The sequence below is a fragment of the Amblyomma maculatum genome, chromosome 6 (genome assembly GCF_055883805.1).
Source record: "Amblyomma maculatum isolate TAMU_Amacu chromosome 6, ASM5588380v1, whole genome shotgun sequence".
NCBI classification, from domain to species: domain Eukaryota; kingdom Metazoa; phylum Arthropoda; class Arachnida; order Ixodida; family Ixodidae; genus Amblyomma; species Amblyomma maculatum.
Window position 1 is genome coordinate 71,648,599 of NC_139349.1, and position 72,089 is coordinate 71,720,687.

At 43.4% G+C, this 72,089-nt stretch overlaps 1 long non-coding RNA gene across 1 annotated transcript; it reads right to left on the minus strand.

Annotated features, from left to right (window-relative positions):
* Positions 1-32,062: 32,062 nt before the first annotated feature.
* LOC146186005 (uncharacterized) lies at positions 32,063-40,485 on the minus strand. The gene is made up of 5 exons (XR_014708063.1): positions 40,356-40,485; positions 38,011-38,147; positions 33,895-34,052; positions 32,841-32,981; positions 32,063-32,178 (listed from the first exon to the last, which is right to left on the minus strand). It is a non-coding gene; the product is annotated as an uncharacterized LOC146186005 (long non-coding RNA).
* Positions 40,486-72,089: the final 31,604 nt, after the last annotated feature.

The following is a 72,089-nucleotide window of genomic DNA, read 5'->3' on the forward strand; positions in this document are numbered from 1 at the left end:
GGGAGAGGGCGCGAAGCTGCTCCGTTGCAGTCGCGCACCTAGGGAATTCATGACGAGCTAGAATAGCGTATATCACGCACGTAGAACGTGCCTATACGCGTGTCGTTCAAGGTGGATGGTTGCTAGCAAGCAAGGGAGCACTTCACGAATTTCTCGGTAAACACATATTTCGTACCCTTCGCACGAAATGTGGTTTGACCCGTGACGCGTAGTCATTTGTAGGGGTTCACTGAGAACTTGGCTGAGCGGTATGAGTTGTGTTTTTTGTTAGCAAATAATATTACTTTTTACGATGTTTCTGATTTTATTGATGCTTGCATGTTAAATTACAACTCAAGTAGATTTGAAAATAACAGAAAGCACATTATGGCTCTTCTGTTTGGCTTAATTCTTCTTTCCATACCATGCTTTTTCTCCATCTTTAAGGGGTCATAACGGGGAAGAGAAGCGCACGGCATTTTAAAAATGGCAGTGCCTCGGTTTTCACGATGATCACTAGATTCCCATTTTTCTTCTCTCGGCGGCTGCGTTTCGATGGAGGCGAAACGAAGTGGCGTCCGTGTGCTGTGCGATGTCAGCGCACGTTAAAGATCCCCAGGTGGTCGAAATTACTCCGTAGCCCTCCACTACGGCTCCTCTTTCTCTCTTTCCACTTTCATTCCCACCTTCCTCCCTTCCCTTCGGCGCGGTTCGGGTGTCCACAGAGCAAGTGTGACAGTTACTGCGCCTTTCCCTTCCTGTGAACCAATTCATTCTTCTCTATTATTCGGGAAAGCAGTTCGATTGAATGCGTTGGCTTTTGTGAATAACGATGCTCAGATTAGATTTCTCGCTTGAAGCAAGGAATGAAGTTGAACCAACGGCAATTGCAACAATTGAGTTATCCTGCAATCGATGTGCTCCTTTTCAAATAGACGGAGATGTTCGCGTTAGATGCGAAGGTTTGTTTTGTGCTGGAAACTTTCGCGATTCGTGGAGCCCTCTCGAGGAGATGCCTCTTTTCATCGTCATTATCGAATGAAAAAAGCTTCCACTCCCCTTTTTTTCAACTACGCTTTATCCAGTAATGTACTGCTCTTCACCTGCTACCACAGACACTTCTCGGTTCAGTCTGCTTGCTGCAGCATGGGCGTTGCGTGTGATATGCACAATGAAGCTTACTCGTACTTTCTCGGGGCGATTTGCTTGAACCGGCGCATTACTAGACGTTTGTGGCGTTGTAAAACAAGCGGCTTCGCTGTAAAACCCGAAATAGAATGCAGAGCTAATCTTCATATTGATGCAAATTACACGCAGGCAGTCCCCGTAGAGTGGCACGTCTACACAACTACCCACAGCCGAGCCGAGTACTTTGTTGTCTCTAATAGCATTACGCTTTGTATAGGCAACGTTTTGAATTTGGCCAAGGCAACTCACCTAGTATTGGTTCTATTCGTTCGCATCTTGTGTTTTCGCTAACAACCCGTTACTACCATCAGAATGCCAGTATGGTGCTGTAGCTGTGAGAGCGTCATGTATTAGCAACTGAATATTGGTGCTTATGTTTTCAGAAAACCGTAACTCCTAAGGCGCAATGAAATTTGTAATAGAGGATTGTTTTATGAGGCCATCTTGGCAATATTAAAGAAATTAGGTTAAAAATACCCAGCGTGCGGATATTTGCTGCCCTTATTCATTAGTGTATGGTCCTATCCCTAGTGAAAAGTACCCTATAAGTCACAATAACCTCATATTCATTCTTATACTGAACTCATACGAAACTCGCACAAATCTTATACCATCTCATACAAATCTCCTTCAACATATAAGAAATATACGAGATTGTATGAGATTTGTATGAGTTTAGTATTAGAAATCTGTATGAGGTTATTGCGACTTATACGGCTTTTTTCACATAGGGATCTGTAGCAGATTTTGTCCGTTTCTTTGCTCTTCGGTTTGGTAGGAGCTCGCATCTTTAACTTTGTGATTATTATAGTGCGAGCCAAAGTGGACAACCAGATAAGGTTCGGCTAAAACCCCAGGAGATTGCCCAACTCTGATCAAAGCTATATGAGCGGTACCGGTACTGTATATACATTTGTTTAGCTCTAAGAATCTTTTCTTTATTCGTTATTTAGTGCTGCAGTTGTGCAGCATATTGAGAAATGTCCAAATGTCTAATGTCGTTCTGTTACTGCAGTGCCTAAGGGGACCAAATGACTTGTTTGTTCTGTGGGTAACCTCAAGAGTTCGGTTTGGAGTGTTTGAGATTTGTTTAATAAAGTTGTTCCAGGTGTGATTTTAAATATCAGCAACATTTAGACTTTATGGACAGCATGGGACAGCATGGGAGTCGGATCTGTATAGTTCGGACTCGCCAGAATTTTTTTCATCAGTGCCAAGGTTACAACTATACATTCAGCGTGATATGACCCATGTCTCAAGACAAAGCACTCGGCATAACAGTGTACGGGCACCGATCCCAGGCAACCGGTTATTCCGAATGGTTCGCCTCTGTTTAGAAACGCTTGGGAAAACTGTCGTTCTTATGGATGCGTTCCACGAACAGAGTGAAAAGAAAACTTGCATTTTTCAGTTGACATTGCCATCAACACAGTTTTGCTTGTCATTTTCTTACCGGACAAAAAAAAAATAGAAAGAAAGCGTGAAGCGTGATACCGGTCGATAGCCTTTTTCTTTTATTTTTTTCTCAGACCGGTTTCAAGCCCAAGACTAACCCTGCCCATGTGCACGTATAATCATTCGTACGTCAAAGTGAAGGGGTACATTGACAGGTTACCTATTTTCGCCATCAAGGTCAGCGCGTTGCTTTCCCAGGTGCAATTTTCGAAGCAGGCGAGCAATATCTGGGACGAATGTAATAACCGCCTTACGATTCCTGAACGTACAGTAGGTACTTCCTGTTTTCCAACACGATTTTGTTCGGCCAGTACTGTTCTTATACGCACCTGCAGTTCCTTACCAGCGGACGAGTGAAAGTGTTGCGTCAAGGTCACTTGGAATCACTGCAATTCACTTAACAGCGAACTTAAGTGTTTGCACATGAGTTTACTTACTGAAAATTAAAAATGCGCATTAATTGTTTTGAAATAAGCGTGTATATGCTAGAAAAAAGTTTTAACAAAAAGAGAGAGATGAAGATCAGAATTAATGTGGACGTAATATTGCCAATTCCTGTCAATTTAATAAATTGTATTACGCGTTGTCTGCATCGTCTTTAGGACCACCGTTTCACAGCTTGATGGAGAAGTAGCTTGTCATTTGTCTTTATACAACATAACATTAGGTAACAATTATTCGCAAGTGCTCTTAGACACGTGTCTAAGGAAAACTTCCTATTAGCTCTAAATTACTGGTACGGGTTCCCCAACCATTTCATACCTTTCCATTTTACCTGCTTCAATATTTTTGCCTAGTGCGTACGGTGGCCTACTATTTCTGATTTTCATGTCACCGCTTGAACCTTCAGAGAACATAGCTTAATAGAAGTAAGATTTCAGTCCCCTTAAAGCGAAAGCAGCGCAAGATGTACTCACAGATATTCGCTATTATGGCTTCAGTTACTGCTGCGTCGTTGGCGGCAGAGGAAGCCGTTGAGGTATTGATCTAGCTGTAGCCCTAAGACCTTAACTACATAGTTTGTTAAATTTAAAATAATAGTTTAAGATCAATCCAAACAAATCGCATGACTTGAATCAGAATTACAATTTCATTAAACATTTGATACATCGTCACTTGTCGCGGTCGACACACCACAAAGGGAAGGGAGTGAAAGTCCCCTCCCAACATTTAGGAGAGAGGAGAGAGGTGCTGGAAGGTGGCTGCCACACGAGAACGCGGAAATTGGGTACCGGAGACGGAGGACATTCTGACATGGGCAGAGTGATGTGCAGCCGAAGGGTGGTTGCCATGGAAATAACCAGGCATGTGGCTATTGTAGGAGGTAGACGCACACATTTCACGATGCTGCCGATGAAGAACTGGAGGGCAGCAAAAAATGAAGAAGAGTGTTAAGCCATTTCTACTCACTTTAGGAAGCGCAAAGCATTCATCTTGCGTTACATGAAAAAAAAATCCTGTTCATGACATATGGACGCAGCTAAATCGCTAATCCGATGCTGTATCAGATTTAGGTAATTCATGCGCTTAGCCGGTTTCACAGCCCTAAACATTTTTCATGCGCCGCTAAGCAACCCTATTCTTGAATGTGATTTATTGCTCTAAATGAATTATGCAGGCCTAATGAAATATAGTTTAGTTTGCATTAGAAAGAAACAAAGAATGATTGCTTTACGGGAATGCGCAATAAGCGGCCGGCCGTCGCTTGGAATTGCAACATCAAAGGAAAAGAATGCCCGTCAGGAATAATCGAGGATTCAGAAGAGTTATATAGTTTATTTAAAAGATAAACATGTAATACATGATGACAAACCTTGTCTCCAAGAAGTTCGCGAAAGCTGTGCCACAATTACGGCTTACTTCCCTTAGAACTCTACCTATTGAGGACATAAAAGGGGTTCAATTTGTCAGCTAGCTGTCGCGCATAAGCCGCCCCCCCCCCCCCTCCCCCGAGAAAAAAAAAAGAGAAACTGATTTCGAAGTGCACCTAGTGTAGAAAAAGGAACTCAAAAATGCATCAGGCTTAAAGGTAAGGTCAGGAGTTAAGCGTCAAGTCCGTGCAGCAAGTAAAAAAAGTGAAGTGCATTCTTAAAATTACTTTTTTTCGTTTTTTTTTTTTTTTTTTTTTTTTTTTTTTTTTTTTTTTTTACGCAAGCTTGCCATGAGGCACATTATAAAACCCCGTGTAAATTATTTTGCGTAAGGAGCCCCAGAAGGCTCCTGCTCCTATTGTTGTCGGTGAGCCATTTAGAGAAGTCCTCTTTCCTTGGTTATTATTTTCACCTCTAGGGAACAGTCATATGAATTGATGGCTTGATTAAGCAAGACCTCTATGGACAATAGCCTTGGAAAAATTGCAGACGATGTTTACACGTTCACTGGAAAAGCGCGTAAATAATTAGTGCGTCAGCAATTTCAGAAGGAATATAGCACTAAACATGGCTAGAACGTGCCATATCAGGCTTACATCGAGCTACCTGTATATCTTAATATACCCTCAATTTATTTGAGGAGAATGCAGAGTTTTAGTAGATTTCAAAGCATAAATGCAGCCTTTATATACTTTTGAAGCAGGCAACGCGTATTTGTCAACCCTTATTGTAGAGCACAAACCGTTCACACAATTTTTGTTTTCTCGTTGACTGCTCTGGGACGAAAAAGACTCGAATTACCAAATGTGATAGCCACTGCTTCTCTTCTTCTGTGCCTCATGGGTGTGTGATACCTTTACTGTTCACCTTCCTGCGCAGGTTTCATTTATAGACGACTATGTTTATACCCCTCCTACGCTTAAGTCATAAGTAATGTGCTTGATTTTGTATGGCTCACCATTGGTTAACCCCTTTACTCACTAATTAATTTTTGTTCTACTGGAACCCGCTGTATTCTCAATGCTGTGTACAGCGATGCAGGTTTTTGATCTGCCGACCTGTAAAACGTCACGGAAAGTGGCCTCTTCAAATTAGTGCATAGGAACAGCCGGCACCAATATCTTGCACCAACTTCTCCTTTAAACAGTTAAAAATTCTTACTTTGCGTTTCCAAATGGGTCATTCCATACGAAAAGCACCAGACTGCGCTCGACCCCATTGACCTTGTAATACAATTATGGCTATTTATTGAATGAACTAAAGTAAATACCCTTAATAACTTTGCCGAAATAAATTTCCTGGTCATGTGACAGCCCTTGTCATTTCTCAGAGGAGTGCAAAACTTTGTCTCACCAAAAAAGAAAGAAATTACGAAAAATCGAATAGTTTTATTTCGCGCTTACAAAGGTCGTACAGACAATAAATGTTACATATGATGCAAAGGTGTGCGCTAGAAACAAACCTGTGGCGGAAGGCTTTTGTGTCGTCTTAATACTTTCCACTAAGAAACACCGTTTCTACAGTTTGTTTTATTATTTTTTAGCGAAATCGGCGAGTGATACTATATCTTTGGCCGCTTATTTATAATAACAATAATAATAAAAATAATAATATTATCGTTTCAAAGGAAAGGAAAGGCGCAGTATCTGTCAGACTTGTCTCCGTGGACACCTGAACAGCTCAGTAAGGGAAGGGGGTAGGTGGGAGTGAAAGTAGAAAGAGACAAAGAGTAGGGGCCATAGCGCGAGAGCTACGAAGTATTTTCGACTACCTGGTGATTTTTAACGTGTGCTGACATCGCACAGGACACGGACGCCACTTCGTTTCGCTTCCATCGAAACGCAGCTGCCGACGGTCGGGATCGAACCCAGGTACTCCGGAACAGTAGTCGGACATCTTGACCACTGCACCACCGCGACGGATCTATCATATGCGCTGTCTCAATAAATGGTTTAGGCTATAATACAACGCAATATACTTAAAAAGTATCAACCTTAGATAAAGTTTGTTATCCCGCATTTTCGGGCATAAATTTCGTGCAGAGGCGTTCTCAGCAAAAGTACTAATTACTACTCAGTTTATAGCTAGTGCCAATACACTTTTCGCAATTTTTATTGGAGCCCTTTGTGTTTTAAGTGAGTAAAAAAGTTTTTGAAGTTGAGCTCCGCCCCTCGAGCCATGGTTGTCCCCCACTGCCACCGCACTGCAGAACACCGCCGTGGCAGAGATCACAATTATATTTTGGGTTTACGCAACCAGTGGTATGCAAGATAGCATCAAATAATTCACGGGGCCCCTTCTGTAATCTGCTTTCTCGAGTCTCCCTCCTTTCAGCCGGAGCCGACGCAATTCACTTTGCTCCCAGATATTGTAACAGGTGTGTACTTAATAGAGAAGGCGCAATACAGTGCGCATTCTAGTTGTGGACTTTATAAAAAAGGCGCAATGAAGTGCGTATTTCATACAGAACAAATGCATTTGAATACTCCGAGGATTAAATCAATACTCCGACAAACTTGCGGCCCTCAGTTCCCAGCGGCTGAGGGGCAAGTAACGACTGCGGCGGTCAGATCTGTGATGCACCGGAGGATGCTGAGAATATCTGGCCCCGGACAGGCCGCCATTAGAAACTGACCCTGTCAAGATTTAACGCTAGAACGTTAGCTAGTGACGATAGCTTAGCAGCCTCTTTCGAGGAACTAGCGGTCATCAAATAGTAATCATGAGGCTTAGTCAGATTAGGAGGCCAAATGAGGCATATATTGTATTGAAAGGCGGGCGTGTATTGTGTTTTTGAGATTTACCGGCCAGACGAGAACTAGGAGTAGGCTTAGCTGGTAACATAGATGAATTCTATAACGTTATAACGTTAATGAGAGGGGGGTAGGCATCGTAATTAAGCCTAATGAGCGGTATAAACGGAAGGGTTTACAAACTACGCGCATACATGCAGTCATAATGACCAGGCAGTCGAAAGCTTCTACGAAGACGTGGAATCGACAATGGAAAAAGTATAAACGCAGTATACTTTACTGATGGGCGACTTTAATGTTAATGTAGGCAAGAGGCAGGCTGGATACCAGGCAGTGGGTGATTACTGCAGTGGCTTAGGAATAGCAGGGGAGGATTATTAGTGGAGTTAGCAGAGCTAAATAACTTCAAATTATGATTAACAATACCGTGTCACTCTAGAGGAAATTATATGACAGATGCATCTTACTTGTACTCACCTATTTGGCTGAAACGTGGAGGTTAACGAAAATTGTTCTACTTAAGTTGAGGACTACGCAGAGAGCTATATGAAACAGAAAATGGGAGGTGTAAAGTTAAGAGATAGGAAGCGTGCAGAGCGGGTTCAAAGAAATAAAGTGAGTTGATGACATTCGATTGGAAATCAAGAAGAAATGAGTATGGGCAGGGCATGCGAGTTGAAGAGAACCTAACCCATGGTCGAAAAGGGCGACAAGTCGGACATTAAGGGAAGAAAAGCAAAGCGGGGGGCGGCAGAAAGTCATATGGGCGGAGTAGGTAAAGAAATTCGCAGGGGTCAAGTGGATGGAGCCAGCACAGGACCGGATTAATAGAAGTAATATGGAAGAGGCCATCTACCTGCAGTGGGCAAAGTCCGGCTAATGAATATGATTAATATTATATAGAAGTGGCTAAACATGTGATGCTGCTCGCGAATGTTGCAAAAACGTATAACAAAAACTGCAAAAACAGTGTTTCTTTTTGGAAAATTAATGAAATAAAACAACACCATACGTTTGCATTGCAAATTGTTTTACTGCGTGATTAAAAAACGCAAATCATGCTCGTTACAAGTAAAAGAAATATTTTCAAGCACAACAGCCTAATATTATTTTTTATTTTATTTATTTAGTTATTTTGATGAGACCAACTTTCGCACTCCTTTGAGAAATTCAAAGACTGTCACGTGTATATATATTGTGGAAGAAGGCCAGGTCGAGACGGCAAGGTGGAGACGGCAAGGTCGAGACGGCAAGGCAAGGAATGCCGTGTCTGGCGTTTATTCCGATGGACAAAACCCAAGCGCGTGCCGGAGCCGGCGCCGCGGGACGATGATGACGGTATGCAGAAGAGGAAGAAGAAGATCATGGTAAGTACAAATGAAAGAAGATCCGTGGAGGGCTCACAATATATATATAAATATATATATATATATATATATATATATATATATATATATATATATATATATATATATATAAATATATATATATATATATATATATATATATATATATATATATTATACACAGGCCATGCGTCAGCAACAGATCTAGGTACGCCACGATCTACTTAGTCTGCACCAACTTTATGAGACTGCGTTCGTAACTCTTTATGTCGCATAAAGACGCTGGAGGTTGCTTTAAAAAAGAAATAAACATAAGGCTGATAAAAAGGTAAGGCAAGTACATAAGCAAAAAATTAAAATAATGCAAAACACGCAAAAAGGTTAAAATCAAAATAAATAATAATAACGCAATAAAAGTAAATAATAAATATCAATAAATAAAAATAATAAAGACTAAGAATAAAAAACTAAGGAACAAGAACAAAAAGATAGAAAAACGCGAAAAACACCGATAGACTAAAGTAACGTAAAAGTTAACTTGTACTGATAGCAAAGAAACGAATATCGAGCTCCTTTGGAAACTAAGCCCGGAAATGATAATTTTTCGCATTACCGCTCATGAGGACGTTTAAGTGCACCCTTGTAAGCTGTTGCACTTTACTGATATAAACGATTTGCCTATTAATCCCTTCGTGCCAAGTCCTATTGGGCCTTTATGACGTCTAGACATATAAATGGCAAAAGAGCAAGGAGCTGCTCACGTTTCACGCCTCTGCTGTCTCACGCTCTGAGACGTCCGGCTCGCATCGAGAGATGGCCGGTACTTCTTGCGGAACTATAAATTATAGACATGACTAGCGGCTTTATTTCACATACCCCGTTACCGCTTCCAGCCGAAACACACAGAGCATATGATTTGTGAGCGAAGTGTGGTATTGCTTAAAAGAATGGTTCGTATCCGATCCATAAGCCCGCCTTTTTCCAACTGCGGTACCAAATGTTCAAGCTCATTCTTTCTGCCAGCGACGAGATTACTTACCGCTTGATACTGTTTTGAGTAGTCACATTTTATACAAAGTAAATAACGAGCAAGAATACACAATGCATAGAAGAACACAATTCACTCGCATTTTGGTATACCTGCAGGGCTACTGGAAGGAATATACAATTTTTGAGCTCTAAAACTGCTGCCTCCTATGCTAACGTATGCAGTTCCCGATTTATGTTCAAGTACGCGGCTTCAGGCTAATGAGAGGTATCGACTGCTCATTCTTCTGTGAAATGTTGCATTTGTGAATGTGTAGACTATCGATGGCACAAACAATGTACGCACATTTTAAAAGTCTGCCATTTTTCTGATGTGTGGAGGCAATGCTAACATCTTATCCTTATTATAATATTGTTGTTTCATGTGTTCCATACAAGTAAACAGCTGACACTAAAATATACGCGAAGTTTCGAAAACTGTACCAAGTTTTCTTATTCCTCACACTCTCACAAGTGCTTAGCGACTCTATCTTTGTGCAACTTGACAAAAGGATAGCATTGGATGCGGGCTATGCATAAACTTAAACTGCGCAAATAGTAAGACGTTAGCCACCTGGAATCTGCATTCTCATTTAAAATTGTGCCGAGTGTTTAACGGAGTCTGCTCTGAGGGCCCACTACTCAACCGGCGCAATCTAAGCTGTACGATACGTGCACATTTTTGCGATTTGCCCTCCTTAGCTGGGAAAGCTAGCCGGAGTTCTCATTGGCAACCAAGTGGTGTTGACAGAAACGCGAGAGCAGAGTTCAGAGCGTGGAATGAGGTTAAGAGAACGGGGAGGACCAAGCCAGCGGGTTGGAGCCGTGTGCTCTCTCGAACGGAACAATCGGATCGTCGGAGGTGTTTGCCGTCAACAAACAGCATTACCGGAGTCAGCAGTATCGTCAAGCGGCTGTTGACCGTTGCGATCGAAGCTATCGTAGTTAGCTCAGCAGACCACCGACGAAGCGGCGACTGGCAACTCATCGGCGACGGCAACGAGGACGCAGTTTTTTAGCAGCGTCGAGATCGAAATGGGAACAACAATTTCGTTTGTGGAACTTGCCTTTCTCTTCCTTCAATGTCATTTCTGGAGTGCAAGGGAGAATTCCTCCTTTGCTCAGCGGCCAGGATCACTTCGTTAGTTCTCAATTTAAGGAGCGTCTTGCGTCCTCTCCACGCACTCTGCTTTTCTTTTTCATATTGTGCAGGCATTTGCAGTCTTCACTTTCCTTTCATTGATCCCACAGGCTTTGTGAAATTGTTTTAGACCGGTCACTGCTGCGCATTGAACGAAAGAAAAAAGAAAGCGAGACGAGCGCAATTTCGAGTTACTAATAGAGCAAACTTTGATGAGGGTTTCCTTTCTAACGGAAAACGTTAGTTCTTGTGGACTTGACTAGTTCTACCAATATAAGTCATTGTATCAACGATAATTTCATGATATTGTTACGGGGATGTACTTAATGTGACGGCACTGCGATGGGCTGAACTGGACGCAAGACTTCGGTAGCCGTGCAGAATCCGCTCTCTCAGCGTCGTTCTCTTTTTCAACGCTTCGTCGTGCCTGCGTTCCTTGATCGTCGTCTTTGTCAGTGAGCACATCACTTTGGTCTCGCGTTTCCCGGTAACAATATATAAGATTTTCCTTGAGCATTGAGCACACCTCTTTAAATAGAACAGAACAATATCGATCATATTCAGGACGTATATAGCTGAGGGATCAGTGCCTAACATTTTATTGCCTTGTGAATGTTAGCTGAAAACTGCTTCAATTTTTTCTAGATCCCTGCAAAAGAGTTGGACCCCATCTGACGCAGTCACTCTATTACAGTTTGGCATACGTATGCAATTTCACTGGCGAGCAATTATCAGCGCTCCAATTATTCACTTAAGGCGAGGAAGAGGGCAAGCTGTATGTAGAAGCAGTGATGAAGGTAGATTTTCGCTCGATAAAATTGCAACGCAGCAAACAGGGACGGAGGGAAGCTGTTTTCCTTTCATTATGATTATACACCAATTCGCCCAATTTACTTTACTAATCAATACATTTTCACACTTACACATCTGCTGCCGTTAGGGAGAAAACAGGAGCTTGACTTCAATGTTGAAAAAAAAAAAAATGCCCAGGAGATATTTTTCCGAGGCTGAAAATACAGCCTGCTCACGGTACATTAGGCTAATAGAAAAAAAAAAAGCACATTGCAACAAGTTGCTGCTCAATTTCCTTATTGCATATATTCTTAGCTTTATGACACACTTTTAATCTGGTTCCACATAGGTTCCAGTTATAAGTCGAACTTCTAAAAAAGTTCCACTTATAAGTGGAACATTTTTCAAAGTTCCACTTAAAACCGGAACGTATATGCAACGTGATTAAGAGTAGGGTACGACATGAGACTCTTGCGCTGCCTAAGAGTGCGGCGAGCGTTCGTGTGCTCCAAAGAAGCTTCTGGCAGGGGCGGCCATCATTGGTCAAGTCTTTTTTTTCTCTATGGTGTTACTCGGTCATCCATATTCTCGATATTGCGTTTCTTGAAGCCTGCGCTTCAAGAAACGCTAAAATGCCAAAAGTGGTGGCACCACGAACACGCTTCTTTTGTGACGAGAAACTTTGAGTCGCAGAATGTCAAAAAGCAGAAGTGCAAGCATATGTGAGGCGCTAACAAAGCATTGGCCACCATTAATGCTTTTATTTCGTTTCATGCTTTGACGAGAATGATGTCACCTGCTAATAAGAAGTAAAATTACCGAATATGCAAATGTTATTAGAAACTGAACATGATGATCTGGGCATTTCTTTTTTCTATGCCTGTTTCTGTTCCCTTTCTGCTGACTACATTCTCCCAGACGAGGTAAACATATTTTGGCTTCCTTTGTGAATAGCTTGTTAGATGTACTCATGAAAAGTGGCTGCAAAACGAAGACGAACACACTAAATGACTAGAAAATCATTTTTGACTTTGCTTCTTTGCTTGCTTTTGTGGATTGTCAGCAGAGCTCGCATCATTGTCTACGCAGCATAATTTCCAACTACTCCAAACCAGGTTTCCTTGTAAGCCGCTTCAGAAGCCATTGATGGATGTTTTTGTCACGACATATTTGACGTTCATTCAGATATGCAACGTATGCTGCTCGGCACACCAATTTCGGTTGCTCCAGCACGTGGCCATCTCCTATCCGACCCGCTGAGGGTTGAGCGCCCGCTCTTGTACCCCAGCGGGAGCAGGTGCGCGGGACTGATGCTTCCCCGGCCAGCCAGGCATCGATCGAGACGCCTCGGAACGAAGGGGCTCGGCGGACTGGCAAAGGCGCCGGAGAAGGAGGGCCAACTGACCTCGAGCATATGGGCCACGCTTCGACAACAGGTCGCTGCAACCACGCCGGCTTCGCTCTGACAAGCAAACAATGGGGAAAGCATAAATGGGAATATTGAAGAGGAGATGGGCGATAACAATAAGTAATGACGGGGAAGTTAACCAGCAGAACAAAACGGCTCGCTACCCTTTACTGGAAAAGGGTGAGGAGATATAATGGCGTTGGAGAAAAAGCACGAAAGCATAAATCGGATGACAGACTAATAGCGTATCGGGCATGCCCCGCACTCTCAAGAAGCGAATAAGTGCCATGAAGGCCTCCACCGTACACGATCGCCACGATCGCTGTCCAAGAATCTTCACCTCTGTCGTTGGGTGCGATGAAAGGCTAGCGTGAGGGAAGTATAAGGAAGGGGAAGAATACAACGTGTTCATGGAAAGAATTCTATTGGCGCGGTTAAACGGCACACACGAAAGAGCCCTGGGTGAGTGCTGTTAGCAAATCATTCATTGGAGGCACCGCCACAAAATATTTCAAGGCATAACAACACATCTAATCACATATTTCAATAGGAACCAATCAGTGCCTTGTTTCATTCGTCAGTAGTCGGTTTTGACTGCTTGAAATTTCTGACAAATTTTTTCTGAGTTTCAGAAGGTTCCTTGAAGTTCAAATCATTTCTTGAACTTACAGTCACAGTAGGTATCACAAGGTGGAAAACAGTTTCAGAAAAATAATTAATACCACTATGTCTTATTATTTGTTGCTCGTTACGTCCCTTGTCCTCATTTTAGGGGAGCATGCGGTTTCATTCACTCCGTACGTTGTCGCCTCTCTGAAGTTATTTTATGCATCTCGAGGAGTACATATAATCACAACTTCTCTCTTAAACACCTTTTCAGGTTTATGTTTTCATTGCATCTTCCATGATTTGACTGTACCCGTCATCATGTTATTTTCGAGGTTTTTAAGTAAAACGTGTTCCAAAAGTGTCTACACTAAATATGCAGTAGGTGATTGTACCCATGTGGTCTATTGTAGCGTCTATAAAACGTGCTTAGCCTGTATGCGTACAATCGGGCAGATAGTCAGCGCCCGTCTGTCTTCTTCCGGTGTCTGATTTCTTCACGCTGTGCTAACTTTTTGAAAGACAAAGAACCGTATGCAGACGTGAAAAAATAGAGAGTTACATTAAAGCATATTTGTTTGATTGGAGAAAAAAAGAAAGACAGATCGCCAAGTGAAGTTAAATTCCGATTGTCAAGAGAGCTCTAAATACCAAGACAAATATATCAACCACATGCGTGGGGTAAGAGGTTTTTTCACAACAAATAAATTGTCAGTTTCTGGAAGAATTCTGATATTCTCGGAAGCTAGTCTGGGGTAGCAACAATTTTTGCCTTTAATCCGCTCTGATTTGAAAGCAAGTCGTGTGTTAGGTTTTTCCTTAAAGAAAAGAAGACGGCACTGTCGATTAGAAACGAACGGATTAAGGTTGAAGGTTAGAGTACTCGCTTTGCGCTTTCCCTCCAGTAACCGTAATTCGAAGCGTCTGTGATTTCAAACAAGCCTCGCGAAAGACTCAAAACATGGACCGAGTTACAAAATAAAATGCAGCCAAAACTTTTTTAGAAACCAGGCACATCTAAGCCAGATGAGATATTGTCATGAAATTTTTAGTTTCATTGTATACTCGATGAAGAAAAGGCATTGGAGAACCCACATAATTTTGTTTGAACAGCGGTTCTTCTGTAGCAGCCAAGACCCAAGATGTGCTAGGGTAACTCGATCGAAAATGCTAGTGCCAAGGAGTGAGTGAGGTGGGAATATTGAAATGGTTTTCAAAGATCACGAAAATATAAGACCAAATAAAGTCAGTTAATTATCAAGATAACATTGTCCATGACGTAAAAGATACTTAACTAAACTTTCTAAAGGTTACAAGCCTTCTGAAATTTAAGGGAAGGGGCGAGACGTTCTTCTAACAACTAAGAGGGCTGTGGAGGTATGTTGCAGAAATCTAGTAATAAATAAAATAAAATGAAATAAATATAATGATAGTAGGAGGAAAGAGCGCTTGTTACGAAATGTTAAGAAATTGCTTGATTTTTACTAGCTGAAGCAGCACTGCAGGGGATCAGGCCAACCGCAGTAAGTAGCACAAGGGTCGAATTTGAGCACGTGGCATTCTTAATAGAAATTACAATCTGGACATACGAAGTTTGTGTGTCATGTGCTACACGGTTACGGAAGTGCAGAGGCTTTATTTTAATGCTAAAAATTGCATCGGCGATTCTTATGCTTGGTAATCCGGAATTTGAAGGTAGCGCTTTACATCGCAAGAAACCTGGTGTCTTCTTTATTCAGGGGTGTGCGCGAGAATCATGAATCCGTTCTTTTGGCGGTGAAGTCACGCACTCACAGAGTGTACAGCGATTCAGGTTAAGCAGTGTCACTTAGCGGTCAATCAGAAATATTTTATGAAGGCGATTTATAGTGCAATTTCCAAAGCTTCCGTCTGAACAGTTAAAAACGCAATCATAAATTTTATTAAAACAATTGACAGCGCAATTAAATGCTGTGCTTTTGGATGGTTCTGGGTGCAATGTATTTGTGTTTAATTTTTGAATGCCTAAAAGCGGTAGTTCGAATCAACTGTTCTCGTTCTCTTTCTCTGCACTGCTCTACCGGATACGTTTATGAACGGAAAACAAAGTTTGAAAGGTTTAAGCTTCGCTTTTAACGGCAGTAAGCGACAGCGGGAAGTTGTCCCTCAGTATTCCTACGCTGCCGCCCGCCAAACTGTCCGAATAGTCAGTAGTGTGTTTCACCATGTATAGCGGCCCGAGGCGGGCAAGAATCTTATGCCCCAGGTTTTCATTTGCAACTTGCAATTGGATGGTCTCCCGGGGCAACTTACCTGAGTACACCTTGACCTGGGACCCTGTGCTGGGTACTTTAAAGGGACCCTGCAACACGTACACCTTGAGGATAACAGCGCGGAACAGGACGGGAGCACAAGATTAGAGGACGACACAACGAGCGCTGACTTTCAACAACCTGTGTCGTCCTCTAATCTTGTGCTCCCGTCCTGTGTTCCTCGCTGTTATCCTCAAGATGCATAACCAACATGCCCAAGCTGCTATTCTAACACGTACACGCTAGGCTTAGGTGGATACCTTAAGTCACACAGATACCAAATAAAAAAAAAAATACAGAAATCCGTGCAGTAGAACTAGAGTTATTAAGGAATAAATTTTCAAAATATAAGTAAAACAATTACAGGAATCGGTGCACTAGAACCGGAGTTATTAAGGTCCTAGTTTTTAGATTTCCCATTTCACTCGCCCAATGATGACACATGCGGTACCAATTGAAACAGCCTACCAGCACACCTCACTACAACGTCTCGTAAGATGTCTTATCAATGTTTGCCGGTCGCTGTGATACGTTTCTGCTAAAGTTGAAGAGGTATCTTCAATGGCGCCTGGCAGAAATAGAATGAGGAAAAAAGAGACGAGGAGCCGTCCTGTTCTCGCTATCCGCAGGCATCCTGAAATAGCGAGGAGCGAGTGGCAAGGGCATTGAATTTTTTTCAGCATAACTTCGGCTCTAGTAACGTTAGCTACGGTTGCTTAGCCACAGGTAGCTGTCCACGTGAATAGGTCGTGAAATCAGTGAAAGTATGATGCAAAGTGGTAACCAGCGCCTGTGTTGTTGCTTTTCGAGTCACTTGCTTTGTAATGCCTTTGTTTAAAGCAAAAATGTCGGATCCATTGACCTATTATAAAATGCAAGAACGTGACATACCAAATGTTTCCTATCGGTCAACATTTGCAGTGCATTTGCTATATATTCAATAGTCAAGCGCGCGCCTGTTGACGTCATACCCGCTGCAATTAATCACCACTGTGTGCCGACATCGTCAGAACCACGTGCTTCTCGAGCAAACTAAAATATTAAATATCGGAATATGCGCGTTAGATCCGTGGTAATAATATCGCCATAACTCAACAATTGCAACAAACAAGCAGAATAATGCGATAAAATTATGTTGCAGGACCTATTTAAATATAGAGAGTATTCAGGTGACGTCCCGAGAGCTATTTATTGGTGCAGTTTACAGCTTCAGCAGTGCAAGTGGCGATAAGGTGATTAAGTAAGCCCGAAGCATGGGACAGGACTACATGCATTAAAAATTCATCGCCGCTATAACGTATATGCGCAAGCTTCCTATAGGACGCGTTAGGGTTTTCAGGATCATTCTGTATTCCTGCGCTATCATTCGCCAGAGTGTCTTAGACAATTGTTTTGAGAAAGAGCATGGCGGGTTGATGGAAGGAGAGCTGAATTTTTGACCTTGTGTTACTCAGTGGCAGGGTAACGGCAGGTGAAATCAAATCAAATCAGTTTATTCAAACATATGCGATGCTTAGGGGCACAAACAAAAAGCTCTAGATGGGCTTGACGAGGTCTGTGCCCCCACAAGGAGGAGGAAGATGAGGAGGAAAGGCATGGAGGTTAACCCGTAACAGCAACCGGTTTGCTACCCTCCACTGGGGGAAGGGGGTGAGTGAATATAAAAGTTGTTAGAGAGGGATGGTTGAAGTTAGTACAGTCACATCACAGACATACAAGAAAAATATTGGATGTTATAATAACTCTAATGTTGCAGAAGAACGAAGCTACTAATAAAAAGAAAAACGTGCAGAAGGACAACAATGTGATGGGAATAATAAAGACAGAGTTCTAGGTCACCTGGGCTACCCTGTAGCTTTCCAGTGGCTACGCCAAGGACGACGCCGATCAAGCCAGGAACGAACGCCTAGGACCTGCGCTATAAAATAGTTAAAGATATTCGGCTATGAAATTTGAAGATAGATGCATGAAAATATAAACAAGAAGGATAAAGTGCGATGTCATGCAAATGAGCTTACAAGTTCACTACATAGAGCGTGCGTAATTGTTGTGAACACGACGAGATTCGATTTTGTTTAGAAAACCAATGTCATCTAGAAAACCCAAATTAGGTTTAGACGCCTTTCTGCTGCCTATTGAGGACTAAGGATCCTAATTATTACCGCAGTCGAATGTGAGAGGTACTTGAGTGATTTCATAAGGCATGTCTATATTGCACAAGTTTCTCGGCATATGCTGCGAAATATATGCTACGACCTCTGTTTTGTGTAAGCCCCAGTTGTCGCAATCCGATCTGTTCACTTGACCTAAACTGAACTGCAAGCCATTGGTGAACGCAGCGTTTTCAGTCGAATGGTGAGGAAGCCTTGGTCGCAGAGTTGACCTGAGAGGTAGGTCGATGGAATGCACAAATAAGTAATGATGTGTCAGCAAGATCCAGTGCTTAATTTTGTTTTTCGGGTAAGCATATTTTAGCCATTTCCAAAGGTCTAAGGCTTCGAGAAGTAAATCAGCTTGTAACTCCGAATCTGGTGACCACTGCACGCTGCTTTATCCGATTTTTCTTTACCTACGGTTCGACAGTGTGCTCAAATCTACTGAAATATAATAGTTCCCGCATATCTTTCTTTCAGTATTCATCTCTTAATATTCCTTCCTGAAGCAAAGTAACAAGTTTCCGGCTTTAAACACCGGTAAATTATCTCATTTTCAGGTAAAGAGCTTATGTCGCTCTACTTTGTTGCCGCATTTGTACCTTACATTTTACCCAGAACTTAGCTGCGACTCAAGCATCAAAAAACTCACTAAATGTATTCAACTGCCGCCTTATGTCAACCGAAAAGATACCTGCGCAGCAGCCTTCCAACAATCAATAAAAACAAAACGTGTTAAAAAACATCGAGCTGTTTCTACCACATTTATTTTCATCCAATAGCGCACAGCATATTGAAGCTACAATTGAGAAAAACATGCAGCTCTAGAAAAAATTAGTGTCTCTTAGGTGTCCCTTAAGAGGAGAGTGGCGAAAGCCTACCCTTCCTATCCTATAATTTGCCTCCCATCCATAGCGTCTTGTCGGCATTCGTTGCAGTGCTATCACAATTTCTCTGGCAAGTGTGAGTTTGGAGGGTGCAACATCGCTCCTGTCGCGTGGCGTTCCTTGGCGCGAGTTCAAGTGTGGCATTAAAGATGGCAGGGACGCATCTCGCCTCGGCCAATCAGAACGCCGCAAACGAGAGACACACTTTGTCCACGACAGTATGAACCAATAAAGGCTTTCGCCTTAATATATCATTATTTTTGTGATAAGCGCTTCTTTTATCCTTTTACATCTATCCAGTGCCGCAATAACTATACGGACAAAAAGAAATTGCGAAAAATCTAAGCGAATTTGCGCCGTTTTATTTGAAATGCACCTTGAAAAAATGAGTAAAGTTTAAAAACCCAGTGTTCATAAAGTCTGGCGTTTGCCAAAGCCTATGGCAAACGCTAGGTTTCGAAATAGGGAAGCCTGTAAAAAGCTGAGCCTTATACGGTTTCTGCACAAAGCGTTATTAGCTCACCAGTAGCAAGAGACCAGGCTTTCGTCTGAACTTCTTTTTTTGTTATCCACGACCGAACAGAACTATTTTTTTTTTTTTGCTTTCATGAAACGTTTCATACAGTGGAAAGAAAGTAATCTCAGAGGGAGCTCATCTAGGTGACGGATTTTCTTTGTAGTGCTTTCTGCTAAGAAATTGCAGCGGCCATCCCGATGACGCTGCTTGTGTCTAATGCGCGCCGTTTCTAAATCAATAACTGCCCTCAGTACTAAGCCTAACTCTGGACATCGTGTTTCTTCATCCCGTGGGGCTTGGGTTGAAGAATAACTTAAATTATTCTCCCGATGAGAGGGCTTCGTATCAATTTCGATGCTTTCATCTGTCTGCGTACATTTGTACGTCAGTAAACAAGTGTTTTGTGCAGTTCCCCGCAGTGAGGCGGCGCTCGTACTTACCAGGATTGAATGTGTAGCGTTGGTTGCTGTCAAAACCGCTGGCTCAGCGAAGCGGGTTAGCGGCTGATGGTTGAAAGCAGTGAAATAATCTATATTATTGTCACCCCGTAAAGATCACATAATGAAAATATTGAAAATGGATGATGGTGGCTGAGGCTCATAAAGCAGGTGGCAGTCAGGAAAGAGCTGACTATCGAATGATAGTCAGATTAACAGTCTTTGTAGCCGAAAGCATGTCAGACCACATACCAATAACTAATAATTATACCAAACACTGAAGCTGTATAAGACATTGCCTTTCATAATGGGCCATGGTGCTCATTCCGAATATGACGGGCCAGCACATGCATCCGACGCACATAACACGACACGCAGATGATCTCGCGTAGAAATGTGGTCGAGCCCACTAAAATAAAGAGGCCTAACTTTATTTTGCCTTAAATATGCAATATTCTAGTTTTATTGGCCTAGAAAATATAAGGAGCGCGAAAGCAAGATGAAAGAAGCTCTAGTATTAGATCAAAGAGGGGAAAATTGGCTTTGCCAGAAGAAAGATTAAGGGCGAAAAAATGAACAGGAGAATGAAGCAAGCAGGACAGAATAAAGACATTGTAATCTGGTCTCATAAATAACAGCGCAGTTTATGGTGCGCACAAGGTATAAGATGAAGCGGTACCTTTGGGTTTGTTGGGCACAGCGAGAGAAAAGTTTCTGTGACCTTCTCCAAGTCAAGAGCCGCTTTCGCAAACAAGCTTCAATAACACCAAACCTAAATCTGCGTTTTCGCTCTCCTTGACCCATTGTGCTTGTTATATGTATACAAACAAAAATGCAGTGGAACCTGTCAATGGCGGAGCTTTTATTTTTTATTATTACAGTTTTTTAAAACTTTTGCGGGTCATCCTTTTCAGTCTGTGGGGCCCCGCGGGGCAGGACGTGGCGACGGCCACACAAGAGGGCACACGCCGGCGGATACACTTTACGCGCTTATTCCCGTTCCTCAAAGCGATGGCTGACTGAAAAGAGAATTATTCAGAGGCTGCTGGGTTTACATACATCGCCGTTCGATGATAGTTTCTATTTTTAGATGCCCACTAACTCAACGGGAAATCTCTTTTTTTTTTTCTTTTGTTTCCTAAATGCCGCTTCCTTTTTGTAGACGGCTGACGGTTGAATTTGGAAAATTCCAAGAGCTGAGCTTGCGGCCGGTAGGAAGGCCGAAGGTAGACAAATGGAAAAGCGGAAGGATTCTAAACTTACTTTAGTTTTCGTGAAACAAGGCGACTGGGGAGGAGGGAGAAAGGGTAGCGGCAAGCAAATGGCCCCTGAATGCATAACGTGACGAACTAGACCATGGCTAAGGGTCGCAAATGTTGCAGGAAGCCATATGGAGGGTCTCGTTTCTTTCTCAGTTGCGAACAGTGCTGATAGGTTTGTCGCTTTTTTTTTTCACGTTCTTTGAAAAGCGCAGGACGGCAACTGCGCAGACGCAAGAAGCGAACAGCTGAATGCAGTCGGCAGTACACGCTAGCAAAAGAGCAACAATCTCTCGTTTTCCTCCAAGCCCCTTCATCTCCAGTCTCTCCAGTTTTGGCATCTTTATGCGTTGTCTAAGCATCCGCAGTTTTCAGTGCTGGTAAATGGGAAACTGATATTTTGAAAAGAAACCAGTTTCTTTGAGAGCAGCTTGCTTTAGCTTCGCACTACTTTTTACAGCGTGTTTGCTTTCCCGCAGTGAAACTTCGTTCTTTGTGTCCAGCGTACACGCGCGCTGTTAATGCTTCTTCCTTCTCCTTCCTCTTTTCTTTCGATCTCGCCGCAAGAACGTCCCCGTAGCTTTTGAGTGATGTTTCGGCGTAGTATGTTAATTATTTCCTTTTATATTTAGGTACAAAACATGGATGAATAGCACCGAAATCGGCGAGTAGCTATAGCTGCAATTTTTCTATCCCCCCCCCCCCCCCCCCCTCTCCCTCAGATTCCTTTTGCTGCAGAAAAATTGACTAAGACTGTAATGGATGGGAAGAGCTGAACTCACCGCTGCGGTTCTACTAGTGTACGAAATTATAGGCAACCGAGTAATTCACTGTCAACCCAAAAAATGAATCAAGAATCGAACTTCGCGTTTGGAACTTCGTTTGAACAATATGACAAAAAGATAGGCACAATTTGCCATAATATTTGTTTTACTTTTCCTTTCAAAATTTTTCTTCGCATTTTTCCTCAATTTTCATTTAATGTCACACGGTTCTGTTCCATTTGTTACTTGTAGCTGCATTTGTGAACTTATTTCTGTGTAGACATGAGCGAATAATTCTTTTGTTTGAAACATAAAACGGCGCGATTGAAACGAGGACGAGAAAAAACGCAAACTAACAGGACTGGCTCCACCCCTGTTCGTTTACGTTTCTTCTTTTCCTTATTCAAATCGCGCTGTATTTAATTCTGTTTCGAACATGTCGAACCAATTGACTAGCTCATACCAAAGTATTTCCAGAGCTTATTCTAAGTACCTGCCAATTAGGAATAATTTCATTAATCACTTTTATTCGAAAGGATACTGATCTCGTAGTGCCGAAAACCCGTCGGCGTATTCCAGAATTGTCGTGAAAAACTAGGCATTGTTCCCAACGGGCCAGAAAAAATATTCACGTGATTCCGTATCAAATTTTTGACGCAACTGTTCTTTGCGTAACGTTCGGGCTGGTTTCATAATATCGCGCTTCCCATTTAATAACCTGAGGTAACCAAGATGGAGGTTAGTTTGCGATAGAAAATTCTAATCGATGACATATACACCTTCAATTGATGTCATTAATCGTAAGTGCACATGTCCCCCGAGAAGTGAGGCAGACACTCCACGCCCAGCCACAGCAAGCCAACAGCGCGTGCCGCCGCCGGAGCAGACAAGAGAGGTTGGAAGGAGGCTGTCCACGTGATCTGGAGAGGAGAGGCCGCACGCTTCTCCGTCGCTGCTGCGGCGTAGCCGGGAGGGAAAATGCAAGTGAGAGCCGGTTTTGTATGCCTTCCCACAGTATTAACTGTGTGGCATCCGTAGCGGAAGTTGGAATTAGTTTGAAGAGGGCTGTCGTAGCTTGAATTTTAAGCCAATCCACTCGCATTTGCTGAAAGCGTTTGCATAGTAAATTTTTATTTTTTTCACCCGTCTTGAAAGTTATCGATGCGAAAAATAAAGTGGGGGGGGGGGAGGTATTTTAGATTGTTTATATCTGCGATTCCCCCCCCCCCCCCCGCCCCCCTCATTTTGGGCATCGTGATCGTGAAGAAGGCGGGCGCTTAGAATTGAGTGAATGCGGTGCACCTGAAAACAACGGCGAAGCATGTGTGTTTGCTCCTCGCGCTTTTTGGTCCGTGTCGTCCTTCTGTCCTTCATGTCCCCTTTTTTGCGCTATTTTCCATCATGAACGTTAACCAGCTCGCCCAACTTTCGGCATTACTTTTTGGTAAAGTTGTTTATTGCTGCAGGTCATAGGGCGATTTGCTAAAGGAATAAAAAATAAGTGGGGGGGGGGGGGGGGGAGCATTGAATGAATGAAAACAGGTTGGCTGGTCGATTGAAGCCCTGGAAAGACTGATGATGAGGCTCCCGCGTCCACGAAATATATGAAGACCGAACGTTCGTCGGGCGACCCGCAGCGGCCAGGTGGCGAATATTGGTTGGCTTCAGAGCAGGGCAAACCCGCAATAGACTAACTATCTGCCAAATTATTTTGGAATTTGCACACAAAGCACCTCTGTCAAGCTTGTAAGCGTGGAAATTAAAGCCACGTCCAGGTGACGCCACCTCCGTCACTCGAGGGCAACCCCGCTACGTAGCCTCCGAAGGAAACTCCTCTGCAAGGATAAGGGAATAAGGCCTCGAGGAAGGGTTACCGCATATACAGGGATGAGAGCACAAATGCGGTACCGGATGTGTTTCCTTCTTGCTAGAAGGAGGGTAGCGTAATCCATCGAACTGCGCCATCAAGCAAATGCTAGAGTACACAATTCCTTAAGAAACTAATAGCGGCTATCACTTTACAGAAACATATACTGCCGCTCCCGTAACGGAGAGTTGATGTAAGCATCGAATGGTTACGGGCGTAGCTCGTTGCCGACAAGGGCGGGAGTATTCTGCTGTGGCGCATAATGCGCAAATTCATCACTTTCAGCAAGATGCTCCTAACTCCCGTTTCATCATCAAGCTCCAGCGGCGGTGACGGCATTTAAATGCAGAACGATACAGAAGCGTACGCTGCCACGATACGAAGCATGCCTGACAAGAATAAAGGAGAATTAGCGCGTTACGCTGCTCCCCGATGGTGGATACATATGCCTGCTAAATGTGGAAACTCCATGAGTAACCGGCGCAGCACATCAAAGCAGAGATGGCCACCTTTCAGTTCCAGGATGACCAAACAGGTGCACTGACGTTTATTTTAGATTTTATCTCGACTTCGCTTCAAGGTGACCGTCAAAGGGAGCTAAAAGCATTTCGTGATTAATACTGGTGACGATGTGACCTATCCACAAGTCCTCAAGTAGCGTGGTCAAGATTCGGCTCAAGAAGTTTCAACAAAGGTGGTCTCCTTAACTTGAACGTGGCTCACGACGTGCCTACATTTGTGCTGCCAGTTCAGCAGCGCACATACGACACCATATTAACGTTGCATGCTCCTGCCGAAACGCTTAACAGCGGTATGTGGACTCTGAAGGTCACGTCCGCGTTTTCACTAACAACTTCAATGTCAAGCTGTCAGAGTCGATCGGACGCCACAAATGTTTCACACAAGGTCAGCTGTCTTCAGAGGCCATTTGACGATGGATTGAAGAAAAAATTGTCGGATGTCACATTGGTGCAAGCCATATAGGTCAGTTCCTATGGAGGTTGCTACGTCTCCATTTACATCGATCTCTGCGGCTTGCAACACCTCCTAACCCTCCTCCCCCCCTCCCTGCTTCCCACAGCTGTCAGTTGCTGCTTTAAATGATACTTCCTTGTAGATGATAGCACCATTTCTTCCTAAAGTGCCTTGAGCATTGTTTTTACCGAGAAGACGGTTCTGCTGCAACAGGTTGATTAATTTGCGGGCGCCGTCAGCAGGCGCGAAAGAAGTTCTCGTAACAGTGACTTTTTGCAACACCGTTAAACGAAACCAGTCTTTTTTTCTTGTTTCCGGAGTTCGAGAACGCAAGTTGTTTCACTGTTTCGGCTAAAAAGCGCCACACACGACTATTTCCAAGAGAAAGAACACCTTGAAACAGCCCGCACTTAGAAAAACAAACCACCAATCTCACATCAAACGTCACAGCGCCTACCAAAAAGAGACACACGAAAGTTCGTCAGATATAAGCTGATCTTTATACACACTGCTCAGTGCATTAACTAACAACATATCCAGGAACACCGGATTCCAGCTGTAGGCTGGAGCTACACAGCATGAGCGGCGCCAACGCAAATGAAAGCTAACAATGTTCGCAGCGTGTTTTGTATGTCACGTATTTATCAAAGTGAGACCTGAAGGCTAAAGCACATATTTGGACTCGGCCTTTCGCAGACGGTTTACAATAAAGTTTTCGCCTCGATCCACATGCCATGATGTCTCATTGCTTATCAGTCGGACATCCGTTGGACAAGTTGTTAAGGTCTCTTCCTTATATATAGGCTCCGTGCATAACTCTCCATGCAGCAGCACCTCCACTGACATGACTACTACTCCAGATGAGCTTCCTCATGAAAAATAAGGAATCGTGGGAGCGCGGAAACATTTTCACCAAGGCCAGCACACTGAAAGGGAGGCATGTCGGCCACAAGCGACGGTGCTAGACCTCGAAAGTTGCCGTCGCACCTTAGCGGGACAAATTAGTCTGCTTCCCAGAATTCGCAGCTCCAGTGCCTGACAATTTCGCAGGCGTCACCATTACTCCACCCTGAAAGAATGTCGATATTGACTCAGCCTTTTAGGATGCGGACAGCATATAATCAGGGCCGATCTGTCCTCCCCAGTCTTCGCGCGGAAGTATATGAAGAAAGTGAAATTTTGGGCGAGCTGACAATTTTAAAGAGATGCTATATCTCGCCAGGTGGCACTAGCACCTTTTTACGAGTACATAGTGTGTGCACTCATGTCCCTTGTTCTAGCTCTGGACCTGCGCTATTGCTAATTGTGACGGAACTACGCTGAGAACTGCTGTAGCGTGTTTGTTCCTTATATAAAAACATTTTTTTTTTTTTTGCGAACACAACTCCCAGGCACTGACATTTCGGTAATCTCTATTATCCTTACCAGTCAGTATGCGGGAAGGGGATAAACTCAAAAGAGAGCGCAACGCATCTATTACTTTATCACAAATTGATGTCTTAATAGCTATTTAACGGTTAGTAATGAGCGCCGCAAGCATGTGGTAGCAATTATTTTCAACTTTCTGACTGCTGACATGAATACTTGGTAGCGTAATTCTGTCACTACCCACGTTTTGAAAAATTGGATAGCGTTGTTAAAGTGAATACTTTCTACTACAGAATCTCTTTACCCGGGGAAGCAGTTCGCGGAAATTGTTTACGGCATACTCTGGTCTTCACAATGTGCCTGATGAAGTGTCATTGCGACGTGCTATCTATGAGATCCCGCGTTTCCAGATACCCGCAATAAACTCTGCCACTTTTGCAGAAGCTCATAAATATTTCCATTTTTCAGCAGGCGGGAAACGCGGGAGTAGCACGAGGCAATACAAATTTAATCCGAAAAAAAAAAAAAAAAACGTTCTATTGCTTTTCTGCTCTCTGGCGCTTCTGGCACGATCATTTCTATCGAATACATAAGGCTGGATAAATTAAAAAAGCAGAAAATGAAAACTTGAAATAAGAAGGGCCGATTCTCGGCTCCGGAAACAGTCGCAGGCTGGCAACGGCGAACATTGTTGAAGTGCCGACAGGCGACGGGGGCAGAAACAGTTTTCCGTTCCCTGTCACTGTCTTCATCGTAACCGAAAACAAACGATTCGGCGATCCTATCTGCAGCACAGAAGCGTACAGAAGCGTTCCCAGAAGCGTGACTTCCGGATGCCTTCTCTTGTTCTTCTTCGGTATTCATTGGCCATACACATTTATATTCGACCTAAAATCACCCGGAAACGGAGCAGAGGAGCCGTTCTTCCCCCAAATGCAAGAAGCCTCGTATCCGAGAGCAGTGTAAGAATTCGCTCCCGAGTCTTATACGATATCGTTTTACGGCAGCGGAAGCGGCGGCAATAAAATAAGAGCTAGAGCTTACACCGTGCCCAACAGTGGCGTTTTCCCAACTGCTTTCTACTGTAGTCGACCGGTCTCCTGATTTTCCCTTTTTCATTCCCTAAGAGGGAACTGACTGTTACGGGCGCTATCAAGAGCAGCCTCTCCTCGAGTCCAAGCCTCCTTACTGCACTTAAACCGGCCGCCTGTATACGCAACAGTGAATCCAATTGCTGCCTTGCCGTGGAAAACGTCACGAATTACGTCCTCAACCCTAAGGAAACAAGGAAAGATATCTTCCCATTTATAGCCCCCGGGTCCACTTATAAGCCAATAGGGAATCGGGACTTCTCATAACCGTGTGTCTTTCTTCTTATCTCTTTCTAGAGTGTTGTTTCGCTCCATTCTATTTAGTGGCCGAATGCCTTCTTTGTTTGTGTCTGGAGTCTTGGAAGCGGCGGCAATTTTCCACGTGCCCGGCCTTTGCCGGCACCAGAAGTAATGATCCCGAGACCGGATGTGTAGACGACCATATATGGCGCACTGGGCACTGCCTGAACTGAACCAGTAGAAGAGAACAACCGCTCGGCTTTGGCTTACGATTCTACAGGTTCTGTTACCCGCCACCGCCACCGCCGGTCCCTACGCCCTCCCCCCAACTGCTTCTTGCTCGCTTCCCCGGCTGGCTTACGTCTTACCATTTTCACAATTCTTAAAAAAAAAATAAACCCCATTGGCACTACTTTTCTGGCCTAAACTCACGCTTCCATAGGATAACTTCATGTTTAAAGTTGTCGTCCCTTTTTGCGTTTCATTGGAAAGGCAACTTATAACAAGAAAACAATATCCATCTCCCACTTTTTGCTTCTTCATCGTTTCTTCAAGAATTATCTTCAAATGTTTACTTATGCTGTACTTTGCCACTACTCTTTCGGAAAACCCAAAACCCACGGACATTTCCGGGTTACTCAGTCTTTTTTTTTTTCTCTATTACTTTTTTTTTTTTTCAATCTGCGGTTTTTGCAAATCGATATGAAACAGTAAAAGAGTACTCCCTTTCTTCAGCGTGGGCTGCATGTTCTGATAGTGTAATGATGTTTCTTTATTGCCTACATGCTTGGCTTGATCTTCAGGACAAGAACTAGATAATGTTGTTAAAGTTAATTAGGATTTATCAGTAATTAAAGATTAAAGTAACAGCTCTGGCTGAATTATTGTAGAAAAAAAAATGTTGAAACAAACTGGTGAAAATATCATTTTAACTCACAGAGCGATGTATTTTCATTATTAACATGTCCTACACAATGCTTTATCAACTTTGCACTGACGGGTATGAAGTGTGAAGTTCTAATGCGCTAATATTCTTTCTATCAACTTATCGACGTCCCTGCTCACTTTTTTGGTACACAGGAATATGCATTCTCTTTTTAAACACGAAACATATTTATAAACTTGCTTCAATAGGTTTAAAAATACAGCGTCTGTAGACAGTTTGAAACAAGATCATAGCTTTCGCTATGCATTGGAGTTGAGTGTATATAAATCATACATGCGTATACGCATGCCCAAAAAGTAATTTAGGAAAAAAAACACGCTTAAACGACTTTTCAGTGCGTCAACAGGTTTATTATTCATCAATGCTGTGCATTATTTTTTATGTTTAAACAAGTCATTTGCCTGTTCTATTATACACGAAATACTTTTATATCTGGTTTTTGTCGCCCCCGCAGTAAGAGGTGGACATTCGACCTCGAAGGCTTCGACCTCGCCTCAACCTCAAACAAAATTTTATAATCTGACTCAACCTCAACCTGACCAGCTGAGACTGAATTCTCCTGAGGTGACATCACCAGTATTTTAAAGACAATACTAGTGACCCTGATCAATTTCACCTCAAATGACCTCAAACTGAAGTCAGATGCTGAATCGCTAAATAGAAAAAAAAAAGTGTAAAAAGACGGTAAATGAACTAGGCGCTAAAATTGCAGATAACATTCATTTGTCTAGAACTGCCAATTAACCAAATGGATGATGATATTATATTATTTTAACTTATTATTACGGCGACAATGGCGGTTGCGTTCAGGTTGTTTTGGACAAGGTGAGGCAAGGATTAAAGAAAAAGGAACGCAGTTGCTAGGTGAAACTAAATGAACAATGTCGCTATCTGGTGCTCGCCAGAGAAACTTTATAGTTCATAAAATTAGATAAGTAATTAGGAATTATGACCCAATTTCTAAATATTCCCTGTCGGACGCAAGGCGTTCTGTTAAGCAACCTCTATAGGGTTAAGAAATCCATCCAGCTTTTTTTATCATTTACCACTCGAGTGGCTGTTTTCCAACATTTAAAGAAAGCCTTCAAAATAACAAAAAAAAAATAGAGCAGGCGACTGCGCACACGTCGTTGATTCAAAACGCTTTTCGCGTCGCTTTAATGCGATATCGCAAAAAGCGAGCAAACATTTTTGTTCTTATTTCGCATTTTTCTTAAGATGCTAGAAGCACGTATGGGATACATTCACGGAAAAGATTCTTTCTGCATTTTATGTACCCTCTCTATTAGTCAGCGAAATATGTTTGGTCCTACTGTGAACTAAAAAAAAGTGCATAATTTATTCTGGCTAATTATCTAACAAACTTGAATTTAATGTATTCCTAAGAGTGCCACACAGCGGCGAACAATACGTTTTAGGTACGCGTACTCATTCTCATAAAAACATCATTGTGACGCATGAAAGCCAGCTCTACACAACTTTGATGTGTCGTAGCGAAGCTAAACCCAATGTGTGGCACAGCCGACCTTAGAGGTCTATCATTTCTAACATTGCGAAAGGATGGTGCTGCATCGTCAGTGTTTACAGCTACATAACTATTTCAAAAGAAATCTGTTAAAAAACAGCAATGAGTAAGATACAAAGACACTTTGATAGAGTTCAATAATTTGGCCACGTTCAGGCTACTCGGGACACGCTCATCCCTCTTAACGCGTAGACCAAGACTTTTGTCAAACTTAACATTTATTCTGCTCTTTAGTTTATTTTCGCTTTGTTCCTCCCCCTCCTCCAGCTCATATATTTTGCAGTGGGCGAAAAAAGTCCCATGCAGCGCTCCCTCGGCGCGCGCAAAGAACAAAAAACAAAAAAGAAAATGGCTACGATGTCACAATAAGGCCACAGGCAACATACAGTGCCCTGGCACCGCATAAAAATCGCTGATGGGGAGTCTCCAAGCTGCTTTCCTGATAAGCTTCGTTGCTAGAAATGAATAGCTATAATCTGAACCGTCAGAACCACGCCATGTAGCTGACAATGTTTCTCGACTGATTTTCTTCTACGTATCCCATTTATTGGCATGCAGAAAGGTGCGCCTTCGATACAGTGAGAAAGTTCATGCCGATAAGCGAAGACAGGTAGCATTTAGCTGCATTGCGGATGACTCAAAAACGTTTTGTTCCTATGCGTAGACTGTGCGTTAGGGCGCTATTATACGCAAAGTAAACTTCTCTGGAGCCTGCCAATATCATTGGCTGCTTCGCAAACGACAATTAGGATTGGCAGTAACTTTAATAATGTCCTACGCCACGCAATATATGTCCAATAGTAGTCTCAAAACGGTGTCGCAAAGGGCCCTCATATCCTATCCAAAACATGGGTACGTCAACCTCAATGTAAGCAACCAGTTAGGCGCGGCGCGAAGCACTCCATAGCTCAGTGAGCGATGAAAGTTAAAGCGGAGGGTAGTGTCTCCGTACATTCTACTCTGCCGCCTGAGCTACGCTGCGCATAGATGGTTGTGTCTGGCAGGCAAGACACAGTCTCAAGAATATCCCAGGGTGATAATGAGCATTTCATGCTGATACCTATACTCCCTACTACGTGACGGTGCGAACTTTGCCCACTGTACATTCCGTCATTTTCTGCCCAAAAGTATTACTTCACGAGGCCTAACCAGCTCATCCCTACCTGCGTCGTCAGCTCCTATCACCCGGCGGTAACTCGCTGTCAACTCGGGCTTCGCTGCCAAAATCCCTCGTAATTCAGTCTTTCCCTGCTGAAATGCCAATTGCCAGGCGACGACTATTTATATCGGTTCTTTCAACCTTGCCCCACTGGTCTTGCTGAAAACGCATAGGCGGACGCAACAGCCCTTTCTTCTCTTGCGCCTCTCTTTCAGAACTTTTGGCTCACCCTAGTAATAGGACCAGAACAAATGGTTTGGCTTGTGGGGTTTAAACTCCCAAAGCGACTGATACTATGAGGGAGGCTGTAGTGGAGGGCTTCGGAAATTTCAATCACCTGGGGTTCTTTAATGTGCACTGACATCACACAGGACACGGGCGCCTAGCATTACGACACCAGCGAAAAACGGCAGACGTGGCCTATATCACATTCTACATCCTAGCCTACATCCTTGGGTACAGCCGTCTAGCGCCCTAACCACTGTTCCGCCGCGGCGGGGCGAACGGTGTGTTTTTCAGAAATTTGGAAGATAGATTTTTCTTGATGTAATGAATATCGTTTAAACAAAATATTTTGTATATATGCCAGAAAAACTGATTACGGAAATTTTATTTATGTTAAAGCCCTTACAAAAAATGTCTATGATCACTTTATGCGATGTCTTTAGACAATATGATCATAGAAGCTATCGACCATCAAAAGAAAGTCTTTAGAACACGTATGCTCTATGTATGATCTCCCTTCCGACAATTGGCCACCGTGATTGAATAGAATGTATTTACATAGAACGTATTTATACCTCCTATGATTAGCCTATTGATAGCGTATATGGACACTGTAACGACTGTGTTCCGATAATTGGCCACCGTTATTTAAAAGAATCGTGTTCATACAAAGTATTAATACCTTGTGTTATGCTAACTATATTTCAAGTGTCCAATAATAATGTGTATTTTACTCACTATTCACATGCATGTAATATTTCGTGAAAAGTGAGAGTGGCAAAAGAAACAGATGCAAATTCATACCTTCATTTATTGCACAAACCCTTGACACAGAAACACTTGGTTTCCGACGGCAACGACATTGTGTGTTTGATGTACCAGCCATATCAAAATTTATCACGGTGTCACCTAGAAAAGAAATATACATGCTCAAAATTTTTCTGCCAATTTTGCACGCTTTGTGCTAGCATCACACACACATCTCTCTTCACTCAGATGCCTGTTTTTCCTCAAAATATGCTAACTGGTTTCCAACCACTTTCTGTACAAACTAGTACCTGCAAAACACCCTCAGGAGAGAGACTATTGCTGTGTTTAGTTGTATTCCTTTTGATCCTCTATATCATCAGATAAACTCTCTCCTCTGCCATTTGCTACATCAAGCAAATACACATGTTGAGCGGCAACGTATCAGTATGTATACATACATTTTGGTGCATGCTACCAGCAAGTGATGCCACTATGCCTGTTTGCTCCCATTTTTCCTGAGTGATGGCTATGTTTGCCATAGCAGATGACACACACACATAAGTAATTACTGAAGGAGACCAGCTACACCAAGCACCTAGGGGAATACAAGAGCGATAATAGGGAATGATGAAGTATATTATAGTTAGCCTACAATATGCGGTCACACATACTTTTTGCTACATATGCAGGTAACAAGTCTCAATAGTGTATTCCCAGAGAGTAAGAAAATAAGAAAGTGCCACTCATGCCCATCTTTTCCTTTCAAGAGCTTGTCACCAAGGTAAAATCTTTATCACATATGAAAGCAAAATTTAGAATACCTTTCTTTTATAAGAAGTCCACATGGATGCTGCTACGTCCCACTGCTACTTGTCCAGGAAGTCAGGTTGCCTTGTTACTTGTCGGCACAGACCACGGCAACAGGGTGTCTCCAGATATGGTCGAATGAAGCAACAAGAGGACTGCATGTACATATGAGAACACTAGTCAGAACAGCAGGAAGAAAGATTTTTTGAATAATAAAGGAAAAGTCAAATGCACAAGTACAAGAAACATAGGAGGAGTATTTCATATGGTTGCTGAGTGACAGCATGAAAAGCCCAGAATTGAAAACGCAATGCTCCACTGAGGAAAATTACATAATCATGAAATACATAAATACATAATAATCTAGGTAATCTCAGGAATAGTGGCAAGTCTTATGTAGGCACTATCGTTTGGAGATACGTGGAAAGACAAGTCGGATGGGGTGGTAAAAAATGACTGGTTTGGCTTATGTGGTTTAACATCCCAAAGCAACCCAGGCTATAAGATGCTGTAGGGGAAGACTTCAGAGCGTTTGACGAGCTGGGGCTCTTTAACGTGCACTGACATCGCACAGGACATGAATGCCTTTTTGCTTCAATTTTGAGCTTACTGCTGAACTGGTCGTACTCAAAATAGGTTGGCGCTACTTTTATTTAAATTTAGACAAGGTCCTTTTGAGGATACAAGACTTGCATGTGTCCCAGACACATTCAGGGAGGCACGTTGGACTTGTACAAAGGCTTAAAATGTGGAGAGCTTGTCTCATTAAAACCCACCCGGCCCCGCATAATCACTTTTTGGTGCCTAATATTGCCTGCTTTGGCTCGTCAATAGTAGGCTACCGACAATAGGAGCTAAGTTATTTCATCCTTAAAAAATCATGCAGCTTACTGCTGGAATATGCAGTCACACATAATTTTTGCTACATATGCAGTTAACAAGTCGTAATAGTGTATTCCCGAGAGTAAGAAATTAAGAAAGTGCCATAAATGTCCATCCTTTCCTTCAAGAGCTTGTCACCAAGGTAAAATCTTGATCACATATGAAAGTCAAATATAGAAGAAATACCTGTCTTTTATATGAAATCCACATGGATGCTGAAGAAACCATGCAGCTACGTCCCACTGCTACTTGTCCCGGAAGTCAGGTTGCCTAGTTTTTACTTGTCGGCACAGACCACGGCAACAGGGAGTCTCCAGATATGGCTCAATGAAGCATCAAGAGGACTGCATATGCATACGAAAACACTAGTCAGAACAGCACGAAGAAAGTTATTTCGAATAATAAAAAAAAGGAAAAGTCAAATGCACAAGTAACAGAAACAAACAAGGAATACTTCATATGTTGCTGAGTAACAGCATAAAAAGAGCACAGAATTAGAAATACAATGCTCCACAGAGGCAAACTACAGTAAAATGCTTGTGCACAAAATTCTCTTCTAGAGTGGAAGATTCAGTGTATATGCAAGGGGTTACGTTTATTTATTGTGCATGCATACGGTACTATAGGAATACAACAAGGTTGACGACTGGGCACGTTGGTATAAGTTCATACTGCACCAGCCAAAAGACGAGACACAGAAAAGAGGAGGGCAGGACAAGGCTGGACTATCAACTGAATGTTATTGATAAGAAGAAAACAACGAAGACTCTTTCCGAAAAGCTCGCGCACAACCCAACCGGTGGAATGGCAGGAAATTGGGAAGAAGATGAAGAAGAAAATTCAAAGCCAATTCCAAGTCAAGGCCTAACTAACGACTTTTCTAATAGATGAAGTTCCTTACAATGAAGGCTAACAGACGCCTTAGCCACACACTTGTCCTCGGCTTTAGCAATGTAAAATGCTTCAACGAACTCTCTGCAGAGTTGATTACCATTGCTGTAAACTACACCCGTATTATTGAAGTCAGGCGCACAAAGTGACGGGTCATGCTCCGACTTACACTCTCTGGATTGCACATGTAGCGCAAGATTAGAACTCGCCTTCTCTCCCAGAGAATTGGAGTGCTCCGTCAGGCGCACATTTAGACATTTTGAACTATAGGAATACATTTCTGTCTGGGAAGTCAACCTCCACATCACCAGGTATCAAACTATTTCAGAAGTTTCTGAAAGATTTCTATGTAATGACAGGAAGATCTTTCACTATCAAACACAGTTTCAAATAACACTAAAATCTAATGAGCCCATGTATGTTTCTTAAAAATGTGCGGACGAAGGAAATGTAGTTGCTGCTCCTTTTATTTATTTACTTGTAACTTATACTGCATCATTTCCAGCTATAGCATGCGTGAACACAATGCAAACAAACAATAGAGGTGAGCAAGCTTATCTAAATATTTAGAATGACATTTTGTAATAAAATGAACAGAAATCATTTAACTAGCCATGTACAGGAGACAATGCATGTACTAAAGCAGAGCTGCACAGAATTAAGAGTTTTAAAAGCTCTAGCAAAACACCCTTCTTGTCACTGTTGCCTTTTCACAAGCACTACAGGCTGGCCGAGAGCTAGTTTAGATACAATACCTCTAATTATCGCATTCAAACTGATCACTTTTTCAACTACATTGATAAACACAGGTACACATGGCTGAGCTTTCAAAACATCATCTCTTGGACAAAACCCTCATTATACTCTTGGATAGGTCTGATAATAAAGATGAGCATGGCAAACAGCCATTCGGCGCTTCCATGCGCTATGCAAGCTTAATAGCCTTATCATATCTTACAGAACACTGTTGTAATTTTCAACACCTGAGAACCAAATTCCATGGGGGTTTAAAGGGACATCTTTGAGCAAAGTTCACTGTAGGATATTGCCCCCAAAAAACCCAATCACAACAATCTATAAACACATGTTCGACAGCCTCTGGCTTTCTGCACAAAATACAGTTCACACCCCATGGAAGAAAGATCTCTCTCTGCCATCTATGTTTATCCAGGCAGAACCCAAACATGCAATTTAAAAAGATTTTTAGCAGGCTGTAAAGGCATTTGTTTTACATGTTAGAATGCATTATTATTTGATAAACACAAAAGGGCCGCCACACTGATACTTCCCTTCGTCTTGCAGCCCACCCCTTCTGTAACAAGCCCCCTCATGTTTGCAGAACTCAAAAACACACAAAACAATTCAACAGAAAATGTTCTCCAACAGATAAATATCAACATATTACTTTTGTTATTGCTAGTAACTATTTGGCTCTAGGGTTAACGATGCATTTATTTAGGTTGTGAATAAAATGAGTTCGGAAGTTAATTGCAAATCTTGGTGACTAGCAAGAAAGTAAATATTTGTGTATATGTTGCTTTGAGCAAAGTAAATGTTCTCATTTAGTCACAGAAAAACAGAATACCACTTGAACGAACGTCACTTCGACGATGTATTCAGTTGTACGAACTTTATTAAATCCCCCCACTGAAGCTCTATTGAACACTATGCAAACGCACTTCATTTTAACAAACTTCAGTTATTGCTCATTTCAGTTCAACGAACATTTTCCGCGGTGCTATCCTGTGTCTTCAAAGTCATACTGAGCGCTTAAAAAAGCACAGTCCGCACTCTTTGTAGCATATTTTTATGTTAAGAACCACTCTTCATTATCGCGTGAAGAAAAGTGGCCGTTATTTAGCTTTAAAGTGAATTGGCTGTCTAAACTAGCTTGTAACCAGATGAATCCATAGCTGTCTGCACGCTTAATTAGCTGTACAGTCATAGCCAGTCAAAGCCAGATCTTCAGCCCTACCAGGCCCTTTAGCTCCAAGAATTGCAAATGTGTGCATTTTGGTTAACCATGATCTGCTTGGAGAAAATGAAAGCCTTGTCTCCTCAGCAGGCCGTTGTGATAGGCAAGATTATCAGGAGCTTGCACAGTAATCGAGTTCAAAACCACTGTAGTCCTTTCAAAAGTGCTGCAAAAGGTTACGCATTCTTCACTTGCAAATCAGCGCAGTGACAAATAAATTGGCTCAGATAAGATTTGAACAACCTAAAAATTTGTGACAGATTTCCTCTTCTTGGGCTCCAAGATTACCTCGGAAGGAGACTGTAGCCATGAAATTAGGAGACGCCTGCTTATGGGAAAGAGAGCAATGGTTAGCCTTGACCGCCTAGTAAAGGGCAGAGACAATAGTCTGCCAACCAAGATCCGTATAACTCGCGCTATGGTCTTTCCAGCTGTGATGTATGGATGCGACAGTTGGACTGTGAAAAAGGCTGACAGCCGAAGAATTGACGCGTTTGAATTGTGGTGCTGGCGAAGACTCTTGAGAGTTCCTTGGACTGCCAGAAGATCAAATCAGTCGATATTGTCGACCATAAACCCTGACTGCTCATTGGAGGGTCAAATTCTAAAGTTAAAGCTCAGCTACTTTGGTCATCTGATGAGAAGAGAGGAGTTGCTGGAGAAAGATTTGATGTTGGGAAAGGTTGAGGGTCGCTGGAGAAGGGGTAGGCAGCGAACGCGATGGTTAGATGGTATCCTCGAGGCACTGCAGATGAAATTATGTGATGTTAGGAAGATAGTCAGAGACCGGAAAGCGTGGCGTGACATGGTCCATAGGGTCACGAAGAGTCGGACACGACTGAACGACTGAACTGAATATTTCTTGAAGCTAATGGAAACAATCTTCCACGCATTTATTTCAGTCCAATGAACCTTCATTTCAACAAACTTTTTCCTAAGGTCCCTTGAACTTTGTTCAAGTGAAACATCAATGTATGTGTACATATGCTGAGGCAGTCTAAATAAACAGTAACTGAATGTCAGCATGAACATGCACACATATGCACAGTGCAGTCAGCTATATTATGAAACCATGTTTGTCACTGAGCTATTAAAACACAGGTTTACTCAATTTTGCCTCAACTAGAAATAGTAGGTACTACTGCAATAAAACAGCTAAGTATATCTCCTGTTTTAAAGCTCTGAAGAGGCCATGAAAAATTTTCTTTAGTGCAGACTATGAGCAAGATTCACCAACATGTCAGTCTTGCGCTAAAAACACAGCAAGAATCATATAACACCGAGCTGGTTTCAAGCTTTGCTTTAATGAAGCCTGTTACACATCCGCCCTTTATACTCTCAAAAGAAAACAATAAATGCAAAGCATGAACCAATAAAAATTTTACAGTTATAAAGCAAACACATGAATGCAAAAAACATCAGTATGTGATACCTACCAATTCAATGTCTCCTTTACAGGAAGGATGCTTTAGGGCAGGGCACCCATGGCTGATAGAATAAACTGCCTCAACAGATTCATGACGCTGTCTGCTTCATATTCAGGCAGCACTCCCTCGATGGCAGATGAAATCTGCTGCAAAAGCAGTGTGACAATACAATTGCATCAGCTGGACTGCAAGCATTATTGCCAAACAAGCCGTAAATGCAGTAAAAGAAAGACTTCATTAAATCCATGCTTCTCAAAACCCATAACATACCATTACTTTCCCTACACTCCTAAAGAAAAGCTGTCTCAGAAAATGAATTCCTAGCAGCTCTAGGTCACATGCCATAAGTTACCAAAAAACTCGATCCTATCATCTGTTTCAATTCGGACCCTTGTCAGCAATGTCAAACATTAATAAACGAAGAACTTTCACAGTTGAAATTCACTTTTCAAAATATGCTGTTTCTCTGTGAAGCTGAAAGGTTCTTAGAAATTAAACAAAACAGAAGGCTAAGTTTGAAAGCTCTAATCGCTTAATTCACAGCCCAGCTTGACCCACATAACTTGCCACGCCTCCGTTAAAAAAAAAGAAAAAGAACACTGGGCCTGTACTAAAATAATACCTACTGACCTACTAAGGATATAAATATAACTATTACTGCGTTGAAGTCTGTGAATTGTTATAAATAAAATTATATATCACCCCCCCCCCCCCCCCCCCAATCTGTGCTTACTCTAAAGGAAAGCTTAAAAACCTAATTTTACGCGGAAAGTCGTTGCTTATGGACTGTGCGGTCACCGCATGAGGCGACAACCCCTAGCGATCCGTCGCGCGACGCCGCCGCCAACGCCTGTCGTTGTCGCTGGTGCATACCGCACGGAGCGACGGGTCTCAGCGACAGAGAGGCGCGTTTTCAGCGTTGCTCTGTTACCGCCGCCTCGTCATTCGGTCAAGGGGAATGCAATCACGCTATATCCCATTTCTAACACTAAACAGCATGAAGTACGATAAGACACTGATGCAATTTCTTGTAACACATCGTATTTTAAAGGGTCACAGCGCAGCGGTGCGCTACTACACTGCGATGCCGATTTGCATTGCAAGCAGTGACGTTCTCCTGCTCCTTTCGGAAATTAACAATATCTAGCCACGCTAACCTTTTTCTTTCTTTTATTACCCTTCCAAGCTTTTACTGAATTATCTCGATGCACTCATATATACACGAATCAGACGAAGTGAGCGCGTGAAGGCACCAGGTTCTTCGCCCGAACCGGACTAGGAAAACAAACTTCACACGCAATAAAAGAAGAAAAAGCCAGAACGGAAGTTGAGCTTGAACGGAAGTTGAGCACCCTAAAGCCCTCTGCGATTGGCTGCCTCGCGAGCTGCTTCCGGGCGACACTCGAAATTTTCTAAAAACCCAGAAACCGAGTGACAGCGACGAGCGGCAATGCTTTGGCGGCCCTCAACCCGTCGCGCGACGGCGTCGCGCGGCATGTCGCCGCGAATTGTCGCCGCATGCGGTTAGCGCTTTAGCAAATAACTCAACGAAGAAACGCTATAAATAAAACAGATAGGTAGCGAGCGATCGCACACATCTGATGGAATTTAAAAATGACAGGTTTTATACGTCTACATAGCTTTTACGCAGTACAAGGCCTCTCTCAATATTTGAAATTTGACGGTTATGGCTGCGAGGCCAAGCGGTTGTTTACCTTTGAAGAATTAGTAATAACTCCGCAAAAAAAAAAAAAAAAAAACGCCTTAAAGATCTGAACTACGTTGCAAACTGATCGGAAAGAGGCCGCAGACAATCGAGGATCACTTTTTAAAACTTAACTAGGTGATAAAAACGCTAAACAATGAAAAAACTTCCTAGAGCATTGGGCTTGCAGTATGCAGCAAAGTAAAAAATGGGTAAACGCTTGTGTGCGCCCCGCCGGGGTGGTGCAGTGGTAAGACGCCCGACTACTGTGCCGGAGTTCCCGGGATCGAACCCCGCCTCGGCGGCTGCGTTTCGATGGAGGCGAAACGAAGTGGCGTCCGTGTGCTGTGCGATGTCAGCGCACGTTAAAGATCCCCAGGTGGTCGAAATTACTCCGTAGCCCTCCACTACGGCTCCTCTTTCTCTCTTTCCACTTTCATTCCCACCTTCCTCCCTTCCCTTCGGCGCGGTTCGGGTGTCCACAGAGCAAGTGTGACAGTTACTGCGCCTTTCCCTTCCTGTGAACCAATTTAACTTAACTTTTTTAAACGCTTGTAATGTAAAAACTGCTCACTTCTGAAACACAAAATTTTCCGCGAGTATGCGCAAAGCGTTTATAAGAAAGGAATGAAAAAGTTTGTCAACTTACATTGAAGATTTCTGGCAGAAAGAACTATTTTCCACGCTCGACGTCGCCAAACAGCCAAACGCCGCCTCTCAGTCACGGGAGTTTCGGCGCGCAATCACGTGACACATGAAGCTGCATCACGTGTTTTGTGGAGTTCGCTTTCTTTCTTTCTTTCTTTTTTTTTCAGTCGCGCTGGCACGCCGCGCTGCTCCATCACGTGTCTTGTGGAGTTCGCTTTCTTTTTTTTTTTTTTTTTCCAGTCGCGCTGTCGCGCCGCGCTGCTCAGACGAAAGGCGGGATTAGTGGAACGCCGAGCGAGCGTCAGTTCTGTACGTTCGCTATCTTGTGCTTTCGTTCTTTTTCTTCCGGTGGTTTTGTGGGGTGGCTGGTATTCGAGGCGACGCAGAGACTCGGAGTGGCGAGCCCGCTTCATCACAGCGCGCTGCATGGATCGTGTGTTTGCTTTCCTCATTGTAATGAAAACTTGAGTTCTGACCGTATGCGGGGCCACACATATTGAGTACCTGCGCATGAGTTATTTGCACGCACGCGCGCTCACACACATGCAGCTTTGCAGAGGCGAAAAAGAAATAGCTCTTAAGACTGAGAGCATCATACATTTGTGCTAAATAAACACGAAAAACTGATTGCTGATTTCGTTACTGTTACTCGGAGACAACTTTGCTCTGTGAATATTTTGTGAAACTTTAAACCCATCCTTTTTGCTGTATTGATGACATCACTGCGGTAATACCGTGAAATTGCGCTGTTATTCGGTGAACACATATCTTTTTTCCTTTTCTTTCCTTTTTTTGCTTTTGCTGCTGTTCATCTCTGTGATGTCTGCAATGTTTATGCCTGTGTTTATGCCTGTAATGCGTTCCATGTAAACTAGCTTCCTGTTGAGCTGTCACCTGCTGATGTTTGTGAGGGTCCTCGGCACACTCAAGCAGTGTGCAACTGCTTTCTCGCTGAGGTCCCCCCCCCCCCCCACCCCTCCGTCCTCTGGATTTGAAAACAAAAAATTGATTGATTGATTGATTGAAGGGCGCGTAAATGAAGCCGTCACAGGTTTGATAACGCGCGCTGTCTACGTTGGCTAGCCTGCCCGCTTCTCCTTTCATACCTCCCGCACTTCTATGGAAAAAAAAGAATGCGTGCGTGCGTGCGCACTGCTGTGTGCTTTGCTCGCAGGGCGGCTAGACGCCCCCCCTCCTCCAGCTCGAAGCCGCGCTCTGATGGCCAAGCGCCTCCTTGCATCCTTCCCGCGCATTGGATTTGAAGGACAGCTTGCAGCCAACCTCTCGAGAGGGTGGTTGCGACTAGAACTAGCATAACGTTCCCAATGGATCACAGCGGAAGGATGAATATGTTCAGCTACAGCTGGTCGATATTCCATGGTTCGGGTCAAGTGCGTGTTAATTATGCCGTAAGGGCGCTTAATTGATTTACAGAGGTCGGTGCCGCGGACCGCAGGTTGCGCGCTGATATAGTTCACGAGGCTGCATAAACGCTATGCGAAGGCTGCGAGCGAATATGCGTGTTTCTGCTGGCGCATTCTGTGCCGTTATGTGCGTTAGTTCGCCGCCCCACCCCCCCTCCCCAGCCGCCGCGCCTTCTCTCCCCCCCCCTCTTCCCTTACCATTAGCGCGCTTCCTTAATCTACCCTTGCCCTAAGCTCGCACCTCACCCAGACACTACCTCCAGCAAAAACATAACAAACAAAAGCAGAACCTGTAGAGCGCTCGCTCGGTTGACGCACATGTCCAAAGGCTGCTAGGTGGTGTCGGATAACCTCCGCGAGCGAAACATACGATGCGCGCGGTCAGGAACAGATGGGCTGAGATATGGCCGCTGCCTTGACGGGAGCGGCGGCGCAGAAGTGAATAAGAGAATAAGACAATCGCTAACATACTGAGCGCGGCGAGAGAAAATGTCGGCGGCGGGCGCCGATTTGTTTTCATAAGTGGTGGACAGGGGCGTATGCACAGCGGGTTGGCTCGGATGCGTCTGGGAGCACACTTCTAAACACGATCGGGTCGATAAAGAAAAAAAAAATACAAATCCATTTTTTTTTTCGGATGAAAATTTGGTCCTTGCCAGGGAAATGCACCCTTCATTTTCCAGTAATTTCGGCGCGTGAGAAGGAAAGCGGAGAAGGGGGGGGGGGGGGGGCTCGTTCGGTAGCTTACTGTACATGTGCATATACCCAATCATTGTGTGTATGCCAATATATAATTCTAAAGTTTCGCCCATATAGCTTCTGAGGGATGAGCTACGTGGATCTGAGAGTCCAGGGCGTGCGTCTCAGCATCGCGTGATGTAACCCACAACACCCACAGCGCGCATTCTCCACTGTAAAGTCGGCGGCGCGGTGCGTTTACCTTCCATTTGTGATGTTTTTGTATTTAATTGTGCGAGCGAGCTCGATAAAAGGACTCAGTGCGTCCTCAACAAGAGCAGACGCTTGATTAAGAAATGCGCGATGAAGAAAGAGCGAAATTGTAACCAGTTAAATTTTCAAAATATAACCTTATACGTTTTTATCTATAATTCATGCAAATTGATCGTATCAATTTTCCGTTTCCATTTCTTTTTTAACAGATGCTATTCATAATAAAAAATGTAATTCAAATATGAGTTGCAATGAATAGCATGCACTCGGTCAGTTAATACTATATACTTTCGATCTGAACATTTTTTCTGACATGCCAAATTGCTTCAATATATTTTATTAGCTGTGTATGAGTGGTATAACCAGAAATAATTTTCGAAGGCTTTATACGGCATCGATAAAAAAAATTGCGCAAAAGGCCGAAAGAAGGGTTCAAAAACTTTCGGAAGGGTTTCTGACATCGAAACAGAGCCCTGGCTACGCCCCTGCTGTATATTGATAGGAGTATATACAGAGAAGTATATTCACCTAACAACTTGCTATGTACAAACTTTATATGAACTGATTTAAATACACAAAAGTAACCGTGTATGAACTTCGTATTTACACATGTTCATACAGATTAAAAGTACGTACAATATTGATAGAGTCAATAAGGTGTTAATACAGATTCTAAAGACTGTTCACGACCATTTTTGTAAGGGAGCGGTATAATAAATATGTTATTCACTAATCATAATTTTCGCGAAACCTCTCAAAGTCGCCTGTCTTTTCTACTGCGTCGAAAAATACAAAATGACATTGCAAATAATATATTTAAAGATGAACGAGCCACATTTTTTTAAAGGATCAGAAAGCTGAAACTTTAACCCCTTTCATATGTTCTTAATTCTAGTAGAGTTTTGTATTTACATTAATGCTTTTTATACTGAATTCTATATTTGTTTTTTGAAAGGTCGCACTGAGATTTTGTCTAATGTATAATACATAATTCAGTCTTACTACAACACTTTAGTAAAAATATATTTAGATATATAATAGTATTCAAATGACTCCACTTTGTATCTATCTTACACAAGCATATCTGTATATATGCTACGCATTAGCCAGTGGTATCAGCCAGTAGTTTAGTCCTACATAAGAGGAGTGAAGGCTCTGTGCTCTCGGCAGGGACATCTTTTGCTGACGTTACTGAAAAATCGGCAATGAATGAATATCTACCGCTTCCTCTTTAATATTCGCGCTTCCTATCTCGACTGTACATATGTAAATATGTACTGCATGCAAAGGAGCAGTGCGACGCAATTGGTCCCAATGCCGTTATAGCTCGCGCTGTGCCTGCAAGCATTGCATATGAATCACCACAACCGACATGCCGTTCTTTGCAGATCATCTTTATACTACTAATTAGCACTTCGGTGCACTTTTGCTGCCGCGAAAACATTCCCTAAAAAAAAAATAAAAGAAGCACAAATGTGAAAAACAAAAAGTACAAGGATAGACCGGAAAGGAATCAGCGGTCGGAGGGCAAATGTAACCGCTACCCTACTCGTACTAAGTGCTCTTACCACTCCATATTTGGAGAAGGATTGAACTAAATACGAAAGATCAATTTACTCTATTGTCGCTAGGCCCTGCAAAATTTTTTTTTCAGCCGTTATAAAAGCGAATTTCTTGAAAGTGTGCAAGAACGATGTAAGCACGCGCAAAAGCTAACAGCATAGCAATTTCGCTGCTGTTGAGTCTAATTTTAGTGTCATAACGTGATACGTAGCATGAATCTGCACTTTCACTTAGCGTGCTTTACTCCAAATAACCATGTCACAGATAGCTGCGCTGCCGGTCTACTTCACATGTAGTAGACACAAACTCAATTTGACCAAACCGCCGTTAGTCCTGGTGACCATGACTGCGACCGCGTGTCCAGCCGAGCTGCGAAACTGGCTCATAAGGATGGTTGACAACTACGACTACGGAGAGTAAGCCAGGAACATTCGCATTAAGAGCTTTCGCTCTTGAAGAAAGCCTAGGGGGCAGAAGAGGTTAATGAAAGCCACGCCTTCACAGCGTTTCTTACAGACAATCAAAGCTCTTTTTTTTTTTTTGCGCAGCTAGTCGTTGGAGGAATGTGCACTTCAATAATTGCCGAGTTTTGCAAACGTTTACTGGAGAGTGAGTGATTTGTTCCCACCCCATTCGTGTCTGTTAGGTCTAGTGCAGCTATCATCTGCTGGTACCAACGTAGAAAGTAAATACCGGTTGATTTTTTTTAAATGTTTTTTTAAGCCTATATTTAAAATACTATGAGATATGCGTCTGTGCGGCTCGTGGCTTTGCCCTAGGCGGAAATTATGTACGTTATAGAACTTGCTGATCAGATGATTGATTATCTAGTCAAATAACCATTATTTTTCACTTGAACAAGCAATGTTATATTGCGTAATTAAAGGTCGTCCACATGGAAGAAGGGACCAGTCTTCTTATTTCTTTACCGGCATGGTGATTTGACATATCCAGCCTCAAAAACACGGAATTGGAAACTCGTTTAGTTGGCTTTGCTGTCACACATTTGTGCAGTAGTGTCGTTACTCTTGGTAAGGCCCCGAAACCTATGTCAGCGCAATCAGCATTAACAAATACAGAAACGGTACGGTATCTGGTGCATAACAAATGCAACAGACGCAATTTTATTACTGTGCGATGCCGAAAAGCCAACTTAGTGAGCTTTCAAATGAGTATTTTACAAGTTCGATAAATCGGACTACACTTCTGGTTAATGAAATTTAAAAAATAGAGTTCACTTGGGAAGTCATAACCTTGAGATCAGTAATTTCATATAGAAAACTAAACGCGAATCAAATAAAGTTCTATATTTAATTTTATTCAGTTAATCGTGTAATGAACAAAACATAGAGAATGAGCCCCTTGCTCTGGAATTCACATTCACATACCGCATAGACATAGCTCACGTATAGGTTTAGAAATATGAGCTTGTAAACGGTTAAAAATATCACCATATGTATTGGAACCATCCCTCATAGGCGTGTTCACAAGCTACAAAATGTTTACTTTCAGACTATTTGTATTCTAGAACAGGATTCTGATGAAGACGAGGTATAGACCTTGTCTTCATATACCTGTAGTTCCATATACCTGTATATACCTGTATACACCATATACCATATACCTGTATATACCATATACCTTTATATACCATATACCTGTATATTCATATACCTGTATATTATTATACCTGTAGTTCCATATGGAACTACAGTAGAAGTCTATCTTGATTTTGTTTCATCTCCCAGCCGCAAGTATGACTAAGAACGTTAGGCAGCACCTTCCCGCCAGCATCGTTCAACTGGTCATGCTTGAATTCCCGATGCTTCGTAAGATTACAACGACACCTGTGTTGCTCAGGCAGCACTTCGTCTGAGCGGATGTTACGAAACAAAACAGGATAAAAAAGAACAGAGGAAAAAAGTACATCCGATCTATAGCTAAGCGTGTAAAATGCGAATTGTATGCGTTAGCACGTCATGTTTCCTTTCGCTTTCGTTTCGAGGACAGTGTTTCAAGTTCAGAGTTCGGGTGAAGGTTGCAAAATTAGTAATTGGCGATCTCAGTGGTAGTGAACTGTTGAATTCAGGCACTGCTTAAAGGGAAGCTTAAATACGCTTTTGACATTTTAACGAGATGCGCGCATTATAATATATAAAAGCTGTAGAATAAGCTCACGAAATGGTTTCGCGCTGCCATATAAAGTTATTACGTAATCTACTATTAAATTTGCGACAGTTCTCAAGCTTCTCATCCCAGCACTGTAGAAATGTGGTGAAACTAGACAATATCGTCATTATCGGTGACATTTAGAGTTTCAACATCTTCCACCCAATTCTTTCTGCGAGTCACGCTATGCCGCCACACGACGCCTCGCAACCTTTACATTCGTTGGCAGTGATCTTCTTCCTCATAGCAAACGTTTCTGCGTTGGAAATACATCATCTCTAGAGATGACGTCTTTACTGGTGTCCTCACTTGTCAACGTGTACTGCGGAGAAGCTGAATGTAGAAATAGTTTTATTTAGCGATTACGTCGTGAATTTAAATACTAGCGCAAAACGGCTTGGCATGAATTAACCTTAACCTTCACACATTTGACTCCTCTAATTTAGTTTAAACATAAAACTTCTTCAATTTCCCTTTAACACACTCTAACAGGACAAAGCGCGAGCGTGTATTCAAGGTTTATTGCGTTCGGATGAAGGTTAATAATGACGGCGGCGTGCAATGCGCAGCGCAATAGAGTGTCAGTCAAACACAAGACATCGTAGATGGCCTAGTGATCGTGCAGCAGCCAGCAAAACTGATCACTTCGCGTCTATAGATCAAAATCGAGTCGGGGGCAGTGTTCGTTCTATTTGCTTCAAGATTTGATAAACAGGCTTGATCAAAGAACATGGTATCTAAGAGGAGAAGTAGCTCTCTAAAATACACTCACTCAAATTTAAAATGTCGTGTATCTCAACAAGAGCGCCGAAAAAAGTGTTTCTTCTCTTTTTTTATGGCAGCGAGTGCTAAAAGCGCGCGGCAAACTCCAAAGCATGGTTAATGGTAACCAGATTTGTATGGTTATTAAATTAAATTATATATGAAAAAACATATTACACGGTTAGCCATATAAAAGTGATGAGTTGCTTCTGTTCTGAAGAAGCAAAGGGAGGTAAGTAGTAAATTCAAAATATCGTTCGTTGGTGCATGGGGCTTTTTTCTTATTATTTGCAGAGCTTGTAGCAGCAGGCGAAAAAAGGATAGCGATGTGGCTAATAATTAACATTGTTAATAGGCAAAAGACGCCTTTGAGGCTATACTTGTGTGACTTTATTTTCTGCTTCGATAAGAAATAGCAAGGCTGGGCTTCCATAGAAGCGCAACTAAGCTTTTAAAATATAGTGTTTAGTCCAGTCAAACTAACTGATAGATCATGAGATTGGCGTGCGACGTAGTCTGAAGGCCTTTTCTTTGTTATTAAAAATAAATAGGCAAAAACTATGAGCCATTTCTTTAGCCACTCACTTGATGAACAAAGTGTTTGTTAAAAAAATGTAGATGGTCCTGAAAAATAACTAGCTACGATTTTTGCAGTAAAGTGTGACTTAGTAGCTTATTACTGGCCTTCAAAGAAATTTTCCACATGACCACCTGCTGGCTGATATCTCTTACCCAGCGCGCGCTCCAACACCCATCGTGGAGAGCGCCCGGAGCAAACTGTTCTCCGAAACACTTTGAAGCGGCACCGTTGTAACGAGGAAGGCTTTTTAGAGCGAAGCACTGATGCGCCTGTTCGAATGTTAGGTCGCGTCGCCATTGTAGGTGTTACCGAGCGAAAATGAATCGCCGGACACAATCGAAGAGAAAGTTGAAAGCCAAGGATAATTTCTCAACCAAGGATCACTCTCTTCCCAAAAATCTATTAATTGAAGGCAGGAAGCATTCTTATTCCGGTGCTCGCATGAGATTGTTTAAAAGAAAGTGTGCTAAGCAAGCGAACAGCGGTCATTGATTACGAACTATCAAATTTACAGAACCAGTAAAAGAATCCGTACATTTTTCGAGTGTAAAATATCAGATTGCTTGTTTTGAGATTAGGTTTTTAAAGCCACATGCTTACGCAATAATGTGCGTGTGCTCAGGAGCAAACATATGCAGGCGGACTCTTTTGTTGTAAATGCAACCACGTCATTTCCTGTAACCCACAGGGAAGTATTATTTGTATAATTAAAGAGACCACTCAGTACTGTGAGCTTAGAGATAGTGCAGCTGTCAGCTTTAATTACGGAATGCGTAAAAAAATAAAACGTTTCATGGCAATAGTCTGGCTCCGATTAATTTTGTTGCGCACCTGTACATGTATAAACATGAATACGAACGATAAATTATATGAAAGAATGAGAGGTGCATCTACGTTTTCCAAGATTGGAACACACATTGTGCATTGCAGCATTGCACGTGAATGCTTTACTTCGACGCTAACCGCAAAAGTGACACGTTTTTGTGTGGAATTACCAGAGGCTGTTGTTGACAAATGTCTCAATGACTTATTTGTGGTCGGACAGCAGCCACGCGTTTGGTTCTGTCTAAAGGCGTACTTTTTACTCCTGTTTACAGTGCGAATAAGGCAACCCAATTCACTGAACAAGCTAAACATTTTGTCATGAATCAAACGGCGGCGAAGAAAGGCAGTTATCAGCCTTTGTGCAGCAGAGCACAGCGCCTCTCCTGCCTTACATTGTGGCTAAAAAATGAAGAAGATAAGACCGTGACATCTACAGCTTCATAGAGTCACCACTGCAGCATGTTAGAAGCTGTGCAATGCATTGAAGAGCATAAGTGAAATACACCAGGTTAATGTGCTTAATAATGTTTTCTCAACCGTCAAAATTAGGAAAAGACTGAACACCCTCGCCTGAGGCGAAGGAACGTATTCGGGAATAAGCATCGCAGGTTGTGCGGGGAAATGTTTCGCACACCCTTTGATTCACGGTTGCAAACTTAGACTGCCCAGAAATTAAGCTTTCTTTGGGTTTCGCGTTCCGAACACTTATTAAGGCAACCAGTGCTCTGCCACAAAGGATTAACTTGCGAGAAGCTTACTATGCTGCATTCTTGTTAATCCTAGTAACCTTATTGGGCCCCGGCATACCATTAAATGGCAGTTTGCATTGATCTTAATACGACATTTAACCGCAATGAACAGGTATTGAGCACTTCCATTCATTATGAAAAGCGGTATATTCCTGCCCCGCAATTATCTTATGATCTTTTCTATTAAACAACGTTTCGAGTGAATAACATCAATCAAACTCATATGGCTAAAAGGTAATATATGGATATGGATATAAAATAATATGCAGGGGACGGGCACACATTGGGTTCTTTTCTCGCAAAAGCTGTGCTGGGGCTACTTCCATTTGATGCCAATAATATCTTTTTCAAAGACGCACAGTCTTTTCGACGATGGGCATAGACAAAACAAAGCTATATACACAATACGAAGCTGAGAAATCTGCAGTGGTTTGTGTAAGCAGTCTGCGAGAGAAAAAGTCCCGGAGAAATAAACCTTTCCGGAAAATAGAATATCGTGCTTTGTGATCACAATTTTTTATTTGATATCACCATTTCGAGATAATGTGATAAGGAATGAAATGCAGTCGCGATTTCAATAAAACTTCTAAATTTGAAATTTGAAAAGAGGTGAGCTTATTGGAAGTACCGGAAAAAAGTTTTGGCTGCACAATACCTTCAATAGCCGGCGCCAACTCCAGTGTTCACGGCACCCGTAGGGAGAAGCAGTGGTTGAAATTAGCCATCCCACGCAGCGGCACCGTTCAGTTTCTTGGCAAGAAAGCACCCACTTCTGAACGTTAAAAGCCGCGAAAATGTGCGAAGAAATCCTTATCCAACCTAGCAAGAGGGCGTGAAGCTGTCACGCAAGCTTCAGCGACTTTTTTCTGACCACTACAGTCGAGCACAAAGTTGCCGGTCAGATTTCTGTGCGAGCACGAAAGCACTTTCGACAAGCAAAGAATGTTTCTTGAATTCGGAAAGGAGAGACAGTGGGGAATAAGCACAGCCAGGCTAGATGAGACCAAGAGCACAGGACAAGCACGATTTCGTTTCACTCCAGCGCCGAGATAACGCAGCGAACACTTTTCATTGGTGCACTCACGAAAAAAACTGCGAGCGTTAAAACTTGAAAGAGTTTGCCTTTCGAAGTGCCCATCAGCGGAAAAAGAACCATCGAGGCACTCCAAGTCCAAGAAGACATCACAGAGAGAAAGCACTTGGTTTCGTGGACGCGAAAGTGCTGTTCCGAGCAGTCGCGTCTCCTCGCACGTGGGACGCAAGCGCTTGCAACGGGGAGACGTTGCGAAGAGGGGCTCCGGCCAGAGCTCTCGTGCGGACTCGGGCGCGAGGTGCGCTGGCGTGGCGGCGACGGCGTCGGTGCGCGCTCTTTACGGGAGCAGGCGTCCCGCTTGGCGGCGCGATTGGGACTCGAGTGCGAACAGCATCGAGCGGAGGCCACGCGTGGTGTGGAGGCGTGCGGCGCTGTATCCGTAGCGCCGTGTCGCTCCGACGGGAGACGACGCGCGGGACTCGCAGGAGGAGATGGAGAGGAGAGTTTCGAAGGGCAGGTGGGAAGAAGGATGGGAAAAGGTGCTGGGGAAGAGCTCCCGGCTTCACATTTTTGTTTTCCTTACTCCGAATTTTTCAATGCTTTCACTCTTTGCGCGCCTTGTTTCGAGAAACGCTAGCGCGCGAGTGTCTGACGCTGAATAGGCACCTTTGAAGGCAGGGCTCTCCCACCTTCGGCACGCACGAAAGTATCCTAGGAATTCAGTGACCTTATCGCCCGCCCTAACGCTTTCGGATGCAGGCAAAAGAAGTTCCTTAGAAGCTCGCGTGTACGCAAGTTCTCTCTGCACAAGACTCGTTTCGATACATGCATGTATCGATGATGTTTTCGATACATGCATAAGTGTCTGCTTTAGAAGGCACTGGATACTTCTTTTGGGAAAAGCCGCACACACGTCATGTCGTCACCTTTCTGTGCACTAACAAAGTTCTAACAACGAAGCTATATCTTTCTCATAAGTTAATCTCTGTGTAGAGCCGCTCGTACAGGATGCCTCTGTTCGCCGACATCAGCATCATCATGCAGAAGGATGTGTTTGCCTCCAGACGAAGACATTTCTTACTGATTCCTAATCGGTCCTATTATGGCTCTCTCGTTGAAGCAGCATTTGTGCGGAAGTTTGGAGTGTTTCCTTTCCTTGAATAATTAATACAGTCGAATCTAGTATGCGCATTTTGCCCATGGAGGTTGCAGCTTCACACAAAACGAGAAGTTGTCAAGAAAAACCCGCAGTCTTGGTGAATTGCCATTAATAATCTGGCCAAGGGCCAGGACAATGTGGACACTGTGATAGCCATGTTCTTCTCAGGTGCTCAAGGCTAAAAATATAATAAGAACATGTTATTACAATGTCATTCGCCTATCGAAGATACTGCGAATACACGCCGGTCCGGAAGCATACAACTTGACCCAATTTTAAGTCCTTTTTAACACTGAGGTCCAAGGCTCCGTGGTTTAGGAGCTAGGCTTTGGGCAGGCGGTGATGGCTTGTTTTATACTGTTCACTATTCTTTTCATTTTCAGGAAAAGTCGCATGTTTAGAACTTGAAGAAAAGAAAAAAAAAACACGCTTAAAAATGACGCGCTCTATTAATAACCTTGTAAGCAAAAATTTCTACAATTCTAGTCAATCATGGCACAAAAGTTTGCTGTATACCATTAGTAAGTTTGTAGGTGCCTTTAGAAGAACTGACAGCGAGTACTGCAAGTTCGGCAAAAAATATAGCTTGCTTACTGAAAATCACCTTCCATTAAAATCCGCATGACAAACTGCTTTTGAAAGTCCATGGAATTCTGTCAGTTTATTCTAGCTATATATATATATATATATATATATATATATATATATATATATATATATCGGACGAATTTCTGTGGTTGAAGTTTTAACCAAGCAGTAAATGTCGCCCTTAAATCACTCCTTGTGTGCGCTGATTTTTTTTTTATTTTATTACCCTCAAGCGCATACGCATTACAGAGGGGAGTATTACATCATATATGATAGAAAGCATAGAACACGAAATGAACAAAACATAACAAAGGCTAAACGAACAAGGGAATACAGAACAACGAAAACACTCTTACAATAAAGAAAGTTATACAAGCGGAATAAATTGGAAACAATCATAAGCGGTGAGAGAACAGCATTATACAGCGAAAAGAACAACAGCACTGGGAACAAACAAGCATGAAAAACGAAAAACGGAGATAAATTTCTAAATAAAAATCTAGTTACAAGAAATTAAAAAAAAATCTTGGAACTACGTCACGTTCCAAGAATTAGAGTTTAAAATATATCACCTTTGAGTTACACTGAACTTTCTAGCAGATACCGCCCGCGAAATCTGGGCCTGAGTGCGTATTTTCGCCCAAATTATATAACTTTTCAAAACACCTTATATTTTCTTTCCCCTGATATTTTAGGGCACGCATGAACCATAAATGCGTAGAATACATAGAGAGAAATATTGAGTTCGAATCGCTCAAAACGCGAAAATTGTGCTTCAAAATGTGCTCACAAGGGAAAGGCGCTTGCTTGTCATGCAGTGGTGTGCACATATTTGATAGCAGAGGTAGACATAAAACATTGAGGTAATAAGTAAAATAACGTACACAAAATAAATAAGTAATTGTCACATGAGAACAAATAGGAAAAAACGTATCTTGTGTTTCACAACCACAAACTGGTTGCTCTCGAAACTTTTCGCGTGCTGAGTGCCCGCTGATAGCGCACACCGCAGGCGTAACTCCCCTGACCAAAAGGCAACGACAAAACACTATTTTGCTCTGCAATATTAACATTTTTCATATATAATTATAGATTAGAAAGTATTTTCGTGACGCATCGCTATTCTCTAACTCTGCCCATTTTGTTCATTTTCCTTTAGAGCGTCAACTATGCTTCTTTCATGCCAAACCTCAAGGTTACCTGGCTCCAGACGTTTGACCTTGAATTCTCGCGCTGTGCAGCAACTATTATCGTCTTCATACTTCAAAGTCATGCATCTGCGCAGGCTAAGTACAGGGAAGGCGCTAGTATCATCTTCGCTTTCTTACAGCTGCGCCAAAAAAAAAGAAACAAAATATTGACGCGATGGAGTTTCAAACCTGCGCTAGAAAGAACAGAGGAGTTTCTCTAATCAAGGGCTGAGACCCCTATTCCGCCTCGGGCAAAAGTACAACAAATCCGCATGCAGTGTAGCAAACATTGTAGTTATCAAGTTCCATCTGCACCACTCTCTCGCGCTGTGTAGTGAATATTATCGTCTTCATAAACTTCTATCAGCGCCGCTCTTTCATTTAAACTAGGCAAATACGCTATACACATATGTCATCTAGGGGAATGCGAGCGAGGCCCAGGAGCGCAGTGTCAGGCGAAGCCACTAGGTGGCGTGATAAAAAGAGGCAACCTGCCGTAGAGGAAACCACTTTCGCTAAAGGCAGAGACCGCAGCCGTGCCAGACAGGCTGCCGAGAGCATCAAACGACGAGAAGCCAGATTAGCCCGTTGCCGAGAAGCTTACCAAGCGTGGCAGCGAGCCTAGATCAAAGCGGCAGCAGCAACTGCCGCTGTGACCGATGGCTTACGCTCGCAAAACTTGGTTCAAAGATAGTTGGAGTTGTACCTTTTTTTAAGCTTAATTTCATGACTTATTTATGGCCGTACCGCTTTCTACTCGGACTTGAAAAGCTTGCGCATTACAGCAGTCGTCCACATCAAAAGGGCCCATTTGCGTGGTTTAGAGAGCATTAGTAAAATAGCCGCATCAAAATCTGCTTTGACGCACATGCTGCGTGAAACTGAACTTGCAGAACCCTTATACCCTTTGGTCAGAACAACGTTCGTAAAAAAACCGAGGCTATTTTAAGCGCACTGCAGTTGCCGTCAAAGCAGACCTCATGATTAGCGTGCCTGATTTCTTCCCTTCGTTTCTAAAGGGCGAAAAGCACGCCATTCATAACACTACACCTGGCGCACTTTTTCACCTAGGCATGAGCACGCACATTAACTGGGAGTAATCTCCCTTCGTCGTGTCCACTAATCATTAATATCATGTCAAAATATCTGTCTGTTTATGTGAAGTACAGGAACGGATTAAATCCAAATGCTGCAGAAATAAAAGTTCAAATTACGTACACCTTAATTAGCTGCTCCTTGTGCTCTGAATTCCAGGAGAGGTATAAAAAAGTAGGATTTGAAGCATATTTGTAATATTTCTTGCTGGTACACAGAAGGAAAAAGAACGAAATAAGAGAACCACAGCGTACTATAGGATTTCACGCTTCCGTGAGACCATGCGAATGGATCGATTAATCACTACTACAGTTTCGAAAAAGAAAACCCTATTCAAGCCGGGTATTTGCGAACGTCGACTTTCAATGAAGTCACTTGTTTACTCTAATGATCAAAGCTACGCATTTCCCAAGATCTTACTGCCCTTTGTAAAAATGAAGTGCTTTTAGCTCTCGTTACAGGCGACCTTGAGGTGACGTCGAGCCAACACCGAGAGCGAACATCCCGGTGCCGATTCTCCTTAGTACGGGTACTGATCCTCCCTTATCCGGGTACTGAAACGTGAATATCCGGACACCGAAATTTAAAGAGTTGTATTCTTCCTAAGGGTGCCGCTACCTGCCCAATGATGGAACTACGGTGCTACACACTCAGGACGTGTAACACTGCCTACGCCGGCTGTCGAGGTGGTAGCAGTTTGAAGAGTGGTCGAGCATTTGGAATCAAGTCTTTCACTTAGCTGTGGTTTCAGTTTAAGGCGTTTCAACCTTTAGCAGGCGGATATATAAACAGTCTGGGAACAATGGAACATGCTGCTTTTCCTACAACCTTATCATGCCTGCGTCCCGTCGTGGACGCGTGTGCTTCTGCATCATTCTGCCTTCCAAAGCCGTCACCAACACAACCGCTTAAGCTGAACAATGAAGCCTATTGAGAGGGGAGGAAGGAAGCATATTGAGTGAAGCGATGAGAAAACTGCTCTGCCTTGCTGAAAACGTTCTATGCCCGTAACCATTTTATGCTTGCTTCTGCTCTGAATTACTGGAGTGACAGCAGTTTTTCCCCAAAACGAACATTTGGTTACTCGGCGTCTTTTTACCACAGATGCAGTTTTTGTTTTCTAACTTGCTCTGTTTACAGGCCACTTGAGGGTTGAGTGCTGCACGGCTGCTTTAATCAAATAACCTATCCGCTTTTAACCGATATCATCTTGACGAGCTGTTGTAAAAATAATAGCAATAAACCATTTGTTCCCATAAACAGGAAGTGATGGTATAATGAAAACGCAAAAAGTGACAGACTGTAACACAACCTAAAACATTCACTGTAGATAACAGTGAAGATATACGTGCGTCTAGACAACGATGAACTAGAGGCGAAAGACTGCAATGTTTGCTCTATTGGGAAAATGCAAACCAAACTAACAAGACGATGTGCTACGCTGCTTGTCGGGATATCCTCGTTGTAGCACAAGGAGCCTCACAATGTAGTCAGCAACAGCAATTACAACAACAAAAAACCTCCACTAAGCGCTAAGAAAGTAAGCAAATGAACTGAATTATTTTAAGCGTGAAACATGATGGCGACCCAGGAGGATGCATCGGCGGGAGCTGTGCCATGCATGCATCAAACACAGGCACAGATGAATCGAGCCTTATCGACTGGGCGCCCACGAGGAACACTGAGAAATCATAAACAATAGTGAAGGTTTTTGACATAAAAATCAAGAAATAATAATGAGAGAGTGTTACGGGCGGTGGTATTTCGCTGCGAAGTGCTAAACGCGTTCCATGCAGTGCCGAGCGTGGCTTGAATGCGCCTTGTTGAAATATTTAGGTACCCGTTGCCGGAAAGGAAATGTGTGAGAGCAGAAGTGAGCGCTCAATGTCAGATGCGCAGGAAGTAGCTTGTTATGTACTGAATCGAAGTTTCCCTCCACGCACACGAATCGCGGTGAATGCAGGCTGGAAACAACGCATGAAGACCTCACCTAACGTGTAATGGATGCTGAGAGTGAAGAGGAACGCACACAATTGACGACCATGTTGTAGCGCCTGTTTGCGTTCGATATCGTATGTGGGGGTGAGCGAGCCAATACAGAAAACCTGGTGCTTGCACAGCCGTGCCTTTACGAAATAAGAGTATTTTTTCGTGTAAACGTCATATTGAATAGTATTTCATTACAAACGTTCTCCAGAGTTCCACAACCAAAAAATTCTGCAGAGAGTATACTGTTCAACCCATTTCAGACGTTCAAACTTGTTAGTCTTTCTCAAAGCCAGCGGTGCTTGTACTTTTGACTACACGATGTACAGGGTCAATCACACTAGGCGGGAACACGGCTCCATGTGGCTGCACACATGCAGAGCGCTACTGGACACAGACCAGTAGTAAACTGATGCCCGGTGGCTGACAACCCGAATTACCACATCGATCTAAATATTCTCATGCGCCACCGTGCATTGATTCGTAGCAGGACTAGATGCAATGGTGCTCTGTAGATGTACGACCACATGGAGTCGTGTTCCCTCTAAATGTCATCATCATCACCAGCCTGATTGTACCCACTGCAGGGCGAAGGCCTCTCCACTTAACCCGGTTCTGTGCTAGCTGCATCCACTTGACCCCTGCAAACTTCTTAATCTCATCCGCCCACCTAACTTTCTGCCGCCCCCTGCTACGCTTTCCTTCCCTTGGAATCCAGTTTGTTACCCTCAGCGACCATCGGTTATCCTCTCTTCGCACTACATGTCCTGCCCATGTCCATTTCTTCTTCTTAATTTCCACTAGAATGTCGGTAACTTGAGTTATTTCTCTGACCCACTCTGCACGCTTTCTACCTCAAAATGTTACCCCTACCATTTTTCGTTCCATAGCCCTCTGGGTTGTCCTCAACTTAAGTGGAACTCTCTTGGTTAGCCTCCACGTTTCAGCCCCATATGAGTACAGGCAAGATGCAACTGTTGTATACTTTCCTCTTGAGCGATACCGGTAAGCTGCTAGTCATAATCTGCGAGTGCTTGCCAAATGCGCTCCATCCCAATCTTATTCTTCTTGTTATTTCCTTTTCATGGTCCGGATCTGCGGTTACTACCTGTCCTAAGTAGATATATTCGCCTACTACTTCCAGTATTTCGCTACCTAATGTAAACTCCTGTTCCTTCCTGAGGCTTTTGAACATTACCTTAGTCTTCTGCATATTGATTTTCAAGCCTACCTTTCTACTTTTCCTGTCTAGGTCATCAATCATTCATCTCCCGAGTTGCTTAGCAAGGCAATGTTATCAGCAAATCGCAGATTACTGAAGTATTCTCCATCTACCCTTATCCTTAACTGCTCCCATTCCAAGTCTCTGAATACTTCCTCTAAACAAGCTGTGAATAGTACTGGGGAGATTGTGTCTCCTTGCCTAACACCTTTCTTTATGGAAATTTTGTTACTTTGTTTATGTAGAACTATGGTTGCTGTGCATATATCTTCCAGCACTTTTACGTACGGCTCGTCTACCCCCTGATTTCGCAATGCCTGCATCACCGCCGAGGTTTCAACTGAGTCAAATCCCTCTAAATGTGACACTTAGGAAACCTGAGTGGACCCAAGGATAAGGAGTGCCGTCAATGGGTGCCCGCTTGCACATGCAAGTTAGGGAGTTCATGTGCTTTGCTTTCGGGTCCCCTTCAGGAGTTATTCGATGCTTACGGAAACGATGAGTTCAAAGGACGTCGATGGCTGCCACCTCAACTGCGCATGGCTCGTCATAGCTGTCTCTAGCTAGGAAAGTCCATCATTTAATTGAGTGAAACATACAGTCATTGCATGTTCTGTCTAATATCAATCAATAGCCGCCTATCTTGGTCATCCTAATCTGCAGGATATATGTCGACTACATTAGTATATAGCCCAAGCAGCATTCGAAATCTTACCTGTAACCTAAGCCTCTCAGCTCTCTCTTTACTTCCCCATTCTCGGGACTATGCTGTCCGTATGAACGTTTTTGACGCCTTGAAAATAGAAGATGTTGAGGAACCAATACTAAGGATTACCCAGATTTGGTACCACCTATCAGAATGCCATCAGCACAGGCTGCTTAAAGTTTGAAATTATGGATCCTTTGCAATGTATATGCTATCCGTTAAGGCTTATCCAGTCCTGAGTACTTGTCACAAAGTTGAATTCTGTCTACTCGATCATCTTCCTCTGCCTCTTATTGACCGCTCTTCGCATATTTTGTGGCTGGTGGAGTTAATTTATTTGCTTGCACAATAGAGCTATAATAATCGTGATACTGCTAACAGATACTATTGCCTGGGACTCAGGGATGGCATCAGGCGTCAGTTGAGAGAGGTTGAAAAAGATCAGAATGCGACGTTCGTGTTCTATTTGCAACTGAGTGAATGGCTTCCATTCCAATCGCTTCGGTTCCAGTGCAGTCCATGATATCCTGCAGCCATTATTTTTGTGGACTCCGCAACAATTATACTGTACAACGCTATAAATGACAAAAAGGTGTTATCATATAAGCGTTACGATAAATGATAGTGAAATAAATATTTGTGTCGATCAATCTATGTGGACAAAACTGCACTTACTGGTGCGCAGCAAACCTGTTTGATCTTGGCAGCTGTTACATCGGCTCTACTTAAGGCCGGCGACTAATATGTTATGCATACGATTCTGTATACGCATCGGTAGAAGTCTTGGAGCAGCAAAAAAGCTATTGGAAGATGAGAGCTGGAACATGCCGCTACAACGAAAGCTTTGAAAAAGCCTGAAGGTAACAGAAAGCATCAGTCTACTGTAGGTGTAAAGCTACAGGAAGCTACACACTGTAAGTAAAAGCCCGCGCCTACATAGATAGATTAACAAGCTACCGAAGAACGTTATTTCAGAAGTGAGAACGACAGATATAGCTGCTGATGAAAACTGAAATCAGGAGGAGCTGCAAAAGCACGATGAACGTTATAAACTCATCCACGACACCAACAGGAGTCGCAGAATTGCACACACGGCTTATCCACACAGATGAAAACTTTTTGACTTGCCTTGAAACAACGCTGATAACGCTTTTACTGGCTCATGGGTGAGTCCTGGAAACTCCGCTTACTGTGTTTTTCAAAGCGAACTAAGCTATGAGAGCCATTTTCTGCGTCGAAACTTAATATTCAACGACATATAGTATGATGAGGCCACCCAAAAATTATAAAAATAATGTACCGTGCCATTAGTCATATTGAACTACATTAGTGAAGAAAAATGTCACTAGTCAAACACCATAAAAGACGTGTATATTTGTCTCTGATGAAAACAGGTTGTAAGAATAGCGAGCCATTCAATACGCCGTCTATGAGAAGTGGCTATTACACTTTTCAAGCACATTGATCAAATTTATAAATATCGCCAATTATTGCTGCAAATTAGGTAAACAGAAAATCCGAATGACACGCAACTTATTCCAACAGGCAAATTCATGAACTCCTTATTCCCCATCGTTTCATAGAAAAATATGAGCAGGCACTTTGCAGAGAAGTTCAGTAGACGCCAGCACCGTAATCAGTGGGGTTATAATGCTGTCTCGGTAGAGCAGCTGCACAGTGTCTTGCATCGGAATGCTCTTCTAGATCATATAAAGCAGAGAAGCATAACAGAGAAGTTAACAAGGTCGTTCACATCTTGTAGAAAAATTCGAGCCTGTTAACCACGTTTCGGTCTCTGAGCAGTCAGGAGGTTCTAATACATCTGTAACGTATGTTAACATTTGTGTAGCGCATTTCATAATCGCAGTTTAGGACAAGTCAACTACTAAATCGCATACTGCGCACATTGCTCAGACCTCGATTCATTGGGCTTTCATGGAATAATGTTCGTATCATACAAAGGGTTTGTGACTTGCTGCGCACGATTTTTCATACGATGTGGAGTGATTCCATTCAGTCGCACTTATGGGTATGAAGCCGGCAAGGCGAAAATAAGTTTAATGAAGGTAAGTCCATGAAATTATTTCCGCACCGCGTTTAAGGTTACGCTACAGACAGATCGACTTACCCTTAAAACGTGTTTCTTGTCCTATAGTGGCTTCGGTGGCATAGTCCTCTGAGTGGGCGCAAGGATGGGGCGCCCGCTACCTAGCTGACAAGGGCGGTCATTTCCTGCAGCATGACAGACAGCCAGGAAGACCAGAAACAATTAGCCCTTGCTAATAAGAGCTCACATCGAACTTAAAATAGTCTTAATTAGTCATATATGCACTAATTAGCTCAATTACCAATAAGTCAATCGATGAATTAATTGAATCAATCAATCAATCAATCAATCAATCAATCAATCAATCAATCAATCAATCAATCAATCAATCGATCAATCAAATGGCCAACTAGTCGTTCAATGAATCAATGGTAGTTTATAGTTTCTAGGAATAGAGAGCGCCTTTCAGCTGGGACGCATTGGAAGGAGGAAAAGAGTAGTGTGATGAGTACACTGGAAACACTACGTACAAGTGGCCCCAAAATAAACCGGAGCACACGAATGAAACAAAAATTCGTTTCACGGCGTGCTGTGCACGCGGATGCGCGTGTGTATAGGGAACCAAAGCTGGAGTTTTCTCCGCGACGCCAGCGCTTGGTTTCCAGCGGAGCGGAGAGCAACTACAAAACCTACGCGCATCCGCGCCCGCGCTGCGCGCGGCTATCTGCGGAGTCTGCGCAGCCCACTCGCTCGGGAGCGCGTGCTACAGGCAGCCGCACGTGCAAGCGGAGCGGGAGAAGGAGAGTGAGGACGAGGGGGAATGGTCGTGCGTCTGTGCGCGCAAAGCCGGCGCTCTCTGCCAGTGGTGTTTCTTATTTTAGCTTTTTTTCTGTGCCCCGGCTGACATAGAGGCTGGCTGGAGGCACGCTTTTTATCGGTGCTTTCGAAAGTGAGAAATTATGATTAATTGATCGCCGTGGATATTGTTTTCAAAGAGCGCTTGTTGGCAGGCTCAGACAAAAAAAAAAAACATGAACGCGAATTCGGTACTCGAAGGCAGAGGCAAGCGACAAGTATTTTGAAGGACTTGAGGCGGCACCTCTTGATGTCTCTTCCATGTTGTTCAGAGAATGAAGGGTCCAGCCTTCTCCTTGAGAATTGATACGCGTGTACACAGCGACGAGTGCTCCGGGCACAGGTTGGGGAGCTTCCTTTCCATTTGTGACTGCTCACTTGAAAAGGGCCTATTTAACTCTTTGGGGACAGACGTTTTAGGCGATGCTGCCGGCACCGTGGTGCCTGTTTTCGGCGCGTTTAGGACGCGTTCCCTACAAAGGCACAAAGCATGCCGCCTTACCCTTTGGTTCCTGCTGACAGCGGTCAGGGGGAGTTCGCTGCTGGGGCGCTGCCATCCAAAATCAATGACTTATCTACCTTCAACGATGAGGGGTTTCTTAACGACCTGAATCACTGACGAGAAGCCGAGGCATGCCATTTTTTCGGCCGTTTCCTCTCTCCGCGAGACGAAGAGCGAGGAAATGCCTGACAACTTTTCAAGCAGGCGGGGACATCTCTCCAAGTAAACCTTTGTCTTCTTAATTCCACGGCTACGCTGTGCAATCCCTAGTTAAGTTATCTCCTCTAGCGAATGCGCAGTTTTGAGCTCCCCAAGCAGGATCGCGTATGAGGATAGAACGATTGACGTATGTGTTTTCCCTTTATAAGCGCCGAGTAATGGCATTAATGACATATATCTGTTTCTTGAGGCCGACGTGGTTCCGCGATGGCTGCTGCGGCACCGCCAGTTACAAACAGAGGTGCGAGATGCGAGGGGTACGAGATACCTAAAAAAAAACGACAACCATCGTTTCAACACGAAAGAGAGAAAAACACTTTCACGAGTTTTGCGAAAAAGCGCGCCGTCACTTTTTCATTCCAGTTTTTTTTTCTTGCCCCCTTTGTTGGAGCGCGACGGCGGCCAGAATGCGGCCGGAGGTGGAGAGAAACAACCGAGCGCCCGCGCGCAAACACGTGCTGGAAAGCAGCGCGGAGCAGACGACAGCATGCTTTTCTATGCGGCTGGGAGCAGACGACGCGGCCGCACTGCGCGGAGGTTTTGACGGGGTCTCCATGGAGGGCGCTGACGCACAGAGCGGCGAAGCGCCCCCTGGCCCAGGTTTTCTCCCCTATAGCTTGGGTGCGTGTGGGACACCCGGATATTCAACTTGACCCTCTTTGTGTTCGCCTCATCAGCAGCCCAGTCGAAGGAGAGAACTTTTTGCACAGACTCGTGCTTATTTTGAGGAAACTAGCAAATACATATATATCAAAATGCTGCCGCATTAAATGCACGAGAACTATAAATCTCAAATCAAAACAATAAGGTGCATAAAAAATAAACGCAGGAAATTGTGGCGACATAAACAAAAAGACAAAGCAGAGGAATGACTAAGAAAATGTGGCCATTACAGACAGAAGTAGCTCCAAAACAACTGAATTTAAAAATTACAAAGAGATATCACAAGACATGTAGGTCAGGTGATCGAAATTTCTGGAGCCCTCCAGTAGGATGTCTCTCATAGCCTGAGGCGCTTTGGGACCCTAAACCCCCAAATCCAAACCAAACTAATCCCAACCAAAAGTTATTGTGCCAAGTCATGTCCAATATTTTGCTTCGCAGTTAGCTGGAAGGAAAAGAGAGTCATTTTCACATCGGAGGTCATTATTTTTGAGAGATTGAACAAAATATTGTGACCCGCGCGATACAGTAGAGCAGGCCGTCCTAATTTAGCGCCGTGCACAGTGCAACACGACACTAGCGGACTGCCCGTCAGCAGTGAGCTGTCTATGCGTCCAATGCGCTGTCGGTTTGGTTCTTTGTTTAAAAAGCTGGTATGGTTTGGCATTGTTCACGAGTTAGAATTCCCTATTTGCACAAATGGTCGTAACGCATTAACTAAAAATTATATTAGAGACTGTTAGGAACTTTGTTGTATAAATTAGAAAAGTTTCCAGTAAATTCGGCCCGCAGAGGCTTAGAGTTCGTGACTAGAAATATTTTTTTATCTCAAACTACTCAGATTAACGAATCTCAAAAGTGTTCGCTGAAGCCTTCTTTATATATTCAAGGATTGCTCCTGTGCTCTGACTACAGAAGGTGCGTTTTAAAATATGTCGTTGCTGTTTCTTTTTTTCAGTTTTGATGAGCCATTGCTGTATACAAATGGTTTAGCCATACTAGAATACAAGGAGAGCATGTAATATTCATGACCTTTAAAACTGCGGGAAAACGGACGGATGCTTTAGGCAACGCTAAGCTTCTTAGCACAAATTAAGGTTACAAACAATGGGAACCGTGGGCATGGAGTTGACGCAACCTCTTGAAGTACTAGGAGCTGAGGAAGCCCTAAGCAGAGTATGCAATAACCATGCCTGCGTTACGAGAAGATACTTTTTTATGATGTAGCCTCCTTAGTAGTTACATTGAGCCATGCGCTGAATACATAAAGGTGTTGAATATAATATTGATTCTTCAATATTGTATTCAGCACCTGCGACGTGGTTGCCGCGAAGACTTTCTTTAGAATTTGATACTGCGGCCCGTAGTTAATAAAGAATAACACAAACTGAAAGCAAGTCAATAGTCTAGATTCTTGTCACGCAAACCGAGATAATTTTATTGCAACGCGCTTTTGTTGGCATAAGGTGGCCAACAAATTGACAATGAATAAATAACTTTCATTTGGCGGTATGTTTTGGTGACACGTTTGCTTCAATGACACTTTTATTTTCCGAGTGAAACTGCATAGATAATTATGAGCACAAGGTTCGGAATAAATGGCTGGCGCGATCAGATCAAACGCCTTAAATGTCACACGGCATGTTCATCGTGGTGTGATTGTATTCTAGCGCTGATATACGAAAAATATATATCAGAGCGATAATTACACCTTTATTTAACACTCGTCTATGTAAAACAAAAGCTTCTGCACCTCTCGAGAGTTTTTATATGATTGTAGAAACTTGCCATGAAATGTCAGCAAAAAGTGGTGTAAAACATAGGCGGAGTTGGTGCGCAAGGAATCAAGCTTTGTGGAAATAAGTGGCTTACAGCGCCATGGTCTCGGAACGGTGTGGCGCAATGGTTGATAAATAACGCCTCTTATAGGCGATTGCGTCGATATGGAGCGGAGTGGTCAGTTTAGCGCATCTGGAGCAAAGTGCCGGGAGCTTCCACTTTCCCCAGTACCTCTGTGCTACGCCGGAGCCGATTCGGTGGAATTAAGTATTCGCATAGGAACGCCAGGATACTTAAGCTTGCGACCCCTCTGTGGGGGTGGAGCAACAGAAGCAGAGGTTTCGAGGGAAAAAAGCACTGGGGTGCGATTACATCTTCAATAGGAGAGGGCCCCTGAGAGTTCCTTCCAAGAACGAAAAAGGGTACAACGTGAAGAGAAAAATGAAACAATGAAGGGACACATCAAGGTGGGTAAAGTGCGCACGGGAAGTTGTTTGCGTCAAGAAGGCATCTAATTTGTATTCTACAGTCGAACTAGTTTGGATTCTATGAATCGTGAATAAGTCGCACTCAGCCTAGCCTGCGCCCACGATGTGGAAAATGAGAGCTGGGGACGTTATCTTTTCGGTGAGGTATTTCTGGTGTGCCGCAACTTTTTTTTTTTTTCTTTAGCGTAAACATTGTTCGAGCGTTGCGGTTGTGTTCGCTGGATTTCCGCAAGAAAGGTTAGACCTATGAACCAAGGGCCAAGAACGTGCTTGTGTAGCCATGTGTGCACCCAGAATATCAAATGCGCGCAAATGCAGCAGACATTCACAGAGAGCATGTTGTAACGCAGAATGAGCCCTGAGTAATGATTTGAGCTAATATTACCGTTAGAGTCCCCAGGCTTCCTTCACAATTGTGCAAGAGCTCTTCTAAGCGTTTTAAGTTGAAAGGAAATGAAGTTTAATCGCTCGTTCAGCCGCATCGCTAAGTAGGCTTGACAAGAAAGAACGCAGTTACGTTATTGTGCTCAGTCAGAGAAGGTGGAGCATAAAAGCAGCAAAGAAGTCACGAGCTGCATTTTCGTCACTGCGACCAGGTCGAGACAACCATTCTAGTAACTTATTACGGCCAGTGTAGTTATTCATTCCTAGAACCGTACCAAGGTAAAACAAAAACCAAATAAATATATGTTTGAGACCAAGAAGTATGACTACAGTTATTTAAACATAAAGTGAATGTAACATGAGGCAGTTTATATTCTCGTCAAAAATATTGTTACATATATGCCCTGCACGTCGCTGGATGTTGAAGAAGAGGACGATAAACAGTAGTGACGCGAAAGGAAGACGAAGCTGAAGAAATCGCTGGGGCTTGCCTGAACACTTTCTGTGTTCTGCTCTACTGTGTTGTGAACGCTTGCCCATCACCTGCTGTGGTTTCCTGTGCTAGCCTTCTGCCCCGTATCAATATTATTATGGCGCTTGCTACGTTTGTAGGAGTTTTCCGATTTTCAACGTTCTAGGGTATGTCTCTTTTTGCAGAGAAACTTCTCTGCCCCTTCATTCCCTTCATTCAGTTTGCGCATATGTGTTTATATTTGCCTGTTTGAGCTGCAAATACGATTCATCTTATTCAAATATGGCTAAAAAGGAAAATGTCCGTTAACTGTCTCGTTGCTCTCACGAAGTCGTGTGCACACCTAGTGGCAGTTGTGTGTGATACTAACGTGGGTACCTAGGTGTTGCTGGCTGCCCAAGCATCTTCTGCTGTCGGGATTAGACAAACTACCACGGAAACTGCAGAATGGAGAAAGAAGGAGTCAAGATCAAACTAAACACCTGAAATTAAGGCGCGCTTCCTCTGTCTTTATACATAGGCTCCTCCAACGCTTAAGAAGGTGGCAGGGAAAGCAGAACTCTTCCCGTCCTCTCTGCCCCCCCCCCCCCTACTCAATAAAGAAAAAAAATGCTGCGAGTTGGTTGTAAACGGGTGAAAAGTGGCAGGAACCCGTTAACGAAAAAGCACGAAACCTGCTTCGCACCCTGAAGAACGGGGCTCGTTTACAGCATCCTCCAAACTTGGTGATTCAGTGGTCTTGAAGTAGGATGCGATGATGCAGAAGATGAAGAAAATATGCTCCCACCATGTACAACAACATAAACAGCAAATTACAGAAGCGAAGTCAAACAGACATATTCAGCAACTGTAATCTGAAGGAATTTCTATACCAGAAAAAAATGTCTAGGGAATCTTACTTTTCGACTCAGTGTTTCATTAAAAGACTAATTACTTTAGACTCACGTGCCAAGCACGGAGCCTCGATCTGGACTGAAGTGTCTCCGATCACTTGCGTTCCAACCATTTTATTGAGAAAGAAACAGGGGAGATCATTTTCAGTGGCCTACCTCTTGCGTCAATAAATTTATAAGAACAAAATCCCGCAAGGCGATCACTGCCCCGTGCCTGATAAAATAGTCATCGAAAATAAATGGGATGTCAGTCGTTCCTCTGATGGAGTGCGCGCCCTCTCCCGTAAAGAGCTGTATTAGAGTCTTTTGCAATATTATAGCCTTTTATCAAGAGACATGCCGGATCCCTCGCGATTCATCACTAACATACGTAGACTGAAGGAAGATGCTGACCGTGCTCAAACCAAATTCAGAAAGCTGTGTTATAAAGGCGAACGCTGTATTATTATCGTTATCCCCGGGCCGAAACCACCATTCAAAGGCTCTTCTCTAGAAACCACGAGGCCTAACTAGGAAGGCTTTAGGAAGCGCATCGCGGATTATTTGAACAGAAATTTCAGCAGCTTTGAAAGACCGCATATCTCTTGAAACCTACCAGATTACCTCCTTGCTCATCTCTGAGCTGCATCATTTCTGTTTTTTTTTTAACAAAGTTTAGGTACGTTTTATTTTTCGCATGATTTATTCCGAAGGTGTGCATTATGGTGTGTGATGATATGAACGTAACATATAATGCCTGTCGTCGAAGTGAGTTTCTTCATGTGATTCCGGGAGATATAGAAAGCATTGTAGTTAGTGCTTTCTACGTTTATTTTCAGTTCCCTTTAAAGGATCACGGAACTTTACTTTATATATCTTAACGTAATCCCCCGTGGGCGCTTTTAGCACTTCGCCTCAGTCGACAAAAGCATGGATATAAAAGCACTAATCTACTAATCCACTAACCCGAACAACCTAATCTACATCGCGCGGGATGTGAATCGCGATGAGGAAACGGTATCTCCGTATTTGTTAATTCCGTCATTTTTCTATCAATATTAGCTTCATACAAAAGCTTCTTAGCAATGGCTTTATGCAGAACTAGAAAACGTTTTCCGTGCTGTGTATGAGATACTTCAACTTGCGACCTAGCTATGAATGTCCAATGAATGATGATGATACAGACTCAAACACCAGGCTGGTTAGCTATGGAAGTAACGGAAGGTAGTATTTTTGTAGGCCGCGCGTGCTTTCGCGTGGAGGCAATGAAAGAACCGAGGATTACTTTCTACGCATTTTCAGGAGCGACTCGAACAGGGCGGTCACTCTAGCGACAGGAACGAAAATAACGTAAAATTAGAAAGTCGCATATGTAAACGTGAAGTTCCGATATGTCTCAGAAGAATAGAAAAAAAGCAGTCAAAAGAGTTAATATGGGACCTTAAATATTGCAAGGAAATGCAAACGGGCAAAAACATAACCCTGGTTTTCATGTAACCGAGAGCAGATATAACTAAGAAGTGGGTTTATTACCAGCAGTGTTCTGCTGTCCGGCTCCACTCCTCAGCTTAAGCAGCTGTGACCATCTGTGACGCTCAACGCTTACAGGCTTCGTCAAATCAGCCCCCTCGTAATGGCACGTCGGTAGGCGCTGAAGAGGAGGAGGCCTGGACGGATGGGGCTGAATTAATACAGGCTTATTGCCCCTGTCCACTGCGGTGAACCGAAACCTCCATACGCCGCCGGAGAGATGGGCTTGATGTACAAAGTCCTCGTGGGTTGTTTGAGCGTTTGAGCTGACGGCGATGTCTCGAACGGCGGCGGACAAGCCGTGCTGATGTAGTGAGCGTGCCAGAGATGGAAGTGCAGACATAAAGCGCACTGCGCCAACAAAATTCTCAGCAAGTCTCTCTGCTGAAGGACCGCAGCGCAGCATGTAGGCACAAGGCGATGGCTCGACAAAAATCGTTTCGCGCTTAGTTTCACCCTCAGTTCGCTTTTATGATATTCTTTGTTCTCTGTGTTTTTCGATTCTGCACAGTGTTTTCCCAGGAGGCGTGCCGACATTGAAAGCAAAAACATTTCTTTCTGACTACCTCAGCCCCGAAAGTAAACGGTCACTGGAGCGGCCGCAGGCTAGACTTAACAGCGGAAGCTAAAAGCAAGGCGCTCGTGACTGCTGTCAAGTTCTTTTCCTCTATGCCCTTTACTGGCTGGGATATGATCCGACGTAAGAAAACGGGCTTATACATCTCGGCGGCACTTTCATAGCCTCCGGGTTTGAAGCCCATCTGAGGAGAAAACCGTGTCGTGTCGCCTCATTACGAGTCTCGCCAAAGCCACGGCAGGCGCAGGGCTCGGATATCACGTAGAAAGACGACGTCATTAGCGTAAGCACTCACATTGCTCAATGCGAAGGACCAGCCTAGAGGTCCGAGCTAGGGCCATTGGGCAGCGAGGAGAGGGAGCCAGCCGATTTCACGTTACGTTCGACACAGCCGGAGGAAAAGGTGCGCGAAGACCAGAGATGCCTTTATGCGGAAGTTGCCCCATCATCGCATTGCGCCCTGCCCGTCCAGCTTATAGTGGCGTATGCGAGGAGGTACATATAGAGGCTCTCAGGTTCCCGCATTCAGAGCTGTCATGGCGTGACCGCCCATGCGGCACGTTACCCGGGAGCACAAGGATGAAGAGAGAGGCCACGGCGCGGGCACCACAGCAGAAATTAACTGCCCCTCCCCCCCCCTCCCCTTCCCTTTCCCCTCGGCCCCGCCTTCCCCTTTTTTCCAGCCTCTTTTACGGGATCTTTAGTGCAAAACAGGAACAACTGGAGAAGAAAAATTCCCTGACCTCAATTGTCGCATCCTTTTAGTCACCTCATTAGAATAAGAGTCAGAGCAATTTAGTTTTTGTTTTTTGTTGGTCAATGACATTTCGAAGTAATCTGCGGGTAACTTCGCACGGCTGCAGCTGCGAGATTCGTATTCCAGCTATTTTAGTAATGTTCCCTACGAATGGAATGAAAAAAAAAAAAAAAAACTAAATTTGAGCACACAACGATTCGGTGACAATGAGCGCTTTAACGCTAAAGCGTTTACCGCTGTCAAATCCAACCACGCATTTTTCGTGAAGCCTCTTCCCAGCTTAGGAGGAAAAACAAAACGCAGGAGAGTAGCGGATTCGAACCTGGAAACTGCTCGTCAGCTTGTATGCAACCTTAGGCATCACCGAAGCCGATCACACAGTCTGATATTTGTTTCTTCTTTGCGTTTCTGTTTGACTACCACTTATGGTTGTTGCTCTAGAATTCTTTCACGCAGTGCATTGCATGCCCTCTTCTTTATCAACTTCCATCCGTGTACAATGAACCAAACCACGCCTATATAGCCTTGCCCTATTAAGGGGCGTTAAAGAAAACACACAGTTTGTCTGTCCACCCCAAAATTAAGTTGGTGCTATTCAAACATATAGTCGACCCACATTGGAAGCCTAATTGGCCCACTACAAAAAGTGCCATTCGGGCATTAAGTTTACGCAAAATAAGTACTAGCTTGGCGAAGCCCTCAAATAGACATGGCCCACACCAATATATGGGTGGCTCATCCCCATTCCCAGAATTTCGTCGGAAAGCCCTTAAAAGTGGATGGCAAGTGGAGATTTGGGTGCTTTCGCCCGATACCACGTTGAATGGTAGATCGAAACCGTGATTTATTTTTTATTTGTTTTCTGCTTTGGTAGCTCTTCAAACGGCTAAGGCCTCAAGCTATTCACATGTGGTATCCACTGCCAGTTTGCAGCATTCGTGGTGACGCAAGAGTTGCCTGCTCTGATTGGCTCGCCCGTTGGTTCAAGCTGCGAGATGCCTTGTTCGAACAATACCGGTGAGGATGCAGCAAAGGTAAGCCTTTGATTTGTTTTTTCTAGTGGTAATAAATTCCACATAACAAGCCGCACTAAGACGTTCGACATTATGAAATATCTGTATGCGCGTCATCTCAAAATAACAGCTTGAGGGGCTAGTTGGTGAAGAGGAAGTGTGTGCTCAGATACATATTACAGTTGGTGGTGTGCGCGTGTGCTGTGTCTCTTCGTATGTGATTGTGTTTGTTGCGCCACATTTCTGGGTAGTATGCGCGTCATTTTTGCTGCCATTTTGTTAGAAAGCGCTCACCCTTAGACTAATTTCGTCCCAAAATGACAAGAAAGGTCCTTTTACAATTGAGTGCTCGGCAAATAGTTTTTGGGTTGCAAATATTAAAACACTGGCGATAAGGTTAAGCAGAGTACCGTTTATAGCTGACATGTCTACTCGAACTCATAACCTAAGAGGCATTTCATCGGGTTATTTAGCATATTAACCACTGAAAGTTTTAAGGTGCGCTTTCACGCATCTAGGAGACATCAGCTGACAAGCAGGTCGCGCGTGTGGCAGCGCACTACTTCTGTGGTGGCTTCTGCAGGGGTGTCCTTTTTTGTACGGGTGTCCTTCTATGCTTATGTAAGCAGTGACTGAAACGTTTGTTGTATTTTGCATACACCAAAAGCACCAAACCTATTGATCCAGTTATAATAATAATTATATAGAAATAGTTTAAAACTATAAAAGTATTTGAGGGACTATTTTCTCTGCTCCTCCAGCCTTGTTTGTAGGTTACATAGTCTTGCAAACAACTTGTGAGGTGGAGTGTAGACGCTATGTGTGCTCTTTGGTCTCAGTCCATGCCACATAACAGTCTTAGCGAATAACCGAGAATGCCTCCAGTCTAATTCAAGCGTTCCTGTGCTACCTAAAGGTAACGCTTCTTCCACATTTACGCTTATCTTCTCCAGCCTCGCCACAAAATACAGGAAGAGTGTCAAGGGTTAGCACATGTTCTAAGCTGGCTGACTGCGCATTATCACGCCTCGAGAGACAACAGGCAAACTAATTTAGTGGTAGGCAACAGCTACCTCTGAGGCACCGGGTAGATAGCCGGCGCTTACTTCCTCAAGTTATGATACCACTAGGGAGTTGGGTGTTATATAATAATTCTTGTGCATCTTCTTCTTTGGATATAGGAATGGTCCCACGTGTACACTGAACATTGCAACGATGTTCTCTAGATAATTAAAAAACAATTATTCTTTTCCCGCTCGTAAGATGACTGCTACCATCACTACGCGACTGTATCTATTTGTGCTGACTATAACCAGGACCATTCGGACGCAAAAAAAAAAAAAAAAAAAGAACAGCTGCCAGAACGACGACGAGTAATCTGCATTTCGCGCGCAATCAGTGCCGCTAAGAAAGGTTTTTCAATCTTTCGCTGCTAGAAAGGTGATGCCAGGCTCTCGTGTAGGGGCCGCAGATTACTTCCGAGTCCTCAAGGGGAACCTTGGTTGCCTGCGCAGGCAGTAATTACAGGCGTAGGCTAGAAACAAGGACTAACAAGATCCCGTCGTTCCGCATTCG